The 72089-nt window shown below is 44.4% G+C and overlaps 2 protein-coding genes and 1 pseudogene across 8 annotated transcripts; 2 read left to right on the top strand and 1 right to left on the bottom strand.

The window, feature by feature from the left end:
* Positions 1 to 29990: 29990 nt before the first annotated feature.
* Positions 29991 to 51496, bottom strand: LOC147438866 (uncharacterized). Of its 7 annotated transcripts, none has more exons than XM_086484828.1 (2): positions 51355 to 51496; positions 29991 to 31061 (listed from the first exon to the last, which is right to left on the bottom strand). In XM_086484828.1, the coding sequence occupies exon 2, from the start codon at positions 31047 to 31049 to the stop codon at positions 30141 to 30143; it is 909 nt and encodes a 302-aa protein (XP_086340954.1). In that variant the 5' UTR covers positions 31050 to 31061; positions 51355 to 51496; the 3' UTR covers positions 29991 to 30140. The 7 variants fall into 7 exon arrangements, with proteins under 7 accessions (XP_086340954.1, XP_086340953.1, XP_086340958.1 ...); XM_086484827.1 differs by having other exon boundaries at positions 29991 to 31049; XM_086484832.1 differs by lacking the exon at positions 51355 to 51496 and adding an exon at positions 41593 to 41824 and having other exon boundaries at positions 29991 to 31049.
* A 1993-nt stretch (positions 51497 to 53489) lies between these two features.
* LOC147438865 (uncharacterized) lies at positions 53490 to 55756 on the top strand. Its single transcript, XM_086483935.1, has 2 exons — positions 53490 to 54491; positions 54644 to 55756. The coding sequence occupies exons 1-2, from the start codon at positions 53640 to 53642 to the stop codon at positions 55754 to 55756; spliced, it is 1965 nt and encodes a 654-aa protein (XP_086340061.1). The 5' UTR covers positions 53490 to 53639.
* Positions 55757 to 68974: 13218 nt separating this feature from the next.
* On the top strand, positions 68975 to 69516 carry LOC147438864 (uncharacterized; annotated as a pseudogene).
* Positions 69517 to 72089: the final 2573 nt, after the last annotated feature.

Raw genomic sequence — 72089 nt, 5'->3', positions numbered from 1 at the left:
AAATAGCACATCATATTGAGAATTATAAAAGTATTTATCTTAATTACAATCACAAAGCATACTTTGAAATCTGCTATTAGTGCCATGTAGTAATTATTTGCCGTCGACTTCTATGAACGGTGTCAAACAAATGGCCATGCCGAGAAACTTTGCATCCTTCATGAAGTCTAGCAGCATGCCAGGTCGATCTCCTTAAGAGTGTAAATAATTGATGCTTTGCCTTTGCACAAAAATGTAACCTTGGATGAGCATGCACTATCGAGGTATTGACGAGAAGCCATGCTTTTGATCAAGACTTATTCGTACTCAAGCCGTGCTTGACTGTGCTCGTCAAACCAACCTTGGTTCTGTGCCAGAAATGTTTGTAACAAGATTTCATGCTTATGATAAATGTCACAAGCCGTGCCTATGTGCTCTGAGTACATAGAGTGCACACATTTTCATTGCATGCCATATCTTAACAAAAAATGAAAAATTGACTACATACCTTATGAATTCCTTATGTCGTCTTGTCTTGCCGTTGGAAAAAACACATTGTGCTTGTACAAGTTTGATTGTGGCACTTTGCTCCGCCCTGCCTCATGCAAATTTCCTTGCTGAATTCATAAGGAAACGGCCTTTAGTCCATTTTTTGCATCTTGTAACCTTGCGATCTTCACATATTCGTACGACATGTTGTCCTCAATCTTGACGCCTTGCCAAATCTCTATTTTTCTTTGCATGGTCCGTGCATGCGGCCCTGAGGACCTAAAACATCTTTGCATAGCTGTGGTCAATTAAAATGGTGATTGATGATCAGTGTCTACAAAGCCTTGCTTGGAATTTAACTTTGTTCATCTTGCACAATTGTGTAAGAATCAATCACTGCATATTTGTGAAATTTTTTGAGTTTGCTGAGGTTGCAAAAATTTTGTAACACTGTGCCTTGACAACCTCGTTGAATCATCCAAGAAGATGATGGGGGGAAGAGCCGGCCCATGGGCACCCTCCCTTGATCCATCTTTTTTTTTTTTGAATTCTAAGGGCCAAGCCTTAGGTTGGGTGCCCCAACTATGGAGTCAAGCTCCTTCTACTGCGCAAAACAAAGGCCGATGAAGAAGGGCTCACCCCATGAGGCATGGTGCTCACTCGCCAGCATCCGCCCTGTGACGAGAAAGCCCTAGCAGACCAGCACGAATGCAAAGAGAGAGAGAGAGAGCGCTTGATTTCATGCAATTTGATGTCGCTCCACTCCTCGACTAAGCCCCTCTACACACGCCATTGTTGTTTTGGCCTCCCCGCCTAGCAAGAGATGCTGCACACATGGTGTGCCTCGTCCCCAACCTCTTGCTTAGCCGCCTTGAACACCACGGCTTGCATGATCATGCAAGACCATGCACGCCCTGCTCCTGAAAATAATGGGGAGAGAGAGAAGAATCTAGAGAGAGGGAGACCATGCCTAATGCTGCGATCAAGAGAGAGAGAGAGAGAGAGAGAGAGAGAGAGACCACGAGAGAGAGTCTCCTTTCCCCTCCTCCATAGCTCTCCCCTCCCCTGAGCTTTGATACCAATGAAAGGCATAGGGTACTGGAACGTGCTAATCTCCACCCAACCTTGCTCTATATGAGCCCTTGGCCTGCTAAACATAGAGACCCCCTTGACTGCATGTCCGTCCTGGCCCTTCGCCTTGCCCAGTCCTACCCTTGGCATGACATTGCTAGTTTCACGTTGTTCTTTACCCTCAAAAACCTTCTCTTTACCCTTCCGAGCCTTGGTTTCCCTCTCAGATCTCACTCTCTTGTTGGCTAAAACTTCAACGTCATTCTTATCCACCTCGATGATATTCACCCTAAGGACTTCACCACCATTTGGCGGAGCTGGTTGCACTAGATTCTTGACCGCCTGCTCCCTTTGGCGATTGAGCTACCCTTGGCCTCTCCCTCTACCAAACAATGGGTAAATACCACCTCTTTCCCTCGACGGTTGGGGGCAATCTGGAGCGTAGTGACCCTCTTCATCATAGTTGTAGCACCTACTCGGCAACAGACTTTCCCTACCTCTTCCTCCTCTTGGCTATCCCCTGCCCATCACACTTAGCCGCAACTCTTGTATTTTCTCCGTCAAGTCTTAAACCGTGCATACCCAGTGTTGTGGAATAGCAGTCATAGCCCTATTCCCTTGATTTTCCTCTTGGGCTACCTCTCGAGGACTTTGTGATTGAACATACACCATCATTTTGTAGCCCACTATACCATGTTCTATCTTCTTTTGAATCTTCCTTCTTTTTTATTGTGCAATCGCTACTGCCCCATTGTAGTTTTTTGGGCTTTCATAGTCCACTTTCTCTCAAACTTTAGGATGCAGACATGCCATAAACTTATCGAGCTTGAAATACTCACCATTGGCCAATTGCATAGCCGCTTCTAGCTCTACCCAACATGATTCAAAACAATCCAAAAACATATTAAAATCCTCACTTACATCTTGTTTTAGAGCCTTCAACTTCACATCCATCTCAACTGGGGACGCTTCCCTGCAAAAATTATGCAAAAACCTCGCTCGTATAGCTGGCCATGCCTGTCTCAACTCCCCTTCCAAACCTTCAAACCAAAGATTAGCTTTATTGTGCATCACCAACGGGAAAGTCTGCATTTTACTGTCTTCATTCGGCATTCGTAGAGACAACATGTACAACACAAAATCTACAAGCCATTCATGTGGATTCTCTTCACTTGTGAAAATCGAACGGTAGCTTCGTGTTACCTGCCTTCCAATGCAAAAGAAACACTTCTTTATGCCAACGGAGGAGCAATCAGTGCACCTCCTCCTTGGGGGACACTCAAAATGTGTCATCATCATTGTTTGATTTTGGAAAATAATATGGGTCTGACTCTGTGGTATCATTATCTTTATCCTCTTCATCCTCTTTTTTCATCTTGATCTTGTCATAAAATCTAATATCTAACCAACCCAAATGACTTTCTCATATTAAATTGATCACTTAATGTGGGAGAATAAACGGGACCAAGTGTTAAGATATAGATATGTGCTTATAGATCTATCTCAACACGGGGCCAATAGTAAAGGGGCCCAAATGGGAGATGGTCTATCAAGAGCAAGGCTAACCAATAGAGCATAAGACCTTAGGGTTAGCTTCATTGAAGACCTCCAATAATGTGTGTAAAAGTCCTTTGACCTTAGGTAAGCTAGGGCTGAATTTGAGGTGGGAACCTGGCCCAAGCTCGAGGTGCTTGACCTGCTTGAGGTGCTTGTCGTGCTTGAGATGTTTGTCCTGCTTGAGGTGCTTGATTAAGGTGCTTGAGGTGCTTGACTTACTCCATGCTTGAGGTGCTTGACTTGCCGCTTGATTAAGGTGCTTGAGGTGCCTTGACATGCTTGCCTGAGATGCTTGTGGGAATACCCCCTAGTCCAAGTGGTTTGTCATGCTTGATGACTAAGGTACTTGAGCTCCTAAAGTCAAAAAGATCCCTACAAGGAGGGGGGCGAGCCTACAAGGGGGGGGATGAGAGAGAACACACACACACACACACAAGGGAAGCCCCAGCTTGAAGAGGCAGCAAGGACACTTGTCAAGTTCCTCCTCATGTTGCCCTCATGGTGTGCCTGAAGCCTATTGGTTGGCCACCCAAGGGGTCCAATGATAACTTAGGATATTTAATTAATTGATTTTTCATTTATCAAGTCCTCTCTCTCAAAGGGGAAAGGGGGACACTTGTCCCAAGGCTACCCCTGTTGCTTGTAATGGCTCCTGCTTGTGATTGGCTAGGCCTGGATGGGTCCAATGAGCTTCAAGCATGAGCTACAAGGGGGGGTCGACCCAAGCAAGCTAGGGGGGTGATTAAGGGGTATACTCACCCACACACACTCACAAACACTCTCATTGTGTGCTATGCAAAGTGCAAGAGCTCCCTCTCCAAGCAAGTAGAGGTTGAGAGCCTACACCAACACTCTTGGCTATGGAGTGCAAATCCAACCAAGAGCCATGCTTCAATGCTTGAGCTTGTCATCTCCTTCTTCTTCATTACTATGCTATTATGTATGCTAGCTCAAGAGTTATGATAAGTGAGGAACTAGCTCTTTCTCGTATGAAATGTTTCTTCTTCCTCTTCCCTACCCTCATTCCCTGCTAGCTCTCTCCACCTTCGAAGGTGTTTGAGGTCTTGGGACTGAGGCTTGGTATAGTTAAATCTTTCTTCAAGTTTAGGTTATGCTATGATGGTGATGCATGAAGCTTTCCATCTTCATTGCCTCACCTAGGTCACAAGGAACACCAAGAATGTATTGTAAGTCTCTCTTTATGGGAGAAATCATAATACAAATGCCTATTGGAGGGGGGACCGGCTCCACATAAATCCGGTCCTCAACTGTTGTCATGTTCTCTAAATTCTCTCTCTTGCAAAAGTATTGTCTATGCCAAGTTAACTAATTGCTATGATTATGTTGCTATCTTCAATTATGTCTACCCGCTATGCTCACAAAATCATTTCTTGAAAGTATTCTCATTAAATTCCGCTACTCTCAAATTGAATAGGCAAATTCCATTACAATCTTCTTCATCTTTATCCTCGTTATCTTCATCTTCATCACACACATTGTCTGTTTCTTACCCTACCTACACGTGTTCAATCACTGCCTAATTGGCTAGTGCATTGGTATAACTTGCAGGAGAGTCCTCTAGGTTGGTCTTCATGTTTTCCACCAGACTTCTTTATGTTTCCAAATTCAGAGTGATGTTTTCTTCTAAATTTGGAGTGATGTTTCCTTCCAAATCAATAATGTTGACCAAATATTGGTAGATGTACTTGTCCAAAATAGATTTTTTCATGACAACATTTGTTGATTACATGTTGTCAATGTTGGCATGTTTCTCATTTAGAGTGGGCTCATAATCAATGGATTTCTTCTATGGATGTCTCACCATATTCTTTTTCTAAACAGTCAGGTTGGTGGTGATTATTTCCAAGTCTTCATATTCTTCTTTTGTTTCCTGGATTGACTTTCTATATTACTCTATCATTTTTTTGTTCTCCCTCTAGTAGATTTTGGAGCTTTTGTACTTCCTATTTCCATTGATTTTTAGTGTTGATCTCTTGTGTCACCTGCTCCTTGACTTGAATTAATTTAGTAGAGTCCTTTTTACTTTAAACTTCCATCATTTGGGAAATTATGTTGACAATGGTATTCCAGCTCGTTTGAATAGTGGCTATATAGCCATCTATTCAAGAATCAAAACCTTTTTTATCACTCTCAAATTGGATGACTGGGGCAGCATAGAGAAGGTTCATTCAAGCTAAAGTGTCCAACTAGAGTTTCCCTTGTGGTGACCTTTTCTATAGAGCATGTGGTCAATAAGATAAATGTTTATAGACAATACTCATAGTGCCGATCCGTGTAACACTAACCTAACCCATTAACCCCTTTGTAAATCTTATACTTAAAACATTATAGAGACACACTATTCTCCTTCTAATAGGAAGTGTGTTTCCCCACAAAGCTTGTGCCTACTTTTCTTCTTCTTCTTCTTCCCTCTTCCATGTACGCGTGCGCATGGGCTCCGTGCCCTTCAACTGGTATCAGAACTAGAATCGACCACTCCACGAGCCATGCGTGTGCATCCCTCCCAAGCGAGAGACGGAATCTTGAGGGTTCTCGAGGGATCTACATAGCATATCAAGCAAGGCTTTGTTGAGCAATAGGGAAAATTGGAGCAGGTCCAGAGAGCATAGAGAGAGCACCAATTTTAGCTCACGGGCAGTTTGATAGAAGCAACACCTTGTGTGGGACTCGTGGCCAGCTCATCAAGCAAATGGAAAGCTTGTAGGGCAAAATGGAAATAATTTGTAGATCGACCAAAGAATAAAGAGTGGTGAGCAGTAAATCCCTATAGGAAATCAGGCAGAGCCAAGTTTGGTAGAGAATTATGTGAATTGGGAGGAGTTGAAGCCTTGTAGCAAGCCTAGCAAGGGAATTGAGCACAAATTGTGAGCAGTAGTAGGCCATAGGCTGAATATTGCGAGCAACAGGCACAAGGGCACCAAGCAGTGAGCGCGTAGGAAATTTAGAATCGGGTGCTACATGAAACCAGTAGTAAGCAAGGCACATTGTGTGGGTCTCGACAGGTCCCGACAATAAAAGAAATTGGGGGGGGGGGGGGGGGGGGGGTGGATTTCAACATAGTAGCACTGGGAACGAAGCAAGTGACAAATCGAAGGTAGCACTATTGTGTGGTGTGGTGTGTTGCACACACACAAACCCACACCCACAACACATAGAGCAAGATCTCGATGGCAGCACCTCACTGTCCCAAATTTTTGAAAGCGATGGCAATAAGACAGCAGGTTTTTTGACAGAGAGATATTTAAATTTACTTTTTTGAGTGTAAGGTTGTGTTCACACAAACCCCCTTTGGCTGTTGATAAACGAAAGTGAGAGAGAGCATTCGGCATTCACATACACACTCACACTCTCCGATATCGATAGCATTCGGACACCGACATTGGTTACTACCCTCGGCATTTTTTCTTGACATCTCACATTTACGTGGCGGATTTTTGACATCCAACGTCGACATCGATGATTTTTGGGAGCATTTTCCCCACTGGCATTCCCGCGGAGGACAATGCTCATGCCATGCGTGGATGAGGTACCTCTATCATAGAGGAGTGACACTCGGCATTGGCATTGAGCACATCAATTGCATTTTTTGGCATAGTTTCAGTTTTGACTAATTTGGTGGCTATTTGGCTAGCGTATTTTCATCCGGCATCAGAAATCAGCATCGACTTCGTAGTCTACACCGACACACAGGTTCACAGGGGGGATTTTGAGCCCACATACACCCAGTTTCTCCAAGTTTTTAGACACGCCCAGGTACAGTGCCTTTCAGGCATTCTTGGCATTCATTTTGGTGGCAATTTCTTTGCGGATGGCTATGCATTCATAGATGCATACTTTCTTAAGCACACACAATTCTATTGAGCTCTTTTCAGAGCGAATATCCTTGCAGGGATTTTTTTACTACATGCAGTAATTTTTTGGCTCTTTTTTGTGTGCGCTTACTCATGTACATTGAGTCGCAGACACTGCCCATTGTACATCGAGTGGAGCCATTTTTTGGTGCTCGTGGTAATTTTCCCGGCCGTTTCTGAGACTCAAACCGGAAGAGCTCTTTCTAAGACTGTGGCTAGTCCTTTGTGTTTGCTTTAGACTTTGGAGGGTCATGTGTGAGGTTTTCTTGAGCTGGGGTATCCTTGAATGTTGAGAAACCTTCGATGATACAGGTTGCTGGAGTTCCCCTTATGGTACCCTCGCCATAGCTTATGTATCTGGTTAGATATTTTGCTTGACACCATGTATGGCGGTCGTTTTGAGAGTGATTGTTGACAGTATATGCCCAAATTCACTCTTTTGAGCCGACTTTTATGCGTTTTATGCATCACGTGGGTTGAGCTTTCACTCTCCGAACAAAAGAGACTCTATCAATTTTTTTTCTCGAGTTCACTTATGCATTTCGTACGTCTTTCAACACTCTTTTGGCTTGAGATTTTATCCTCGTTAAGAAGGAAACTTTGTCAAAATCTCGCCAGGTTTTCTCGCCATAAATTTTGGTCTCATTAACATAGTGCTCAAGTCTTGCAAACATGGCATCTTTTGCTAAGAAAGATATTCACAATATCAAAAAATTTGATGGCACAAATTTTTCTATATGAAAACAGAAAATCCAAGATGTGTTGACTCAAAAAGGTCAATTAGAGCCAATCTTTGAATGTGCAGAGGAAGTTGGCTATATTGAAGCATAGTGGAAAATGTTTGATGCAAAAGCAACACTTAGCTGAGTCGGTCTATTTTACAATAATCAATGAACCTATTGCCAAATCCTTGTGGGAAAAGCCGCGTAACATGTATGAGAGCAAGAGTGTAAGTAACAAAGTGTGCTTGATGAAGAATATTTTTGAGCTTTGTATGAAATAGTTTTCAATCACTTGAATGCTTTTAATGTTGATCTAGTGCGAACCCCCTCTTGATCACAGGGGGCAGCTCGCGAAGTTATTCGCAGGAGCTAGAGTTCTTGGTTAAGGGCTCTTGAATCCACGACTGCTGGTTAAGCGGTGGATATCCACGACTGTTGGTTAAGCGGTGTAAGTCCATGACTGCTGGTTAAGCGGTGGACAACCTAGTTGTATGGGCAACTAGGCGACAATGGGTGGAGTAAACACTCGCTAGGGGATTTTGTGCCTCCAAAGCATTGGAACTTTAAACGAATGAGTTTTGAGTGAATTTTTAATAGAATTACTATCTTGGTGCCGCTTTGCAATACTGGTTGAAGGGCTGTATTAAAGAACTTATGAATCGGAAAAATTTAACAAAGAACTTATATGTTGAAGAACCATTGTGGTAGTAATTAGGTAACAAAGGAAGTGTGAGTATGGGGTGGAAAGTGGGGGCTTGGCTCGGGTTGCCAATGCCTATGAGAAGGGTGGTCCCGATTGGTCGGGAACTCTCCGTCCCCATAGTGTTATAAATCGATGCTAGTATTACTCATTGCCCCAAGAGTGGCGAAGCCTCAAGTGTACGTGCCTCTGAAACATGGGGAAAAAAGCACTCAAAACTTCTCTCCTCTTGGAAGGTGGGTTTTAGGACCAAAAATTGATTAGACACGCTTCCATTGTGGGGTGCAACTAGATCTCGATGCTAGTAGGCTCGAACTCGATTCACTTGGTGATGAGAGATCGTCCGCTAGTTGAACCCAAAACCACATTGTTTGTTTCTGTTGTAGATCTAGTGGCCATCAGGTTTACCATCAGATCCGTCGTTTGAGACGACGGGGTGGGGACCTCACAGTTCCAGATGTCTTTTGGACCAGCATAACAAGAAGGATTTTCCTCTTTTGCAAGGCAAGGAAAAGGCCATGCACACGGTGCATCGCCTCACAGTACAGGTTCTTCACATGGAAGAAAAGCATAAGTGTTGTGTGTCTGCTTCAATGTGGCAGGCCACCTTTGGCCCCCATGAGTTGATTTGCATGCATGACACTATTAACTGACACCGTGTTTGTATTTTAGTGGATGATGGTGCAACTCATAACTTCTTGAACTATAAGCTAGTCAAGAAATTGAAGCTTACACAGACTCCCTGCTCCCACAAGTGTTGACCCACTTAAGCCATTTATAATAGAGACTGATGCTAGTGATAAAGCAATTAGTACGGTACTTCTCTAGGAGGGAATACCTATAGCCTTTGAAAGATAAAAGTTGGATAGAGCTCCACACAATTATTTTGTCTATGAGAGGGAGCTCTATGTCATAGTTCACACTTTACATAAGTGACGACACTATTTATATAGTGCCGAGTTTGAAGTAGTTTTTGACCATGAGAGTATAAAATGGTTTACTACTCAAACAGACTTGAAGGGTGGTCAAGCTATATGGACAAAGATCCTTCAAGATTATGATTATAAGCTACAATATTGTAAGGGGCGATATAATGTAGTAGCGGATGCACTAAGCCAAATGCCTCAGATTAATTCACTTGCTTTCACAGAAATAAAGACTGAATTTTTGGATTCATAACGTGGAAAGTGTGCACAAGATCAATCATATGCTAAAGTGTGGAGTGCAATTTTAAGAAGGGATCAGTCACACTCACATGTCTCTGCACAGCCAGATCAACATGTTTTTGCACGTGCACATAAAAACTCCAACACAGAGAGCTCCATCCCTACTCAGGAAGAGCTTAAGAGATGGAAGAATTTTTCCATTGACAATGGCTACTTACTCCACAAGGGTAGAGCATGTATGCCAAAGGACTCAAACACTAGGCGCCAATATTATTTGAGTGTCATGATAGTCCAACTGCTGGTCATCCAGGTATTCATAAAACGTATGCCTTAGTTTAATGACAATTTTATTGGCCAGGCTACATCATCATGTTCAAGAGTACGTACTAAACTGCGAAAAGTGCCAAGTTAATAAGGTAGGTGGCCTTTTACATCCTTTAGAGATTCCACAAGGTAAGTGGGAGAGTACCTCTATGGATTTTGTAGTAGGAGTACCTGATAAAAATTGTGGCCGTGATGCCATATGGGTAATTCTATACCATCTAACAAAGATGGGTCGATTCATTCCCACTAAGACTACGACTAAGACATCAAAATTAGCACAACTATTTATAGAACATATATATAGACTCTACGGACTTCCAACTAGTATTATTAGTGACAGAGATCGAAAGTTTGATAATCACTTTTGGAGAGTTGTGTTCCAAAAGTTAAAAACTACACTTAATCTTGGTACGGCTGATCATTCAGAAACAGATGGTCAAACCAAAAGAGTTATTCAATTGCTAGAGGATATGCTATGAGCATACGTTAGAAAGAACAAAACCAATTGGAAAGACTACTTGCTTGTATTGGAATTTTCTTATAATATTTCAAAGCATATGACTACAGGATTTAATGCATTTATGCTTTTATATGGAATTGAACCTAGATCACCCAATACGTTGGGGTTGGCTATGGAGAAGACACAACAAGAGAAGGATTTTCTCCAAGACCATTTTGATATGCTTCGAGTTGCTCGACAGAATGCTAAGCAAGCTCAAGATCGTTATAAGAAGTACGCAGATGAGCATCGTCGTGCTCAAGGTTCCGGAGCATTCAGAAAGTCTAAAGACGGGAAAAGTTTCTAAACTTTCACCACAATATTATGAACTGTTTAACATTCTCAAACGTATAGGTCAAATGGCCTATAAGTTATCTCTTCACGAGCACTCACGAGTTCACCCTTTTTTTCATGTTAGCCATATAGGAAAACAACTAGGATAGAATGATAATCTCATTGACATAGGTGTGTTAATTAACCTTATCAAACTGCCAAGCATCCCTCATGAACCTGAAAAGATTTTGGATTCTCTCATGAGCTTTGCACCAGACATCATGTCAGACGATAGGTGTTGGTAAAATGGATGAAGAAGGTTCTACATGGGAGAATATCTATGCACTTAAGAAATGTTTTCCTACCTTTGTTATTGAGGACGAAAACGATTCTCTAAGGGGGGGGGGGGGGGGGGGGTCATTTAAGAACACGAGTCCTACAGGCAAGGCCACTGACACGACTAAACAATGTGTATGCTAGGGGGAGGATATAAGATAGCATGGTTGGGTGGAGACTAGCACACAACATTACTCTCATCCTTCCACTTCATCTACAAAGTTCACTAATATGTCATGCACAACTACATGCTTTGTCTCTTGAGCATACTAGATCTCACTCACGTATAAGAAATGTCTTGTCTCTTTCTCCTTATATGTTAGTATTGTCATTGAGACTATACCATCTCGCACCTGAGAAACTTGCAGTGGGTAGATGATGTAGGACCTAGCTCTTTACACAATGACTAGGCAGCCCAATTGCATCTAAAAAGACTGCTCTCCAAGCTTTACCAGACACCCACTATCTCTCAAGAGTCTCTAGATCTGTGTGATCTCAGGAACATAAAGCACATGTCATAATATATAGGATGTGCCATTGGGTAATAACAACCATACATCTCCTGCACTCTCTATGTGATATGTTGATCCGCCAACTAGATGCACACAACCAAGCTCCCCCTAGTAGAGTTACTAAGCCTGTCATGAAATTATGTGACGTGGAGTGTTGCATACTCATCTAGTAGCCATGGGGAGCAAGCATCATCTCTATCATACATAAAATAAAGAGGAACACCAAAGGTAAATGTGATATCATTGTCACTGGTATACAAAGCCACCTCTCTAGCTTATGCCAAAACCACCTTTGCATCACATATACATCTCTGTTGCTACCTCATACACCTGAAACAACAACATCCAATGTATTTTGTGTGACCAAAATTCCAACAACACATGTATTGGCAAGAGCGAGACAACTGTCTCTCAGAAATTGTCACTATCAACTCTGCTTTGTCACACATAATGGATGTCATATTAGTGAAGAGAACGCATATACATCAAAGTGGGAGATCACTCGACCACTCCACTAATCAAGCATGAAACCACATCAATGTAATGCTTGCATATGGAATTTATAGCTGACTAAGCTCTACCACGAGATATATAGAAGCAATGTCCATGTCTTCTCTAAACCAAGTAAAATACTATATGCAATAGATTCACAATCAAAAAGTCCGTCAATAAAAAATTGTGCATACCATAAGATTATATGTAGACACTATGAGCATACCATAAATCTCACTCTTGAAAAAGTGGATACAAGAACACTAAATCCATATTCAAGCTAACAAAATCTATCAAAGTAAGAGTAAACACTCGATCACTGTCAAAGTGGGAGTAAATCTAGACTACGAAAGCATCAGAGGCTAATATGTAGATACGTAGAAACCATGGTGAGAATTTTGGGAATAATGAACAAAGCTTCTCTTGAAATTTGAAAAAAAACTCAAAAAATCTCACCAAAATTGCACAGACTATAAACGAGCAGTCAATGTCTCATTAAAAAATCCGCGTATGATATACCTAAACTACCTAGATTGTGGCAATCTAGGTCACTCCTCTTTGGACAACTGCACCCATCCAAAATCCCTATAAACTTGTAGATTTTCCACTTGCAATCACTTGATATTTCCATATGCATACATAGCTATAAACGTGCTTAAGATCATGAGAAAATCATGCATAAAATCTACAATCGAGAATATATCAGATACACCAAGAAAACTTGCTATCCGATCAACAAGTGCAAACAAAATAGTGCACCAAACCTCACTATCCACCACAAGAGGTGATACCCGGCAATAACTGAAATGCAAAACCAACCAAACTATGGCTCAATCATCACCCAAAGAAAGGTCAAAAATAGGTTTCAATGATGCCAAAATGCCTACAAAACTCTCTAGAATTATGTGCTCCACTCTCCAAAATTGACTCAATCGCACGAGCCAACGCACATAGCCTATGATGAATCTACTCTCGAATTATAAGAGTCCACAAAAGTGAATATATTTACCAAATTCTCTCAACTTATGCACATAAATATGGGAAATTTTCAACCCACACTCTCTTCATTCAGAGCAATTTTCCAACCCACACTTTCTTCATTAAGAGCAAATTATGAATGCATAAAACAAGAGAACAATTAAGCTCAATCCAAGATCTCAAGATGTAACCAATCAAGTCCAAAATTATTCTAAATCACCACACTATGCATACATGGTCTGCATATCATTCTCTAAGTGTATGTCTATGTATGCATACAAATATACATGTAAAAAAACTCCTACAGTACAAAAACGTGGGCTGTTGTTGCAAAATTATGGACATCAAAATCAGACCAAATGGACAGCACCATTGCATTTAGAGAATGCAAAAACTCTAGGTTACACCCTGGCCTTGCATAAATCACATTTTATATGCAAAAGTTATGCAAAAAACATTGTTTTGGAGCCCGAAAAGTGACCTGCACAAATGAAAATATGTATTCCTCCTCCAAATGTGGCTAAAAAATCCCATACACGCCTGCAATACACTCTTTTATCAAGCTTGGGAACATTATTCACGCTTTCATGAGCTTAGATATGGTGGTTAACATCCCTCAAGATTCCATGAGCTTAGATATGATGGTTTCTTACCAACCTCAAGCTTGAGAAGTGAGTGCTTTATTGCATCCACATTTGTAGGAGGAATAGGTATTTGCATTTGCACATGTCACTTTTTGAGCTCCAAAACAATGTTTTTTTCATAATGTTTGTATATGAAATGCATTTTATGTAAGGAGGGTGTAACTTGGCATTTTGGCATGCTCCAAATGTAATGGTGATATCTCTTTGGTCTAATTTTGATCTCCAATTTTTTTGCAAATAGTAGCCTGCTTTTTTGTGTTGCAAAAGTTTTTTGGTGTGTATATGTGTACGCATACGCAGACATACACTTCCAAATTGATATGCAGACCATGTATGCATACTATGGTGCTTTATAGTGATTTTGGGGTTGATTTGCTACAACCAAAGGGCTCTAATTGAGCTTGGATATTCTAATGTTTTGTGCATTTATGATTCTTTTAGTAAATAATGTGTGGGTTGAAAATTTTAGGAAATTTATCTGCCTAAGTTGAGAGAATTTGGTGGATGTATGCACTCTTGTGCACTCTCAGGATTCTAGGGGGAGGGTGATCAAGTTTGGCCTTGAGAAGGGATGCTAATACTTTGGGTCTAACCTCCTTCAAGTACACATTTCATGCATCTCCAAGGTGCTATGGCATTGCCCCTAGCCTAGCATTGACACCCATGAGACAAAGTGCCACAAAAAAAAGGCAAAGACCAAAACAACCCAAGAGTGGTTGAGAATACCGCTAACAACTCTCACTTTGTGTGTTGTATGACTATGTCAAAAGTCAAATATGTTAAGGTTCTAAAAATATGGAGGATGAAGCTACACAAGAGACACTAGAAAAAGGAGAAGAGTGTAGATGGTGGGAACAGTCTCTAGCTAGAGATTCAAAAGGGGCACATGGGGTGTCTAGATTGGTAACTACCAAGGGTAGCTTCTACAGTAACAAGCACAATGCACAATCAATCAAAAGCCCAGTTCAAGGGCTATAAATAGAACCCACTATTCAATTTTGGGGACTCTACACTACACATGGCACTACTTCCATACCACACACACTTCATCATTACTATTTATATCTCACATCTCTTCATGCTCTTATAACTCTAATCAAGCCTAAAGAAGACTTAACTCATTATTGTACTTGTTTCTACCAATCTGAATACATTCCAATTCTAGTCCCCAATTCCAGTGTTCAATTCAGTTTGTGTTTTAGTTGCATTCTTCTCTTTATTACAATCTTGTTTGACATGAAGTATTGACCAAGTTGAAACTAAATCTAGCTGACCAACCTGGAATAGCTATCATAAGTGTTCACCTCATTCCATTTTAGCAATCATGGTGGCTTGAGCTAACTTGCTCTTAACAATCAAAATATCTCCTAGTCGGTGCTAGAGATATCAGATATCAGTCATGCCACCAAGAAGAGTAGCACGTGGTAGGAGGCCAACTACCTGATTTATGGATGATGCAGACCATGTTAGCCCAATTGAGGAAGAGTCAGAGCAAGGCTTTGACACTGAGAGAGAGCTTGTGAATGAAACATACTTTCCTCCAGGACCAAGAACAACTGATGAATCAAGGGATTCTCAGCACTCAACCCATTCTAGGTGAAGAGGGGTAGAGAGAGAAGAACGACGTGACTCCATCCCATGGATCTCAACATAGAAAAAAATATAATGAAGAAAGTGAGGATAGCAAGCGGAGCCATCTATCAATGGGGCACACTATTGGGGGACCAAATTTTGACTAGGAAGCTTCGCATTGCATGGATTTTATTAAAAATGAAGGGTTCTATTTGATAGACTCTGCATCCTTGAACAATCTCTTGCAGTTCTTGGAGGGGCTAACCTTCTTAGGGGTCAGAGTGCTCGTCTCTATAGGGTTGTGAAACCGTGACGAGCGATGGATTAAGAGGTTGAGATAGAGGAGTGTGTTAGAGTTTTGACATCTCAAGTGAATTATCCAAAGTGATCCCATTATTTTTTTTGGATTTTAGGTATTTATTTTACTTAAATGTTGTAATTGCTTCGTCTAATTGCACTCATTCAGGATCTTGCCATCCATCTTATGCATCAAATTGTTATGCTTTGGTTGTGTCTATCTTACATAATGTCGAGGAATGTTTTCAAGAAGCTAACACAGATACCATTTTTTGGAGTTCTCTTTGTAAAACACATATTATTTTGATAAATTGGGAATATTGTAACTCCTATTTTCTCGAATAAACTCTGTAATTAATGAGCCGGCGCTACAAGCTTCCAGATTGTATCAACCTGTCATTCCCCAGCTTTGGTAGAACTCCAGATTATTAGTTTTGACCACCCAAAAACCTTTGCTAAGGTATAAAAGCCAATTTTTGTAAGTTTTGGATAATGAAATACACAGCGTGAGCTAACGACGCTCACTCCTCTCCTTCTCGCTCTTCCTACTCCCTCCTCAGTTGTCACATTGCAGTCGCATTTGTTGCATTGCAACCGCAGGTAAGAGCTCTACGCATTGACGTAAGCAGTTCACAGCAATTCATAGCTTTTGGCGCCGCCGACCATAGCCTAATTTTATCATAACTAATAATTTACACTTTCAAATAAAAAACTAAGCATAGGCAGCGTATTGGGGCATCATTGCTAAGCATTTAGATACATTCTAGGTCGAAAACGACTAGGTCGAAAATCCACTGCTGTTAATAATTGCGATTTTGAAACTTTACCTAAAGTGGGGTTTGAAACCATAATCATGTGTGCTTAGGTCCTATAAACTTGTCTTAGAAGTTTCGTTACGTTTGGATGTCATTTGATGTTGTAACAGATGTGATTTGTTTGCCGATGAGCGATTGGCTTTTAGTGATTTCAGTCACTTGAGTGTAGCTTGAGTTAGATGCGAGTTGTTAGTTGTTTTCCGAGTGATTGGCACCCTCTTGTAGCCTCTATGCACTAGTCGAGTCAGCTTGATTCCATGGATTGACAATTTAATCGTGGTTCTCGCTAATACTGCAATAAGATAGGATGGTGAGGCTAGACATGTGTCCCACATTTGGCGCCGTTGTCAGGGATCAAAGAGACCTAAACTAGGGAAAAACACGAGTGTCTTGTGAAGTTATTCTTTAACTTCCTCTAGGTTTACCTAGAGTTTAAAAATTTCTTTTAGAAATCGCATCACTTAAGATTGTCGTCTTTTACTGAGTAGAGGTAGCTTGGAAGTAATCGTACTTACTAAGTGCCTTTAGGATTGTACGATTGTAGAAATAGATTAGGATTTTGAGAATGATTGGTGTGGGTGGAGATTAGATGAGACAAGTAAAAGATCAGTGCTCAGAAAAACATAAAAGACAAGAAAACGAGTGTTTGTGGACACTTTCCACAACCCCATTGCATGAGAATCTAGGAGTAGGGTAAGTAAGATCCGAGGAGGATTTCAGAACATTGCTCTCTCTAAAAGAATCAAGTGTGAGAAGTTGCAGAGTTTCAGATCTACGGCTAGAAATTGCTCTCTCTGAAAGAATCAAGTGTGAGAAGTTGCAGAGTTTCAAGTCTACGGCGAGAAATTGCACAAAAAGACTCGAAACCACTCAATCCGACTGAAGAGTAAGCTTAAAAGTTGTCTGAACCAGTTGGAAAGCTCAAAGACACTTCGAGGTAAAAATTTCAAGAGTTGGCCAAAACTCAGATTATTTACTTTTTCTTGGCATTTTTTCCAAATTAAGTTTTTACTTGATTCATAGGCTTACAATAGCTCATATAAAGTTTGTCTTTGAAAAAATTGCAAAAAAGTGTTCATTTCAAGTGTTAACTAAGTCAACGTCTGTTAACAAAAGCTGCTAAAGATCGAAGACGTACAAATGCACATCGAGGATAAATGCAAAGAAGCATTAAAAATTGGAGTTACACATTTTCCACTTTTTTTCAAAATGGTAATGTATTGTAAATTCCCGATTTATTTCAATCCATTGTAATGTTTTAATGTGTTACAGGCTCAATGGGAGTTCCAAGTTGTAAAGAATAGGTCACTTACTGTGCCTAGGTTGCAGATTTAGTAAGTGGTGAGTCCTAAAGGCCTTGGGCGCTTGGAGATTGCATATTTTTAACCTAGGTATATAAGGCAGTGTGTAAAAGAAATTAGGGTTCTCAAGTCATTTGTTGAGAGCACTCTTTGGTGAGAGCTTTGAGGTGTGTAGCTATGGATTCCTTAAGATTCTCCTTGATCATGAGACTTGATTAACACTAATCAATGATTCATTCTCTCTCACTATGTCTCTCTCTTACTTCTTATGATTGCCTATGATGCTTAGATTAACTAAATCTTAACTAATTAGTGATTAATCTCTCTCTAATATTGTGTGATTGTCCTCTTTTGCTTGTGTGTGCATGTAGGTTTAATTGGAGTGTGGTGCTCGATAGGTCTATGTGTGTTTGCTTGTGATTAGTGTGTTGTATGATAGGATTAGTGTTGTGTGCGTCTAGCAATCGTAGTGTGTGTGATTGGGTTGATTAGAGGTGAAGAGAAGTGGATATGGAGATTGCCCTTCATTGAGGCTTCGCTCCTCCATAGGCTGAGAAGCTCACCTCATAGAGTTAACCATTTGTGCTGCCACGATTAGCTCACTAACCGTGTGAGTGTTTCCATGCCCTAGCCAGGTAACTCATCCCTCCGGATTGATAATTTTGTTGGTCATTGGAGCTATTGCAACGATGGAACCCCCAACATTTGGCGTCGTTGCCGGGGATGATGGCCTACGCTAGTGTAATTGTGGCATAAACGAATGCGTTCCCTCACTAATTTCACTTATGTGTTCATGTTTTTGTGGATTTTGAATGTGTGTGCATGAAGCATTGTGTTTATAATTCCCTAATGTGTGACCATATATTGCCAATTGTGTGTTTACACACTCTAATTTCTCACTAACCCCTTGCTAATTTGACTATTTTTTTCTAATTTACTAATGTGCTATGAAGGATTGGAGCATTTGACCATTCAATTGATCTTCAACGGAAAGGTAATTAAGGTGGTATTCTCAACGTCTCTAGAATTTAGAGATGTGTAGAATTGTGTAGAGATCCCACCATGATGCAATGTAATGCTATGCTATGTTGATGCAATGCAATGTTGATGTTAAGGATGAAAAATTTTACGATTTTTCATTTTCACGTCGTTGTAATGCCGAAATTTTTAAGAATTGGCGGCGCTTGAATTTGATAAGTTTCACTTGCTAATTTATGAATGTGTGTTGCTAATTGGGTGCCTAATCAAATTAATTGCATGTTTGGATGGTCAATCTTAGTGTGTGTGCATTTTAATTGAGTGTGTCTATGCTAATTTTACGTGTGTGCACTATTTTGCCTATGTTTGAGCACCTAGAAATCAATGTGTGCGTTATGATTTGTGAATTGTGATGATTGATATGTGTTGTACACATGCCCAACAATTGATTGGTGAAGTCATATTGCAAATTCGACAAATTTCACCCTTTTGTGTGCACACCTAAAGATTGGCAAAAGCTGTCAATTTTTTAGTATGTGTACCTAAAAAAGTGTTTAATTTGCATGGTTAATTCAATGTTTTGATTGCATAAATGATGTGTGTAATGATCAAATGTTACGTTTTTGTGCTCAAAACATGGATTTACACACTCTAATTGCGTCAATTTTTGACCTATTTTTGTCGATAATTTTACCAATTTTTGTCGGTGCTCAAAACATGGATTTACACACTCTAATTGCGTCAATTTTTGACCTATTTTTGTCGGTAATTTTACCAATTTAATTGCCTATTCTTTATTTTATTGATAGAATTTTTTGACAATTGAATTGATGTGATTTTGAAAATTTTATTTAGCTGCACTATTCCCCAATGTGTGGAGAATTTATAGAAATTTTTAGGGTATTTTTCGGATAATTTTTGGTATTTTTTGGTTTTTTTTTAAAAAAACTGCATTAATTTTTGGATAATTCCATAAAATTTTGATTTTGCAATCTTCAGGAGCTATTTTGTGTGTGTGTATTTACGGCATCATTTTGTTCGCATTCGTGCCCTCCGTGGTCGAGTTTTGAGTGTTTTGCTATTTTCGGGGGTCAGGTTGATGTTTGTGTCGTAAATCGTATTTTCGGTATGCTTTTGCGTATCGGAAATGCTCGGTTGTGTATTGCGATGATTTTCTAAGATTTTTCAAGAAATTTTTGGACTTTTCTGGTGAATTTTTGGAGTTTTTGGCTAATTCTCGACCTATTTTTGGCATTTTTAGAAATAATATATATATATATATATAATTAACAAAGGAAGCGGGTTTCGAGCTTCGGTTCCGTGCCTTGCGGTGCATAAAAAAACTCCGAGTCAGATAGATCTTTACGGTCCCTGGGGATAGTAGCCTGCAACGTTAAAACTTTCTTCTTCTCCTTTTTCTCTGCGGGTGAACACACCCCACACTCACATATACACACACAATCACTCTCTCTCTAACTACTCCCTTTATCTCTCTCTTTCCCTCTATCTCTAACTTTCTCTCTCTTAATTCTTTCTCTCTCATAGACTCTCTCGCTCGTGTGCAGTGTTAGAAAAAAACCGAGGTTTGGTTAGATTTTGAGCTCGCCTTTAATAAAATCGGCCAATTTACACAAATTTTTGTGTAATTACCGGGAAAACCTTCAAATTTTGACTTGAAATTCAGCAGAATTTCAAGTTTCCCACATTAAGGGTGCGCTAGAGTCGCAGATTCCGCCAGTCAACGGCCGTGCGCACTGTGCAACCTACAGGTAAGTACTTAGCACGTAATTTAATTTCAATTTCCCTTTTAAAGAAAACAATAAAAAAACTCTTAAAAATCCAATAAATCAAATTTAAAAAATCAAAGAAACATTAAAAAAATTCAAAATTCAAAATATTAAATAAAAAATCCAAAAAAAACAAAAATTCAACTAAAAAGAATAAAAAAATCAAAAAGAGACTAAAAAATTTTCCAAAAAAATCAAATAAAAATTCAAAAAAAGAATTTAAAAAAATTACTTATAGAAAATTTAAAAAAGTTTTAAAATTTCATAAAAATTTCAAAAACCTCTTAGACAATTCTTCTTAAAAATTAAAAAATTCAAAGATAATTCACCAAAAAGAACATAGAAAAAATCACGGAAAAATAAAAATCACAAAAATTCCAAAAACTCACAATAAAATAAAAAAATTCACGAAAAAAAACATAGAAAAACCAAAAAAAATCTAAAAATTCGCAAATAAATCACAATCTGACACAGATAAATCCCTAAACCATAAAACTTTTGTAAAAACTCAAAAAAATCATTTAAAAATCTAAAATTGATCGGGAAAAATCCCAAGAAACCATAAAAATCATAAAATCTTCTAAAAAAGTTAGAAAATTCACAGAAAAATTACAAAAAAAGTCAAACTTTCTCAAAAAAATCTAAAAATATACCAAAAAATTAGAAAATTCAAATTTTCAAAGTCAAATCTATAGTCGAGAGCTAGAATTGCAAGATCCAACAGATTAACCAATAGAAGCCAATTTAATTGGAGAACCAAGCCAAAAACGGTACAAAGGTCAAGATGGAGCAATCTACAGCTTGATGCTCAGTGTTCTAAAAAAAGATGCCGACAACTTGGCAAGTACAGAAGATGAAACTTCTCAACTAGAGCTTGACATGATAGAGCTAAATGAAATACCACCATTCATGGCGTATTGCTCAGATTGCGGACGAAAAGGTGGACATGTTTTTGAAGGTTGTCCAAGAAATCCAGACAACAAGGACACATCAACTGCCAACAAGCAAGGTACAGAGAAAATTGAAAATGATAATCTCGATGTAAGTGCATTTAACTCGTTGCTTTTAATGCAATCAGATGATTCTGCATTAACATTAGAAGCACCAGTGAAAGCATTGCAAGTTCAAAATCAGCATGAGGATGCACAGGCACCTGGAAAGCTTAAAATTGATTCTTTGAACAACAAATTCTTGCATGAATTTAGTCAAGGTGTCGAGATATCACCAAAGGGTGAAAAGATTGTTAGGTTTTCAAATGATTCTACATCCACTACCACAAGTGTGCAATCATTCACGAGTCTAAGGGACACATCAGACAGAATGATTTTAGCTTTGTATGGTACGCATCATTCATATGCACACTATGTAGACCAAAAAGGGAAATTGTACAAAAAGGATCAACCAATGTTTGAACGATCCACATACTAGCTCATAGAAGTGAGAACAGGAGTACTATGGAGGTAACAGACTGCTATGGGTATCAAAACTGCAGGTTAGAGCATATGAAGTGAAGTCAAGTCACTCCCAAGAAAGAATGTTCACAAGGTATCAACCTAGGATACCTAAGTAGGTATACAAAAGAAAAACATCAAAAGATATGGAAGTCTACCACAACTCTCAAGAGGATACAGAACAAAGACGAATCTTAAAGAATCTTCCTCTTAGATAAGAATTCTACACAGGGTATACAAAGATTTGGCTACAAGTCAATTGCAAGCCAACTATAGCTACACCAGACCTACATGAAGATCTCAAGAACTTGACAAAACCTCGAGCAAAGCAAAGTCAACAACGGAGATACAAAGGTTATCAAGAGAGTTGGATTCCTAAGTCTTCCAATGCTCCTAGTCAAAATCCAGATGTCGATAGCCAACAGAGGCCTACAACAACATCAGAGACTCCTATAAAAACAAGCCTACTTGGAGAATCAAACGGATAATGGAGTCTTCACAGTCAAAGAAGGACAACCCTACCAACATGAATGCAGATTCAAAGAAGATAAAACAGGTATGGCAAAAGAAACCTTCAATGCCAACATGGTCCTTCACTAATCCTCTTTTTGAGGATTCAAGCTTACTTTTACCTGAAGAAATGTTTGTAGTAAGCTCAAGAGTATAAAAAGTCAAGTCGTCAAGGTGCAAAAAACACTCTTTCGCATAGTCAGAGTGGGGCTGCTGAGCCATAAAATGAGCAAAGCATTAGTCCCAAAGCTTCAATTCATATTAAACTTTGTGCTAAGAGTCATAGTTATTAGGCTTACGCTCAAGCTGAAAGAGTTGAGCATATCTAAAGTCATGTTGCTCGTGTTGCATGAGATGAGCATAAGAGTCGAAGTCTATTAACTTACAAATGGTGGAGTGACGTAGAGTCCAACACTCACGCACAGTGCATAGTAAGATGAGAGCACATATCCTCGTCAACAAAAACCATTCTTAAAGGGGTGCCAGCTTGCAAATCCATGTCATATGCTTTTATAGCTACACCATATTTTTTGAATAACCCCTCAAAATCATTCTTGCATAGCATACTGTTTTCCATGCATTTCTGTGTATGCATACATAGGATGTCCCATTGTTGGACATATGCATTAGACACTCTTTTTGCTTTCACCTATGCACCTTGAGTGAACTACAACAGGCAAACCAATGTTCCATCATGCTACCCTCTCATGTTTGCTGCCTTTTTAATTCCATATCTACCAGCAAATAATCCCTTGAGTACTTTATTAATATTTCCCATGCTAATAAGTACTCCAATAATGCGCGTATCCCAAAGGCACTTTTTTTCCACTGGGTTTTTTCTCTTTAGTCATCCAGGTATTAAACCCTAATCTAGAACCTCATCTTTCTACTTCCCTTGTATATACTTTTCATAAATAAACAGAAGCCTCCTCATTATGCTATTACAACGAACAAATGCAACATCGTCTCTCACAATAGACATATTCCGACCAATGAAGATGTTGCAACAAATTGAACCTCATCAACAAATTCAACGACCAATGAAGACAATCAGCCCATCAATAACCAATCAAATACCTTCCACAGCCGCCACGGACACTTTTCAACAGTGCCCGAGGACGGGCACTAAAATAGGAAAGGGGGAATGTTAATTGTGGCAATGTTAGTTAACAGAAGCTGCTAAAGACCGAAGACGTACAAATGCACATCGAGGATAAATGCAAAGAAAGAGTAAAGATTCGAGTTACACATTTTTCACGTTTTCCCAAAATGGTCATGTATTGTAAATTCTCGATTTATTTCAAGCCATTGTAATATTTTAATGTGTGATGGGCTCAATGGGAGTTCCAAGTTGTAAAGAATAGGTCACTTATTGTGCCTATGTTGCAAATTCAATAGGTGGTGAACCCTAAAGGCCTTGGGTGCCCGGACATTGTATATTTTTAACTTAGGTATATAAGACAGTGTGTAAAAGAAATTAGGGTTCTCAAGTCATTTGTTGAGAGCACTCTTTGGTGAGAGCTCTTGAGGTGTGTGGCTATGGAGTCCTTGAGATTCTCCTTGCTCATGAGACTTGATTAAATCAATGATTCATTCTCTCTCACTATGCCTCTCTCTTACTTCTTATGATTGCCTATGATGCTTAGATTAACTAGATCTTAACTAATTAGTGGTTAATCCCTCTCTAATATTGTGTGATTGTCCTCTTTTGCTTGTGTGTGCATGTAGGTTTGATTGGAGTGTGATGCTCGACAGATCTATGTGTGTTTGCTTGCGATTAGTGTGTTGCATGATAGGATTAGTGTTGTGTGCATCTTGCAATCGTAGTGTGTGTGATTGGGTTGATTAGGGTGAAGAGAGGTGGATATGGAGATTTTTCTGCATTGTGGCTTCGCTCCTCCATAGGCCGAGAAGCTCACCTCATAGAGTTAACCATTTGTGTTGCCACGATTAGCTCACTAACCGTGTGAGTGTTTCCATGTCCTAGCCGAGTAGCTCATCCCTCCAGATTGATAATTTTATTGGTCATTGGAGCTATTGCAACGATGAGACCCCCAACATCAAGCCTGAAGTTAATAATCGTAATTATTAACTTTCTACTCCAAATTGACCAAGGTTCATACCATTGAATCATTGCATGTGTACAAACAACTTTTGTAAAGGCCCAAAAAATTTGAATCACCAAACTATCAAAAAATGGGTAAAAACTAAAGTTTGTATCGACTTTTTAAATCTTGAGTATAAATTGGAGAAAAATTATCCAAACTTGTTGAAAATTGATTTACACGCTTATATTGATGTGATAAACATGTGTACATGCTCAATTGACCAAAAAAATGCTAAAAGTTACCAGTTGTAAATAATCACGATTATTTACATCTGTCTCATTTTTCAACTTTTTTGACCAAGTCAGCATACCACTAGTTTAACCATGTTGTAATAAGCCCACAAATCAAATTTGGTAAGATTTGGATTATTGGATTGAAAATTATGACCAAATTTGTAAAGTTAGTCTACGGATAGAAAATTGATGACCATTTGACAAAAAATTGTCCAAACTTAATGAAACTTGGCTAGTGACCTTAACTTGATGTGCTTAACATATCTGTGTCAAATTTGGGGCAAAGAGTTGCAAAAATATAGTTGGAGTAAATAATCACGATTATTTACATCTGCTTCAAAACTTGAGAAATTTGCACAGTTGAGTATACCACAAGGTCAAGCATATCAAGTAGACCCCACAAATCAATTTTGATGAAATTTGGATCACAAAAGTGAAACTTAAACCAGATTCTTGAAATCAGAGTCTTTGGACACAAAACAGTTGATAAACTTGATCAGATTTTGTCCAAACTTGTTGAAACTTGTCCAACGACTTTAACAAGTTGTATACTTGTCAAACCAATCAAAAAAGTACAAAAAACTGATAAAAGTAAATAATTGCGATTATCTACTACTCCTATCCAGAGACATCAATTTTGACTTTTTGCACTTATACAGTGTAGACCAACATAATAAAAAGCCACCAGGCAATTTTGGGTTCAATCAGATCAAAACTGGTACATGTTCACTCAGTTTCCAGGTTGCACATTAAACCTTTGATTTTTGCTAAAGTCGAATCTGAAAGTCAAATTTTGACTCCCATAGCTCGATTTGAAGTGATACACATAGACCCATCATGAGAGTTACCAAAAACCCTACGGTCTTTATAGAAAAATAGCTAACTTAATCAAATTTGTACAGGAAGCAGGTTGTAGACAAGGAATCGGCAATTCGACAGAAGTTTCAATCCAATCACAAGTACTAGTGTGGAAATTGATGACAAGTCAATCCAAAGGTAAGTACTCTATCTAGGGCTTCATAAGTCTATGTGAACCTTAGATCTGGTCGTGAACTAGAAAATCAGGACATACTCGGAGAAACCTCTAGTAGAGTATCCACCAAAGAAAACGTGAATCAAAGCAATTCCTGGCACACAATTCTTGAAGAAGTTTAAGACACTTTTTCAGACTCAACATTTGAAATGTCTTCTTACTCGACTCACTCGAAAACTGGAACGACAATGCGCTATAAGCATATACTCTCTTTTTACAAAACTAACCGCCATGGAGCCCAGGTTTCCTTGGACCCTAACGAGGAGTATGATATTCGCATTGATGACTATGGTATTGAGTTCGAAGAAGAGATTATGGCAAATAAACAAGGAAAAATGTACATGGACAAAAACGGAAATTAATATGTACAAGTCGAAAACCCCGATGTGGTAGACAAATGGGGGTTAGAAGTAAACACCATAATCCCAGATATGTCAGCAAAAGAAGAGTCACCAACTTTAGAGTTCGAGGGATACGATCAAGTAGATTTGAAGCCTTTGAAACGGCTCATTACAAATAATCGTAGGATCGGAGTCTATTGTTGGGAGGATAGAAACATAAACGATCTTCTATGGACTTCGCATGTGAAACCAGGACAACTAACGGCCATGAAGATCATCTATATCTTCCAGATCAAGGACAAGGGTTCTGCAGATCTACCAACCTACCTGTTTAGGGATTGTTATGACAACAACTTTGTTATGATGACTCCTGAGAACGTAGAACAAAGAAAATACCAAGGGTATTCCATAAGGGATTGGATATTGGAACAAGGATCAGAAACAATTCCAAGAGATGAACACCGTGAGAGATCATATGAGAGTAATTTTAAGAAACCAGAACCCACTTCATCGCATAGAAAACCGGGTGACACTAAGGCCAGTCCACGGCTACATGAATCACTATTTCCAACAGACTGGTTTGAAGAACTTGGAACAAGAGCAACTGCCAGGAGACCGGGGGTTGAACTAAACAAACGCGTCAGACCAGCTGATTTTAAAAAATGGGTTAGAAAATACAGTGGATCAAGGGATCCATACGACCACTTAGCAAGCTTTAAGCAAGTGCTAAGAGAAAAACGTATATTCGATTTTCATACTCAATTCGAGGGGTTTGGAATGACATTAGAAGGAAAAGCATTGACATGGTTCCAAAACATTCCACCAAGGTCAATAATGGACTTAAACACATTAGCTCAAGTATTTGTAGCTACATGTTCCAAAATGGGGATCAAACATAATACGGCAGCTCAAATCTACAACTTTAAACAGAAACATGATGAGTCTGTTAGGAATTCTGCAACTCGAATGAAACAATTTATTGTTAGATGCCTAGGGTTAGAGATACATGTAGAAGAACGACTCGTATCTTTGTTTCTAGAGGGACTGCTAAACAAATAACTTCATGTTATACTCTATAGTAAAAAGCATACAACCCTAGAAGAGTGTGTGTCAAATGCTATTGACTTAGGAGACCATTGTGATATTTTTAACGAAGAAGATGTCCCTAAGGATAACCAAAGCGAGAAAACAATATCTACTAAACTAGCACAAGTGGGAACAACTGCTGTAGCACCACTTTTAGCCATAGAAGACATGCTCAAAAGAATGAATGATATGATGAATAACATGCAAAAAGCACCTATGAGAGGACCAGAACAAGGGATACCTCAACATAGACAACATATTAGACCGCAAAAATGGTATGCAATCAAAGGTAAATAGACCAACCATGAGACCAATGAGTGCTACTACCGACCAAAGTATGGTGGGAATGTTCACTACGTGCCCATGAGGCCACAAGGACAACCCATGTACAGATATCAGCCTAATATGGCCCAAGTTCAAAGACCACCAATGGGTATGGAAAGACCTCAACCTATGTTGGGTCAACAACCTCCGTATCCACAACATAATGTAGTGCCTGCAAAGTATATGCACTCCGAAGGAGTCATAGATGAACAAGCATTAGTGCATGTTACACCCTATGCTGAGCATAGTCCATCTACGATAATGGTAGAGGGAGATTCGTATAATTCACATCCACCACCTATGAAAGAAACCAAGACTTATGCTCCAACAAAGCTCGCACCAATGTATTATGTAGCTAATCAAGGTGTCAGACCTCCCATGGTAAAACCCATGATTAAGCCAAGAACAGGAAATTGTCATAACTGTGGTGCAGATGATCATTGGAAGAATGAATGCCCAGAGCCTGACAAAAACCTCAGACCAATTGAAGCTTATTACATACAATATTGCAAAAAGGGAGGACACTTCCCAGAAGATTGTCCAAAAAATCATTTAAACAAGGGTAAAACAATAGTAAATGTAGTCCAAGTGATACCTAGTAGCTCCTCAAAAAGTGAACCAATTGTTCTAATCAAGGTAATCACTAGAGCCCAAGCCAAGAAAAAGAAACACAACTCCTCTGATGATTCAAAAAATACAAAAGTTTTCTCTCAAAGAATCAAAAGAAGCAGAAGTAAAAGATATGAGATGAGAAAAGAAAAACAACGGGTTGAAATCAAAGAGAAAGCAAAAAAGCTATTCCAAGAAAAGTTAAAAGAATCTGGAAGTGAAATCAAGGAAACAACCGTGAAATTTGGAGGATCCATTCTGGTTGATAAAATTTTTGACTCTATTAATGCCGCTTTGGAAGCCTACCAAGGACTTAAAGCAGGCCAAAACATGGAAAACAAATGGAAAAACTATCCTTCTCTAGACCTGGAGCAACTAAGCTGGAAGCTTATCAAAATTTCTTTAGAATCACGCAAGAAATGTTGGAAAAACAAAAACCCAAACTTGAAAGTATCGCAAAACCTGAGGAGCTTGTGGTAAGGGAAACAAAAGAAAAATCTGATGTGGTGGCAAAACCCCACCTTGAAACCAAAGAGCTAGAACTTATAGTGCCGGACAGCAAAGATGCCTTAGACGGAATTCCATTCATAGAAGAAGATTGGCCAGGACACTTATGGGAAAAAATGAGAGAGATCAATGATGGGAGCCTAACTCTACAGTCAGTCTCCTATAGAGGAAGTATTGGTTGGATAACCTACCTTTTGATGTGAACATGGATGTACAATCCTTGTACGGGGATTGTGGATCTGAAGCTTCAGTAATGTCAAAACCATTGACCATGAAAACATTACCTTCTTACTTGGAAGATAACGAAAATGAATCCATAGTGTGTAAGACTACTCAAGTAAAAAGAGCTAAATAGATCCTAGAAGTAGACAACATTCATTCAATCATGTCTACACCCATCCAATGCACTCTTACCTTGGGAGAACTATTAAAACTGAGACCATACGTATGGAATGGTCTACAGAAAACCCTAGAGAAGGTGGGGATAACGGGATTAATCTCAAAAAAATTGGCAAAATTCAAAAATGAAATGGACAACAAAGAGATTCGATATGTTCCCATGAACAAAGTCGATAAATATTACGAAGGGGAAGAAGGAAACACCACCCTTCCAGTGAAATATAATGACATTGAAATCATGGCAATACTGGATAGTGGACTTGGCATAGCCATAGCTACTAAAGCAGTATGGGAATCCTGGGGACAGCCAGCCATTAGACAAATTCGAATGAAACTATAATTGACTAACGGACACATTGAGAGACCATTAGGACTGCTTGAAAAAAGTGATAGTCGAATTGAATATCAACACACTTTTGCCATAGTAGACTTTGGAAAAAAACTCAACTATGAAATCAACTGGTCTCATAGGTCATTTTGTCCTTTTGAAGACGTTAATATAATATATCATATCATCTATCTCTCTCTCTCTCTCTCTCTCTCTCTCTCTCTCAGTGAGGCTTGTGACCCTTTCCATTACATAAAATCAACCAAAGGTCCATATACAAGAAATATGGAAAAAACTCTCTCTCTCTCTCTCTCTCTCTCTCTCTCTCTCAATGGGGCTTGTGACCCTTTGCATTACATAAAATCAACCAAAGGTCCATATACAAGAAATATGGGAAAAACCCTCAAAGATATATGATAAGACCATGGGGGAAAATACCCGTACAACCACAAGATACTGTTAAAGTTTGGTTTTCTTGTCTAGATCCTGTGACTGAGGGCTTCTTTGTGGTTGTGCCTTGCCTTGTGAGGCATTTCTAAAGGCTAGGCATCATGGGGGATTTTCCCAAATTTTGTTCGGTGTGCCACTTGTGCCTTTTTGTTGGGTGCCCTATTCTATGTTTTCGACCCTTCATAATCCCATACAAACAAGCTACGCAAGTTACAATAATTTAAAAATACGAAACTAGACGAACAAGTTGCCTCTACACAAGTTCCATTGAACACATTACAAAACAAAAACAGAACCGACACAGGAGTTATATGAGTTCCATTGAACACATTACAAAACAAAAACAGAACCGACACATGAGATATTTTGCTACCATGAGTTTAATTTAAATGTTTACCTATTCCTCCAATCCACAGAACCCACGCAAGCGTTCTTCGGCCTCATCCAGCTCAGCTTTCAAATGTTCAATTTGTTTTGCCTCCTTGCTAATTTCTTCTATCACGACAGGAATTGCAGCTTTTATCAAAGGACGGAGGCTTGCATACATCTGCTTGTCTTGCACATATTCTAAAACCGCCAAGGAACTCATGGCTGTCGATGTATCTCCGCTTATGCACTTGAAAGGATGAGACTTCGCATGCCTTTTGTTCCTCCTGTGGTAAAGGTCAACCCAAGCACGAAGAATTTTGACACCAAAAGTCAACCCTGCGAGAGCTTCATTCTCCGGCTGGCTTTGAGCAACTGCGCCACACACATCAGAAAATAGCTTCTGCCCCGCTGCACATGCATTCAGGCAATCCTGCTTACTTGGGGTCTTTGAAGTGCCAGCTTTAACCCTCTTCCCTCTACCCTTTCCTTTTCCAACAGATTGTGGAGCACCACTTTCCTGCTCCAAGAGGAACTTCCATAGCCCAAAGCAAAACCTTGAAAAAGTTGGTTTTCCTTCTCTAGGTATGTCGTGCATTATGATGTCTACTGGTTGCACAAATTCCCGCACCCCAACCAAAGATAGAATTTCAATGTCAAACTTGTCCTGCAGCAAAAGAATACCTTCTATGACAATAACTATCTCTGAACAATCTGCTTTAGCGAGGGCGCTGTATTTCTCCACTTCATTAGTAACTTTGCGATGTGTAATCAAAACCTCGTGCTCTTCAATCTTGTCACAATCAACAGCACTAATTTCAATTGCCTTGTACAACGGGCATTGCTCTTCACTTGTAATCTCCATGAAGCGCCTTTTAGCAACCTTTTCAGGAGTTCCAAAATAGACTCTGTGTGCTGCGATTCCTTTTCCTTGCTCCATCTGGTAAAACACCTGCCCAAAATATTAATAGTAGCCCTTTAAAATGATCAACCACCATATAAAAACATGCCCTAAACTCCTAACGTGCCCAAAGATGTTCCATCTGCTAAAAACACATTCCAAACATATCCATCTGCGACAAACATTCCCTGAAAATTATACAGAAATCTGGGGCAAACACCTTCCAAATGTTATCCATCTGGGGCAAACATTCCCTGAAAATTATACAGAAATCTGGGGCAAACACCTTCCAAATGTTATCCATCTGGGGCAAACATTCGCTTAAACGTTCTAGTTGATAAGCATGCACTAAAATGTTCCATCTCAGAACCCATCTTCATCGGCAACTTTGGGTGAGAGACAGAGGGAGAGAGGTAGAGAGGGAGCCTTGACGTGGATGTCAGGTGGGTCAAGGTGTGTGTGTGTGTGTTTTGCTGGTGTGAAGTCTGGTGTAAGTGGCATTTGTTTCGAAATAGGCAGCATGAGTAGCACTGTAGCAACCATCAAGTTATGGACTGCATGCAACCAAAAGAAATGGCACCGTGATCTCCATGCTATCATGGGGCTAGAAGCCTAGAAGACAAGCGGACAGTGTGTTTTTTCTTGACTGGCTAGGTGTAAGAGTCTGCGAGTGAAAGTATAAAACAGGAATCCATTCACTGCGAGCTCGCTACTGCTGCCCACCTGCGCACGCCTAGCTTCACTCCCCCCCCCCCCCTCCTCAGCCCGCTGCCTCTCCCCCCTCCCCCACTGCCCCGCTGCCCACACCCGCGCTGCCTGTCATCTTGCGCCGGCCCCTACCTGCCCACGCTGCCTCCAGCCCGCCCGCTGACCACCCGCTGCCTGCCCTCTGCCCCCCCCCTCCCCCGTCACCCCCTCCTCCTGCTGCCGCCAGCCTTCCCCTACCCCACCCCCCCCCCCACCCCCGCCTCGGTTTCTCCTCGTCATCCGCTGCAGTTCGGCCTCCTCGGCATTGCTTCGTTTTTGGGGCAGTGTCTCCTGCGCCTGATTGCAGCGTCCGCCCATCGACCTCTTCTTATGACATAGCAGTAGACACAGATGGAGGCTCCAGCTTCGCCACAGAGGGACTCGCCAGAAGCCCCCTCGCCCGACCCCACTGAGCCCACCATTCGACTTGCTCTATCGCCGACAGAGCAAGCGAGCCTAGCCGCTGAGGTAGAGCGTTTGCAGGCGACTTCGGTCATCTGCAAAATTCTCGGCACCCGTCCTAGCAGAGGAGAGCTGCGAGACCTTCTCCAAGCCCGCCTTCTCGAAGAGGTGGGCAAGATCTTGGATGTCCAGATTCTCAGACGGGGGTACTACTAGATAGAGTTCGAGACCTCCGAGATGGCTTCCAAGGTCATAGCTATGAGTCCACTGGCCATCCGAGCATCACGCGCCCACTTTTGACAGTGGCGACATGGTTTTGACCCGACTTCGGATGTGCTAGTAGAGGAGGCAGACATCCCCATCTCAGTCTGCTTTCCGGGTTTACGGAGGGAGTACCTACCACTTCTTTCCAGGATTGGCTCCGCCATCGGGACTGCTGTCCTGGAGACACCTCGTACGGCAGCATCAGTAGCTGCCAAGGCGGCTGGCATCCCCTCAGTTCGAGTTTTGGTCAGAGATACCCACACGCTCCCGAAGGTCATCCTTCTGCCTTGGGTGAGTGGGGGTTGGTTTAGACAGTGTGGAGTACTCGGGCCTCCTGAACCAGTGCTTCATTTGCAGACATATGGGCCACCTAGCGAAGGCCTGTCCACGGAGGAGGCCACGACCTCACCTCAGCCTCAGCCCCAGCCTGCCAAGGCTGGGCCGCAGCCACAGCCAGCGGCACAGCGCACAGATTCAGAGCCACCCTCCGAGCCTGGGGCTCCAGCGGAGGAGGGGTGGCAGCAGGCCCGTGGCCGTCGCACCAGGGGCCACAGCGACAGCCTGGCACTCAGAGTGGCCCTCAGGTACCTACTCAGCAGCAGTGGGTTCCCACGGGGAACCGCTTTGGTCCTCTTGAGAAGGAGGAGCCCCCTACGCCAGCCTCCACCTCCGCTTCACCCTCGCCAGCCGCCCCCCCTTCAGAGTTCCCCTCCTCCTCCTCATCCTCCCCCCCGCCCTCTGCTCCCGTCCACTCCCCACCTCGCCCCTCTACCTCTGTCGCCCCACCCCGCTCCTCTTCCCCTCAGCCCCCCCCCCCCCCCCCCCCCCCCCCCCCCCAGCTCCTTTTCCCCCCCCCCCCTCCTACTCCGGTTCCACAGTCAACTCAGGAGACTAGTCCCTCGCCTGCGGCTAGGAGATCTCTTGGCAGCGCCTTTGCCACGAGTCGCCTAGCAAGAGAGGGTCAGCCCTTCTTGCAGCCCCCTCTGCAGATTCAGACATCTTCCCTTGCAGCTATCCCTCGTGGTCTGACGAGCATTGACCTCCAACGCCGCTGGGATTTCTTCGACTACGGGTTCACTCGCTTTCTCGGCGATTCCGCAGCAGACCACAAGGCAGCTTGCTTCGGGGTCCATGCTTTGTTCCTCGCCGCTAGGGGGACAGAGGCCTTGGACTCAGCAGTTGGTTTCTCCTTCCTCCTCTGTGGTAGGGCCGAGACAGAGTGGTCCCTCAACTCAGTGGGGGGATGGTTGCATACACAGGTTCTCGAGTTCTCTCACCACATGGGAGAACTTGGAGTTACAGATTTGTTGTAGACTTTGTGGCCACTGGCCAAGTTTGCGGTGACACCCCCAGGCTCAGCAGGATGTAGGCACATTGTGGTGTACTTTTTTGCTGATACGCAGTGTTTGCCTTGCTATGTATACATTCATGAGGACTCCTGGACAGAGGAGGTTGCTTTACGCACGGCTCGCTCTGCTTGGGCTTGGGCTAGGCACTCACTGCAGTCTCGCATATCTAGAGGACTCTCGGATGCAGATTACTCCTCATCCAAGCCAGCCTCGAAGATAGCCCGTCTTGTTGCTGCGGCAGCATCTGTTCTCTCTCGTTCCCCATGAGGATCGTCTCGTGGAACGTGTAGGGACTAGGTGGGCCCCAGTTTCAACGACAGCGGGGCCGATTGCGTCAGGAGCTTTAGCGTTGCCTTGAGGGAGGAGAGATTGATCTCCTTATGCTTCAGGAGCACCATCTGTCTGAGAGCCGCATTCGGTGATGTGGTCAGATTTTGCGTGGACGATATGATACCTTTTGGTCAGCTGCTTTTGGACATGGAGGCATCCAGGGTGGGGTATATATGACTATTGCGGACTCATTGCAGCAGGCCATTGTGGGCAGAGGGATTATTGTGCCAGGCAGGGCTCAGTGGATTACTATGCAGGTTCAGGGTGGCCTTGTGGGCTTCCTGAACATCTATGCGCCCAATGTGGCGAGTGCTCGTGCAGAGTTTTGGTCACAGATTGTTGAGTCTTTGCCACAGGCTGACCATTGGTGTGTAGGAGGGGACTTCAACATGTTGGAGGACCCTTCTGAAAGGATTGGAGGCAGCCATGCTATTGTGCATGGAGTCGAGTTAGCAGCTTGGGAGAGGTTGTGTATGACTTTGAGGGTCTCGGATACATGGCAGCACTCTGGCTTTGTGAGGCCTCCAGCCACTCTTGCTTCTCTAGATAGGACCGCAGAGTGGGAGGAGTGAATCTATCGCGGATAGATCGCTTCTACACTAGTGACCACTTCAGTGACTTGGGGGGATCAGTGGGCATCCTGGCAGGGACATCCTTCTCGGACCATGCACCAGTGATCCTCACAGTGGCAGACAGGCAGAGGAGTGGGAGCACGATGCTTCGCATCCCAAAGCGGGTCTTGTTGGACTCAGCACTTAGAGAGAGGGTAGAGGCTCTCTGGACAGAGGGCATGGACAGCCAGGCTCTACCTGCAGGCAGAGTGGCCTTAGGCCTAGCTCAGCTTAGCCACTTTTTTCTCCAGGAGTCTCTGGCTCGCCGGGCTACAGCGAGAGAGGAGGAGCAACGTCTCAGACGAGGCATTGCTTTACTACAGAGGATGCAGGAGCAGCATCCAGACAGCCCATGGTTGAAGGAGTAGTTACAACAGGCTCGACAGGAGCTTGCTTGCACAGAGGAGAGGCGTCATGAGTTTGCCTTTCACCGACAGGCATCTCAATGGACTCAGGTGGGTGACAGAGTGACAGGTGCTTTTTTTGAGACAGTGGGACCTCGGCACTCGCATGCCAAGGTCAATCAGTTGAGGAGACCCGATGGGTCAATTGTTTGTGAGCCCGAGGATATGCGTGCAGTTGCTACTGACTTTTACCGTGAGTTATTGTCGGCTGAGCCCCAGTCAGAGCGGCAGGATGCATGCAGGGAGCAAGTTTGGGCACAGATGCCTTGTCTTGTGACTGAGGAGATGCGCCAGAGGCTAGAGATGCCTCTTTAGCTTGAGGAGCTACACACGGCTCTTAGGGCCCTCCCTCGTGGTAGCTATCCAGGTGAGGATGGGCTGACTCCCAGCTTCTTCCTGGAGTACTGGGACCTGCTTGGCCCAGATCTTTGTAGTGCCTTTCGGTACATTCTGCACACAGGAGTGATGCCGGATAGCATGAGTGAGGGCTTGATTTACCTCATTCCAAAGGAGGGTGGCTCCTTGGATGAGATTCGACAATGGCGCCCCATCACCATCCTCAACTCAGCCTACAAAATTCTTGCCAAGGCTCTGAGTTTGAGGATTCAGCCACTTTTGGAGAGCCTTATACATGGGACTCAGACAGGTTTTGTCAAGGAACGCAGTATCCTTGACAACATCTTCACTTTCTGGGAGGCTTCTGCCCTGGCACGGCTCCATGGGGAGGACCTTGTGATTCTTCTTCTCGATTTTGAGAAGGCATACGATAGAGTTGACTGGGACTTTCTATAGGGCACTCTACGCAGGATGGGCTTCTCATATGCTTGGATCAGAGGGGTGTCAGCTTTGTACAGACAGGCTCAGAGTCAGGTGCTTTTGGCAGGAGGTAGAGGTGAGTGCTTCATGCTCACACGATCGGTCAGACAGGGTTGTCCTCTTGCCCCCTCTCTCTTTCTGTTCTATGCGGAGGCGATGAGCAGATTTTTGGTGTCACAGCAAGTTGGTCTGAGGGGCTTAGCACTCCCTATTCGGGGAGATGAGCTTCTGGACGCTGAGTTTGCCGACGACTCAGCCTTGTACTTAGAGGGCCAGGAGGCCAATCTACAGAGATGTGAGTAGGCTTTGGAGACCTTTTGTTGTGCATTGGGCGTACTGATCAACTGGAGAAAGACAGTGGCTTTCTTGGTTGGCAGTGCTCCTGTGCCAGATTGGATGCCAGGAGAGGGTTTCATGTGGATTCCCCCAGGGACTACAGTTCGGTACTTGGGTTGTCGGGTTGGTTTGGACTTGTCCCCCGAGCAGCAGATTGCTCCTCTTCTCCTATCCGTCAGGAGAAAGCTATTACATTGGAGCTCAGCAAGACTTTCGCTGGCTGGTAGAGTAGTAGTTGCCAACCAGGTGTTGTTGGCGACTATGTGGTACATCACTTCTTGCTGGATCTTCTCTAGTTCTTTTATCAGCCAGGTAGAGAGGCTAATCAGGAACTTCCTTTGGTCAGGTCGTGACACTCAGATTGCCCGAGCCAAGGTGGCTTGGTCGGTCATCACACTTCCTTGTTCTCAGGGAGGGCTTGGGATCATTGATCCAGCACAGCAGAGCAGAGCCCTTCTTGGGAAGTTCGTAGTCAGAGGACTTCTTCCAGGAGAGGAGCCCTGGAAGGAGTTCTTGCTGCAGAGCCTTCGTGCTAGGGTGCCTCAGTCAGGAGGCCCTTGGCAACCTTCGACCAGATGGATCTTTACAGAGTTGCGCCGAGTTGGTTTGAGCAGGAGACTGGAGGACCGCTTCGCTGTGAGTTTGCTTCGATCTTGGGAGCTCTTACGGCGTGGCCTAGAGCAGAGACAGCCGACGTGCACGGAGGAGCGCCTACGGCAGCCCCTCGTCTGGAACCCCATGGTTAGCACTCAGAGAGGCCACTTGGTTGGGAGTCGGCCTCATGTTTCTTGGGGTCCCATGGCAGCAGGTCCAACGCGCTCTCTAGGTGACTGGCTAGAGTTCACAGGTTTGTCAGAGGAGGTGCAGGGTTTCCAGCTACAGGGCATGAGAGGGGTGCAGAGCATGTGTCAGGACATCTCAGAGTCAGTTCCAGCTGAGTGGCTCACGCCTCTCGAGCCAGTAGCACCCCGGTGGATGGGAGCCTTCACACAACTGGAGGTTCTCATTTCAGTCAGGGCCTGCTCAGAGACTGTCCCAGCCCTGTTCTTCGAGCTTCAGGGTGGGGGACGATTACAGCGAGTTGCAGTAGAGGCCCCGCAGGTAGCAAACTGCTGTTTCCAGAGGATCCGAGTTGTGGGCAAATGTGGGAGGACTTGCGTCATAGACCCTGACCCAGCAGCTCTTGAGACTGGACACTGGAGGCTATGGACCCCTTCTCTTCTGCAGACCGCCCAGGAGTCCCCTTCTTTCAGTACACCGTTCGGCTTGGACGTCATATACTTGCAGCACAGAGAGAGGCCCGCCCCGCTGCAGCACGTCATTGGCAGGAGGAGGGCCTCACAGTCGAGTTCTTGGCAGCCTTTTGGCAGAGGCTGTGGGACTCCAAACAGCCGAGGCGCGTCACTTTGTTTCAGTGGCTGGTTGCACACAGAGCCACAGCAGTAGGGAGCTGGCTTGTGCATAGTGGTCTCTCGGCCGCATGTGCAACTTGTGATCAGTTGATGGAGAGTCAGCGTCATGTCTTTGGGACTGTCCCTCGGCCCAGCAGGTGTGGCTAGGAGTTCTCCGGCTGATGTCCGCTCTCTCCACGGCTCGACAGTACACTTGGGGGGCAGCGGCCTGGTCCACCCTCACGGGCCCGGCACTTCAGTTTGGGCTATCTTCCACCAGCAGGATGATAGTGATGCAGGGGGGGCGACCTACACTCCAGCCTGCTACAGAGCTTACTCCACAGGAGTGGTGCAGTGAGAGAGAGGAGTGTTGGGAGCTCATCAGTGGCCTGACACTTTGGTTCATCTGGCGGGCCCGCTGTTTCCGCATCTTTGAGGCTCGCCCTGTGCCACCAGCAGAAACTGTTCGTGACTTTTGGCTAGAGCTGATCCATACTCTCAGAGGACAGCTTGAGGGACTACAAGGTAGCTCCGACCGCATGCGGGAGCGCTGCGAGGCTTTCCTTCGACTCTGGCGCCCTGGGCCTTTCTACACCATAGTCCAGGGGGTGCTCAAATGGCACTACTGTCCACCTGTGTGGCTCTTCTCTCCTCCCATCTCTTGATTTAGCCTCATTGTATATATGCTGTTTTTTCATTGGGAGAGTCTCCCCATCATGCTTGTTGTAGCCCTCTCTTGCAGAGGTGGATGTAGCCCTATGGGCAGTTTCCATTAACTAATAGAAGGATCTTTTTCTCGGAAAAAAAAAAAAGAGGCTGCGAGTGTTGGGGTGAGTGATTGTGGAGCCACAAGTGGGTAGCAGGCATCACGGGGGGGACCGAGATTGGTAGAGAAAGAGTGAATCTCGCTAGTGGGTGTGTAACCTGTTGTTTGCACTATCTACGGGCAACTTGGTGGGCCATAGCAAGTGGCATCACACATGGCTCCCTAGGGTGAATGTGGTCGTGTGTGTGTGTGTAGTGAAGGCAAGCAGATGACGATAGCCACTAGTAGCCTACTCCGTTAAACAAATTGCATTATGAAGTACTGACAGCATTACGAACTGGAATTTCTTCTGTAAGATGGACAAAAGCTAACATAAAAACTTCCTGCAGTAAAGTCCTAGCTTTACGCAAATTCCCAACAAGAAAGACACCTCTCAGAAAAAGATTTCCGTACCAGACACAATCTCTGAAACAGCAAAGTAACTTTTGACCAAAAATTTCAAAACAGACTCAAACACAGCGACAAGACAAGCATACATCAATGCAAACCTGGAATATTTGCAGACAAGAGACCCAGTAGAATTACGGGAAGCTGAGTGTCAAAGACTATTTACGACCACACTTCCGACGCCCGACACGAACCAAGCGTAGTGTAAGAGCAAAACCAGATTTTCAAATGGTTTCCTTTCAAATAAGGAAAATCATACTCATCGAAATACAAACTTTATATACGTATTGGAGGCCGGGATTACCAATGGATGGCTCTGATTCTATCGACAAGAGAATTTAGGGCAACGAACAACAGCAAGATATGAATCGGCTTTTATCATGTTCAGCTACCTGGTCCAAAAACTAGTCGGTGATGTGGCTGCAGATAGAATGTCACGTGCGCATTGCACCGGAGCCGCGTGAACAAGCTACTGCCATATGTCTTAGTTAGCTTAGGAACTAGCCTGGCACTTTGTGAGCCTCTAGAAAAACGTGCATGATCAAGCAAGTCATAGTTGCATACCCTCACTTGCACGGTACACTCACTTAAGCATATAGGCATATGAACAGTCACTTAAGTCATTTATTAACAATTGACTTTGTCATGACATATATAAAAAGTAGGTAGGGCAAATGGCTAAAAACCTATAAAAGAGTCACTTGGCCTTCAATTTTAAGCATCTCAAAACTCAATATCATCAAAACCCAATACCCGCAAGGGCATCCAACGCCCACAGCACCTCAGCACCTAGCATCTCCATCGCGAGCACCTTCAGCATCAGTAGATCAGCCCTAGCGTTTTTGCATCAGTTCAGCCCAGCGTTTTTGCACCACATCAGCCCAGCGTTTTGCATCAAATCAGCATCGGCACGAAGAATTCAGTATTCATCATTTAGCCATTGTATCAACATTTGTGCAAGTAATTAAAGCAAGTACTTGCTCTGGCCTGCCTGATAGACTCGCATCCTGCTTAGAGCTCGCTGCTGCTGTACGCCCCACCCCCACCCTCCTTGTGCTGCGCAGCGCCCTGCAGCCCCCCCTGCCGCGCTGTTTCGGCCACGACTTGGGTCCGTCGGAGATTTTCTTCTTCCGCCTTCACCGCAATAGCAAACACAGATCAACGCTCGTGCTCCGTCCCAGAGGGACTTTGATGAAGCCCCCCTCGATCGACCCCGCCGAGCCCACCAGCCCACCATCCGACTTGCTCTATCGCCATAAGAGCAAGCGAGCCTTGCAGCAGAGGTGGAGCGCCTCTAGGCCACCTCCGTCATCTACATCATTGGCCGTCGTCCCAGCAGAGGGGAGGTGCGAGACCTCCTTCAGGCCCATCTCCTTGGAGAGGGGGGAAAGATCATCGACATTCAGCTTCTCGGGCGCGCGTACTACAAGATTGAGTTGGAGACTTCCGAGATGGCTGCCAAGGTCATTTCGACGAGCCCGCTGGCCATTCGAGCAGTCAGGGCTCATTTTCGACAGTGGCGCCATGGATTTGACCCAACTACAGATGTTCTTGTCGGGGAAGCAGATTTGCCCATTTCGGTCTGCTTCCCTGGCTTAAGGAAAGAGTACCTCCCGCTCCTGTCGAGGATTGGTTCCGAGATCGAAATAGCCACGCACGGCAGCTTCAGTTGTTGCCAAGGCAACAGGCATTCCCACAGTACACGTTCTGGTTCGGGACACCCACTCTCTCTCGAAAGTAGTTCTCCTACCCAGGGTGAGTGGTGGCTGGCTCAACCAGAATGTGGAATATTCGAGTCTCCCGAATTAGTGTTACATTTGTAGTTAGATGGGCCACCTTGCGAGGACTTGTCCACGTCGGAGACCTCGACCCACAGCGCAGACCCAGCCCCCGAGGGTAGAGCAGGCACAACAAACAGGTGCACAGGGCACACAAGCTAGCACCTCTGCAGAGCCCAGTGCCCACGCAGCAAATGGCTGGCAACAAGTCCACGACCGCTGTCGCGACAGGGAGGAGCTCACCACGCTGCCCCCCCTGTTGGCTGCCCTGCGCCAGTCTAACAGGGGTGGGTCCCTAGAGGGAACCGTTTTGACCCTCTGCAGGAGGACGACACAAAGGAGCCTGCCTCCACCTCAGCCTCACCACCGACAGCGCCCCCCGTCCCCACACCTCATCTGCCTCACCACCTCCCCCTCCCCCCCCGCCCCCCAAAAACCTACTACCGTCCCTTCACCCCCCACTAAGGCTTCACTCTCTTCACCTGTCCCGACTCGAGCCCCTCGTTCTGCGCAATGAACACGACACTCATCGTGTAAAAACAGGAGCGCACACGAACAATTAATTGGCTGAAAATAAATATACTTTGCGAGCAAGAGATAAAGGAGAAGATCGACACAGTATTGTCCCCCCCCCCCCCCGTAAGGAGAATCTTTATTCAGGGAGAATTCTTTTACAAGCACAAGAACCAGAGAAACCCCTCCGTTTTAGATCTTAGAGGCAAAGGTCGTTCCCTGCCATGAGGGAAATTCTTGAGAGACGAGCTCTCACTGCCTTTTTCCGCCTGTACTCAGAGCCGAAGCTCTACAGGCAATTCCGAATTCCGTTCCCGGAATTCCTAAGCGTAGGCCGAGGCCTTCTCGCTTCTTCTCCGCGAGGGAGAGTACCTGCACAAAGCAAACACACAAAGCAACAACTCCCACTGCGTATTCACAAATTATACCTGTCGCTCCTTGCACGGAAAAGCGACCTCCGTGCTCCGTCTTCACACGAACACTTGCTGAGTTTCCGCGGCAGAGTCTACTCCAATCCCAAGCGTTGGCTTCTTGCTTCTGCAACTGAACGCTGGCTTCTTCTTTTATAGGCCTTGGGAGCCGGCAGGTAGAGAGGGGTTTTACTTGGCAGAAATAGCCAAGAGCTTGGGGCGCAAAAAACAAGGCGCTCGCTGTTATCGGCCGTACGGCCAGAGTTTTTTTTTCTTTCTTTTTTTTTGGGTCGCCTTCTTTTTAAACCCGCCTTGCTTTATTTTAATAATGGGCTGCCCACTTATTAAGTGAGCAGCCAGTCAATCTTTTAAAACGGTGTCAACCTGTTCAAACTTAAAAACACTCAGTGAGCTGAAAATCGATGCTACACAAACACATTCCAGGCGTCCCCGGGTGCAGTACGAATGCATAGATGCTATGCAAACATAGATTCCTCGCGGGAAAGCATCTTCCCTCCCGCGAATGTTCCGCTTTTCATAAAAAGCTTCTCAGAACCCATCTTCATCGGCAACTTTGGGTGAGAGACAGAGGGAGAGAGGTAGAGAGGGAGCCTTGACGTGGATGTCAGGTGGGTCGAGGTGTGTGTGTGTGTGTGTGTGTGTGTGTGTGTGTGTGTGTTTTTGCTGGTGTGAAGTCTGGTGTAAGTGGCATTTGTTTCGAAATAGGCAGCATGAGTAGCACTGTAGCAACCATCAAGTTATGGACTGCATGTAACCAAAAGAAATGGCACTGTGATCTACATGCTATCACAAAGCAACAACTCCCACTGCGTATTCACAAATTATACCTGTCGCTCCTTGCACGGAAAAGCGACCTCCGTGCTCCCTCTTCACACGAACACTTGCTGAGTTTCCGCGGCAGAGTCTACTCCAATCCCAAGCGTTGGCTTCTTGCTTCTGCAACTGAACGCTGGCTTCTTCTTTTATAGGCCTTGGGAGCCGGCAGGTAGAGAGGGGTTTTACTTGGCAGAAATAGCCAAGAGCTTGGGGCGCAAAAAACAGGGCGCTCGCTGTTATCGGCCGTACGGCCAGAGTTTTTTTTTCTTTCTTTTTTTTTGGGTCGCCTTCTTTTTAAAACCGCCTTGCTTTATTTTAATAATGGGCTGCCCACTTATTAAGTGAGCAACCGGTCAATCTTTTAAAAAGGTGTCAACCTGTACAAACTTAAAAACACTCAGTGAGCTGAAAATCGATGCTACACAAACACATTCCAGGCGTCCCCGGGTGCAGTACGAATGCATAGATGCTATGCAAACATAGATTCGTCGCGGGAAAGCATCTGCCCTCCCGCGAATGTTCCGCTTTTCATAAAAAGCTTCTCAGAACCCATCTTCATCGGCAACTTTGGGTGAGAGACAGAGGGAGAGAGGTAGAGAGGGAGCCTTGACGTGGATGTCAGGTGGGTCGAGGTGTGTGTGTGTGTGTGTGTGTGTGTGTGTTTTGCTGGTGTGAAGTCTGGTGTAAGTGGCATTTGTTTCGAAATAGGCAGCATGAGTAGCACTGTAGTAACCATCAAGTTATGGACTGCATGTAACCATAAGAAATGGCACTGTGATCTACATGCTATCATGGGGCTAGAAGCCTAGAAGACAAGCGGACAGTGTGTTTTTTCTTGACTGGCTAGGTGTAAGAGGCTCCGAGTGTTGGGGTGAGTGATTGTGGAGCCACAAGTGGGTAGCAGGCATCACGGGGGGGACCGAGATTGGTAGAGAAAAGAGTGAATCTCGCTAGTGAGTGTGTAACCTGTTGTTTGCACTATCTACAGGCAACTCGGTGGGCCATAGCAAGTGGCATCACACATGGCTCCCTAGCGTGAATGTGGTCGTGTGTGTGTGTAGTGAAGGCAGGCAGATGACGATAGCCACTAGTAGCCTACTCCGTTAAACAAATTGCATGATGAAGTACTGACAGCATTACGAACTGGAATTTCTTCTGTAAGTTGGACAAAAGCTAACATAAAAACTTCCTGCAGTAAAGTCGTAGCTTTACGCAAATTGCCAACAAGAAAGAAACCTCTCAGAAAAAGATTTCCATACCAAACACAATCTCTGAAACAGCAAAGTAACTTTTGACCAAAAATTTTGAAACAGACTCAAAAACAGCAGCAAGACAAGAATACATCAATGCAAACCTAGAAAATTTGCAGACAAGAGACGGAGTAGAATTACGGGAAGCTGAGTGTCAAAGACTATTTACGACCACACTTACGACGCCCGACACGAACCAAGCGTAGTGTAAGAGCAAAACCAGATTTTCAAATGGTTTCCTTTCAAAAAAGGAAAATCATACTCATCGAAATACAAACTTTATATACATATTGGAGGCCGGGATTACCAATGGATAGCTCTGATTCTATCGACAAGACAATTTAGGGCAATGAACAACGGCAAGATATGAATCGGCTTTTATCATGTTCAGCTACCTGGTCCAAAAACTAGTCGGTGATGTGGCTGCAGATAGAATGTCAAGTGCGCATTTCACCGGAGCCACGTGGACAAGCTACTCCTACAGGTCAGCATATGTCTTAGTTAGCTTAGGAACTAGCCTGGCACTTTGTGAGCCTCTAGAAAAACGTGCATGATCAAGCAAGTCATAGTTGCATACCCTCACTTGCACGGTACACTCACTTAAGCATATAGGCATATGAACAGTCACTTAAGTCATTTATTAACAATTGACTTTGTCATGACATATATAAAAAGTAGGTAGGGCAAATGGCTAAAAACCTATAAAAGAGTCACTTGGCCTTCAATTTTAAGCATCTCAAAACTCAATATCATCAAAACCCAATACCCGCAAGGGCATCCAACGCCCACAGCACCTCAGCACCTAGCATCTCCATCGCGAGCACCTTCAGCATCAGTAGATCAGCCCTAGCGTTTTTGCACCAGATCAGCCCAGCGTTTTGCATCAAATCAGCATCGGCACGAAGAATTCAGTATTCAGCATTTACCCATTGTATCAGCATTTGTGCAAGTAATTAAAGCAAGTACTTGCTCTGGCCTACCTGATAGACTCGCATCCTGCTTAGAGCTCGCTGCTGCTGTACGCCCCACCCCCACCCTCCCTGTGCTGCGCAGCGCCCTGTAGCCCCCCCTCCCGCGCTGTTTCGACCACGACCTGGGTCCGTCAGAGATTTTCTTCTTCCGCCTTCACTGCAGTAGCAAACACAGATCAACGCTCGTGCTCCGCCCCAGAGGGACTTTGATGAAGCCCCCCTCGATCGACCCCGCCGAGCCCACCAGCCCAGCATCCGACTTGCTCTATCGCCATAAGAGCAAGCGAGCCTTACAGCAGAGGTGGAGCGCCTCTAGGCCACCTCCGTCATCTACATCATTGGCATTCGTCCCGGCATAGGGGAGGTGCGAGACCTCCTTCAAGCCCATCTCCTTGCAGAGGGGGGAAAGATCATCGACATTCAGCTTCTTGGGCGCGCGTACTACAAGATTGAGTTCGAGACTTCCGAGATGGCTGCCAAGGTCATTTCGATGAGCCCGCTGGCCATTCGAGCAGTCAGGGCTCATTATCGACAGTGGCGCCATGGATTTGACCCAGCTACAGAAGTTCTTGTCGGGGAAGCAGATTTGCCCATTTCGGTCTGCTTCCCTGGCTTAAGGAAAGAGTACCTCCCGCTCCTGTCGAGGATTGGTTCCGAGATCGAAATAGCCACGCACGGCAGCTTCAGTTGTTGCCAAGGCAACAGGCATTCCCACAGTACACGTTCTGGTTCGGGACACCCACTCTCTCTCGAAAGTAGTTCTCCTACCCAGGGTGAGTGGTGGCTGGCTCAGCCAGAATGTGGAATATTCGGGTCTCCCGAATTAGTGTTACATTTGCAGACAGATGGGCCACCTTGCGAGGGCTTGTCCACGTCGGAGACCTCGACCCACAGCGCAGACCCAGCCCCCGAGGGTTGAGCAGGCACAACAGACAGGTGCACAGGGCACACAGGCTGGCACCTCTGCAAAGCCTAGTGCCCACGCAGCAAATGGCTGGCAACAAGTCCACGACCGCCATCGCGACAAGAAGGAGCTCACCACGCTGCCCCCTTGGTGGCTGCCCTGCGCCAGTCTAACAGGGGTGGGTCCCTACAGGGAACCGTTTTGACCCTCTACAAGAGGACGACACAAAGGAGCCTGCCTCCACCTCAGCCTCACCACCGACAGCGCCCCCGTCCCCACACCTCATCTGCCTCACCCCCCCCCCCCCCCCCCCAAAACCACGTGCCGCCCTTCACCCTCCACTAAGGCTTCACGCTCTTCACCTGTCCCGACTCGAGCCCCTCATTCTGCACAAGGAACTGGACACTCATCGTGTCAAAACGGGAGCGCACACGAGCAATTAATTGGCTGAAAATAAATATACTTTGCGAGCAAGAGAAAAAGGAGAAGATCGACACAGTATTGTCCCCCCCGCCCCCCCCCCCGTAAAGAGAATCTTTATTCAGGGAGAATTCTTTTACAAGCACAAGAACCGGAGAAACCCCTCTATTCTAGTTCCCGCGGCAAAGTCTACTCCAATTCCAAGCGTTGGATTCTTGCTTCTGCAACTGAACGCTGGCTTCTTCTTTTATAGGCCTTGGGAGCCGGCAAGAAGAGAGGGGTTTTACTTGGCAGAAATAGCCAGGAGCTTGGGGCGCAAAAAAACAGGGCTCTCGCTGTTTTCGGCCGTACGGCCATAGTTTTTTTTTCTTTCTTTTTTTTTGGGTGGCCTTCTTTTTAAAACCGCCTTGCTTTATTTTAATAATGGGCTGCCCACTTATTAAGTGGGCAACCGGTCAATCTTTTAAAAAGGTGTCAACCTGTTCAAACTTAAAAACACTCAGTGAGCTGAAAATCGATGCTACACAAACACATTCCAGGCGTCCTCGGGTGCAGTACGAATGCATAGATGCTATGCAAACATAGATTCGTCGCGGGAAAGCATCTGCCCTCCCGCGAATGTTCCGCTTTTCATAAAAATCTTCTCAGAACCCATCTTCATCGGCAACTTTGGGTGAGAGACAGAGGCAGAGAGGTAGAGAGGGAGCCTTCACGTGGATGTCAGGTGGGTCGAGGTGTGTGTGTGTGTGTGTGTGTTTTGCTGGTGTGAAGTCTGGTGTAAGTGGCATTTAGTTTGAAATAGGCAGCGTGAGTAGCACTGTAGGCGTGAAATAGGCAGCGTGAGTAGCACTGTAGCAACCATCAAGTTATGGACTGCATGTAACCAAAAAAATGGCACTGTGATCTCCATGCTATCATGGGGCTAGAAGCCTAGAAGACAAGTGGACAGTGTGTTTTTTCTTGACAGGCTAGGTGTAAGAGGTAGCGAGTGTTGGGGTTAGTGATTGTGGAGCCACAAGTGGGTAGCAGGCATCACGGGGGGGACCGAGATTGGTAGAGAAAAGAGTGAATCTCGCTAGTGGGTGTGTAACCTGTTGTTTGCACTATCTACGGGCAACTTGGTGGGCCATAGCAAGTGGCATCACACATGGCTCCCTAGGGTGAATGTGGTCGTGTGTGTGTGTAGTGAAGGCAGGCAGATGACGATAGCCACTAGTAGCCTACTCTGTTAAACAAATTGCATTATGAAGTACTGACAGCATTACGAAATGGAATTTCTTCTGTAAGATGGACAAAAGCTAACATAAAAACTTACTGCAGTAAAGTCCTAACTTTACGCAAATTGCCAACAAGAAAGAAACCTCCCAGAAAAAGATTTCCATACCAGACACAATCTCTGAAACAGCAAAGTAACTTTTCACCAAAAATTTCGAAACAGACTCAAAAACAAGGGCAAGACAAGCATACATCAATGCAAACATGGACAAGAGACCCAGTAGAATTACGGGAAGGTGAGTGTCAAAGACTATTTACAACCACACTTCCGACGCACGACACGAACCAAGCGTAGTGTAAGAGCAAAACCAGATTTTCAAATGGTTTCCTTTCAAATAAGGAAAATCATAGTCATCGAAATACAAACTTTATATACATATTGGAGGCCGGGATTACCAATGGATGGCTCTGATTCTATCGACAAGAGAATTTAGGGCAATATACAACGGCAAGATATGAATCGGCTTTTATCATGTTCAGCTACCTGGTCCAAAAACTAGTCGGTGATGTGGCTGCAGATAGAATGTCACGTGCGCATTGCACCGGAGCCGGGTGGACACGCTACTGCTACAGGTCAGCATATGTCTTAGTTAGCTTAGGAACTAGCCTGGCACTTTGTGAGCCTCTAGAAAAACGTGCATGATCAAGCAAGTCATAGTTGCATACCCTCACTTGCATGGTACACTCACTTAAGCATATAGACATATGAACAGTCATTTATTAACACTTGACTTTGTCATGACATATATAAAAAGTAGGTAGGGCAAATGGCTAAAAACCTATAAAAGAGTCACTTGGCCTTCAATTTTAAGCATCTCAAAACTCAATATCATCAAAACCCAATACCCGCAAGGGCATCCAACGCCCACAGCACCTCAGCACCTAGCATCTCCATCGCGAGAACCTTCAGCATCAGTAGATCCACCCTAGCATTTTTGCATCAGTTCAGCCCAGCGTTTTTGCACCATATCAGCCCAGCGTTTTGCATCAAATCAGCATCGGCACGAAGAATTCAGTATTCAGCATTTAGACATTGTATCAGCATTTGTGCAGGTAATCAAAGCAAGTACTTGCTCTGGCTTGCCTGATAGACTCGCATCCTGCTTAGAGCTCGCTGCTGCTGTACGCCCCACCCCCACCCTCCCTGTGCTGCGCAGCGCCCTGCAGCCCCCCCTTGCCGCGCTGTTTCGGCCATGACTTGGGTCCGTCGGAGATTTTCTTCTTCCGCCTTCACCGCAATGGCAAACACAATTCAACGCTCGTGCTCCGCCCCAGAGGGACTTTGATGAAGCCCCCCTCGATCGAACCCGCCGAGCCCACCATCCGACTTGCTCTATCGCCATAAGAGCAAGCGAGCCTTGCAAAAGAGGTGGAGCCCCTCTAGGCCACCTCCGTCATCTACATCATTGGCAGTCGTCCCAGCAGAGGGGAGGTGCGAGACCTCCTTCAGGCCCATCTCCTTGCAGAGGGGGGAAAGATCATCGACATTCAACTTCTCGGGCGAGCGTACTACAAGATTGAGTTCGAGACTTCCAAGATGGCTGCCAAGGTCATTTCGATGAGCCCGCTGGCCATTCGAGCAGTCAGGGCTCATTTTCGACAGTGGCGCCATGGATTCGACCCAGCTACAGATGTTCTTGTCGGGGAAGCAGGTTTGCCCATTTCGGTCTGCTTCCCTGGCTTGAGGAAAGAGTACCTCCCGCTCCTGTCCAGGATTGGTTCCGAGATCGGAATAGCCACGCACGGCAGCTTCAGTTGTTGCCAAGGCAACAGGCATTCCCGCAGTACGCGTTCTGGTTCGGGACACCCACTCTCTCTCGAAAGTAGTTCTCCTATCCAGGGTGAGTGGTGGCTGGCTCAGCCAGAATGTGGAATATTCGGGTCTCCCGAATTAGTGTTACATTTGCAAACAGATGGGCCACCTTGCGAGAGCTTGTCCACATCGAAGACCTCGACCCACAGCGCAGACCCAGCCTCCGAGGGTTGAACAGGCACAACAGACAGGTGCACAGGGCACACAAGCTGGCACCTCTGGAGAGCCCAGTGCCCACGCAGCAAATGGCTGGCACCAAGTCCACAACCGCCGTCACGACAAGCAGGAGCTCACCACGCTGCCCCCCCTGGTGGCTGCCCTGTGCCAGTCAAACAAGGGTGGGTCCCTACAGGGAACCGGTTTAACCCTCTGCAGGAGGACGACACAAAGGAGCCTGCCTCCATCTCAGCCTCACCACCGACAGCGCCCCCGTCCCCACACCTCATCTGCCTCACCACCTCCCCGTTCCCCCCCCCCCCCCCCCCCCCCCAAAACCTCCTGCCGCCCCTTCACCCTCCACTAAGGCTTCACGCTCTTCACCTGTCCCGACTCGAGCCCCTCGTTCTACACAAGGAATTGGACACTCATCGTGTCAATACAAGAGCGCACACGAGCAATTAATTGGCTGAAAATAAATATACATTGCGAGCAAGAGAAAAAGGAGAAGATCGACACAGTATTGTCCCCGCCCCGTAAAGAGAATCTTTATTCAGGGAGAATTCTTTTACAAGCACAAGCACCGGAGAAACCCCTCCGTTCTAGATCTTAGACGCAAAGGTCGTTCCTTCCCGTGAGGGAAATTCTTGAGAGACGAGCTCTCACTGCCTTTTTCCGCCTGTACTCAGAGCCGAAGCTCTGCAGCCAATTCCGAATTCCGTTCCCAGAATTCCTAAGCGTAGGCCGAGGCCTTCTCGCTTCTTCTCCACGAGGGAGAGTACCTGCACAAAGCAACAACTCGCAGAGCGTATTCACAAATTATACCTGTCGCTCCTTGCACGGAAAAGCAACCTCCGTGCTCCGTCTTCACACAAACACTAGCTGAGTTCCCGTGGCAGAGTCTACTCCAACCCAAGCGTTGGCTTCTTGCTTCTGCAACTGAACACTAGCTTCTTCTTTTATAGGCCTTGGGAGCCAGCAGGAAGAGAGGGGTTTTACTTGGCAAAAATAGCCAGGAGCTTGGGGTGCAAGAAAAACAGGGTGCTCGCTGTTTTCGGCCGTACGGCCAGAGTTTTTTTTTCTTTCTTTTTTTTTGGGTGGCCTTCTTTTTAAAACCGCCTTGCGTTAATTTAATAATGGGCTGCCCACTTATTAAGTGGGCAACCGGTCAATCTTTTAAAAAGGTGTCAACCTGTTCAAACTTAAAAACACTCAGTGAGCTGAAAATCGATGCTACACAAACACATTCCAGGCGTCCCCGGGTGCAGTACGAATCCATAGATGCTATGCAAACATAGATTCCTCGTGGGAAAGCATATGCCCTCCCGCGAATGTTCCGCTTTTCATAAAAAGCTTCTCAGAACCCATCTTCATCGGCAACTTTGGGTGAGAGACAGAGGGAGAGAGGTAGAGAGGGAGCCTTGACGTGGATGTCAGGTGGGTCGAGGTGTGTGTGTGTGTGTGTGTGTTTTGCTGGTGTAAGTGGCATTTGTTTCGAAATAGGCAGCATGACTAGCACTGTAGCAACCATCAAGTTATGGACTGCATGCAACCAAAAGAAATGGCACTATGATCTCCATGCTATCATGGGGCTAGAAGCCTAGAAGACAAGCGGACAGTGTGTTTTTTCTTGACTGGCTAGGTGTAAGAGGCTGCGAGTGTTGGGGTGAGTGATTGTGGAGCCACAAGTGGGTAGCAGGCATCACGGGGGGGACCGAGATTGGTAGAGAAAGAGTGAATCTCGCTAGTGGGTGTGTAACCTGTTGTTTGCACTATCTACGGACAACTTGGTGGGCCATAGCAAGTGGCATCACACATGGCTCCCTAGGGTGAATGTGGTCGTGTGTGTGTGTGTGTGTAGTGAAGGCAGGCAGATGACGATAGCCACTAGTAGCCTACTCCGTTAAACAAATTGCATTATGAAGTACTGACAGCATTACGAACTGGAATTTCTTCTGTAAGATGGACAAAAGCTAACGTAAAAACTTCCTGCAGTAAAGTCCTAGCTTTGCACAAATTGCCAACAAGAAAGAAACCTCAGAGAAAAAGATTTCCATACCAGACACAATCTCTGAAACAGCAAAGTAACTTTTGACCAAAAATTTCGAAACAGACTCAAAAACAGGGGCAAGACAAGCATTCATCAATGCAAACCTGGAAAATTTGCAGACAAGAGACCCAGTAGAATTACGGGAAGCTGAGTGTCAAAGACTATTTACGACCACACTTCCGACGCCCGACACGAACCAAGCGTAGTGTAAGAGCAAAACCAGATTTTCAAATGGTTTCCTTTCAATTAAGGAAAACTAGTATGCCTTGATTGCTTTGCTTTGGAGGAGGCAGAGTGTGCTAGTGAAGGCATTGCAAGGCACGAAGTTGGAGAGTGTAGGAGGTGGTCGTTGTTGCTGTCTTGAGATATCAAAACACATTGTAGCAGACACTGAAGGAGGGAGAAGGATGTTAGTGAAAGTAGCTGACTGGAAGAAAGGAGAGGCTGGAGGAAGACGAGGAATTTGTTGATGTTGTGCCGGAATGAATTGTGATGTGCACATTGGAGAAGTTGTTGAGAAGCAATAGCAAGGAATACTGTCAATTTGTGTCGAAGGCAAGGTGCAACATGGGTACATGTATAAGTTTGTTGGAAAGTAATTATTATGTTGCTACATGTTTTGTTTCTTAATTTGTGTTTTTTGAAAGAAGTATTAGACATGGAAGGTTACGGGAGGTGAGAAAAGAGTCATGTGGACATGTGACATGAGTACCCGGGAGACATGGAAAAAGAAATTGAATTCCTCTTGAAGTTGGAAGAGGATATGAGCTTGAAGAATTGTTGATAAATGGTATTGTAGTAGTGTAGCTGCTTGTTGGAATAGATTGTCCATTTTTGTTGATGCTATTGCAAGACACCTAATTAATGTGGACGGACAAGTTTGTTTAGAAGTCGTTGAGCAACAGTACATGTCGTTGTTGAACTGTTAAACGAGAAAGATGAATGATATTGTTGTAGAAAAGTACAGAACAGAACTTAAAAATTCTCATAGACAACAGCCATAAGACTCTTGAATAGCAGTTTGGTGCATAAGACAAACATGAACAAGAGATATTACCCTAGAGCAAAGACTAAATTTTATTGCATGCTTTATCTGTCTATGGTGTTTTAAGTAATATTATTTCCTATCGTTTACAGGATGTCCCTTCAAATTATTATATCCTTTGGTGGAAGTTGCATCTGAGTAATTATCTCTTGTGTTTCTAGTGCAATACCAGTACTCCTATCGTGTGTATCGTGCAGTATCCGAAGCTCGAAGTTTTGAGAGAACGGTGCAAAGGATGACACATCATGTCTCATCCATTTTGGTGGATTTTTCATGTGCACCCTTTTCCTAGCTTCAAAATTGGATGTCATGCCTATATAAATACAGTTATTGATTTTGCATCTAGTATACTATGTAGCTCTCTTCGTCTGCTATCATTGTCTTTTGGGAGTTGGAGCGACGTCCGAATGGACTGTTTCCTCTTGTGAACTCGTTATTTTGTTGGGTAGTTCCTTGTTGGTATCCATGTCATTGTCCTGTACCAGAGCATGGTCTCCTCTTTTTCTCTGTTAAAGAGGACGACTCTGGGAAGATACGGGAAGAAGCCATGACAAGCCAAGAGAGAAGTAAGCAGGCGGAAACCTAAGTCCTGCAGGAAAAGCTCGCAGAGTTGGAAATTTTTTTCTCTCTGCAAGAAGGAGACACAAGATTTGGGATTCTCTGAGAAGGCGACAAGAGCATGATGCTCAAGAACCTAGAGAATCCAAGGAGCGGAATGCTCGAGATCATGGTAGTTTTCGTACGTCGAACGGAACCTCTCATTCCGTCCGGCCGGACCCGTCCCGTCCCGTGCGTTCCGTTCGTTCCGTCCGGCCTGTTTTTTTCGGCAGTTTATGACCGTTGGCAGCATTTTGACCGTTTTGCAACGTCCAGTTTATAGGCCTTTTGGAGCCGTTTGCGGGCAGTTTTGAAGCCAAATGCCATGCTTATTGCCCATGGGCCATCGGCACATTGCCATGCTTATTGCCCAAGGGCCAATGCCCATTGCTCAAATGTCAAGCCTCACATGCTCTTCCTCTCCTATTTAAGCAACCCTTCCCCTTTGTTATCCAACACAACCTACAACTACAAGCTACAAGCTTTAGCCCTAAGCCTCTCAATGCTCTACCCTCTCATCTCCATGTGCTTCCATTGAAGCTTCAAGCTCTCAAGCTCTCGAGTCTCCATTGGGTCTACCATCTCTCTCCTTCAAGGTCCCTTGGGTGACAACGTGACGGGTCTCTCCTTCAAGCTTCCTTGGGTCTCTCTCTCTCTCTCTCTCTCTCTCTCTCTCTCTCTCTCTCTCTCTCTAATCTATTGATACATCGTACATCATACTAGTAGCTACTAGCTACATACTACATAATGCCGCCTCCTCTTCATGAAGCCTTTGAGAAGCATTGCCGATATTTTGAGCGGGTGGGGGGCAAGCAAAACTCTTGCAAGTGGTGGTGCAAATATTGCCCAAAAGCTATGACCTCTTCCGTCACCCGTCTCATCATCCACTTGACAAAGATAGGAGGACAAGCGGGGCCATGTCCTAATATCCCCGAAGATATCCTTGCGGAATGCAAGAGAAAGTATCTTCCATTGAAGACACGCAAGGGTAGACTCACCTCGGATGAGTTCGTGTCGCCGGATGTTGATAGCTCCGATTCGGAGGAAGAGGCCTCTCCAACTATGTCCATGGCTACCGGTGCCACCGCGGCCTCATGTGATGGTAGTGCCTCCTCCAAGAAGTCCAAGAAGTCCAAGGGGTCTTCAAGTGATGGTGGCCGGCCTCCGAAGACGGCAAAGCAAACTTCTCTTGCGAAATCGGTGGGTGGATGCTCCGGCCCCTTGTCTTTCCTCAAGGAGAGACAAAGAATCGCGGAAATAGAGATTGCCCGCACGGTGATTGAATGCAATCTCTCCTTCAACATTCTTCGGTTGGAGCGATGGAAGAGGATGATCATAGCAATTGCGGCGGTTGGTCCATGCGAAGGGTGGACGGGTGTGTCATACCATGACATGAGAACAAAGAAGCTTGATGAAGAGAGGACAAGGATTGACAAGTCACTTGAGCCCGTACGTGCGGGTTGGGCAAAGTATGGATGCTCTATCCTCTCCGACGGATGGAGCGACCGCAAGAAGAGGGGCATCATCAACATTCTTGTTTCTTGTCCTCTTGGCACGTACTTCTTACGGGCGGTGGATGCGGGTTCGAGAGGGAAGAAAGTGACCGGGGCATTCATTTGGAAGCACATTCGCAAAGCCATTCTTGAGGTAAAACCGTAAATCGAGCCTTTATGTCTTGAGCAATTGCCAATGAGTCCTATGTTTTAATTTTTAAGTTTTAACTCTTCTTGTCACAAATGCCTCTTGTGTAGGTTGGTGCGGAGCATGTCGTGCAAGTGATTACCGACAATGCTTCAAATTGCAAGGCAATGAGTAAGAGGCTAGAGAAGGAATTTCCATCCATAGTATGGACTCCATGTGCCTCTCATTGCCTTGACCTTCTCTTTGAAGACATAGGGGAGCTAGGTTGGGTGAAAGATATCCTCAACCAAGCACTCTCCATCATCAATTTCATCAATGGCAAAGTGAGGATGCTTGCCATTTACCGCACCTACTCCGACCTTGAGGTGAAGAAGCCATCGGCCACTCGCTTTGCCGCCATGTGGCTACTTTTAGAGCGGCTCTATGATGTGCAAAACAAAATACAAAAGACCATGGTCTCCGATGAGTTTAAGGAGTGGATGAATGGAGAGTCCGCCGCTTCCCAACAAGATGCAAAAGCCATCCAACGGCTTTGCTTGCGGGAGGAGTTTTGGCAAGAAATTAAGGGTCTTGTCGTTGCGATCTTGCCCTTGTACAAGGCTCTCCGCATGACCGACATGGAAGGGGCAACTATTGGGCTTCTATGGCACTTCATGGAGGAAGCTTACAAGGAGATTGAGAAGTCTACAATCCTAGATGGGGCTCCCGATGGAACACGGTATAACTACATATTTATTATTACATATGTCATTCTCTATATATTTAAATTCTACATGCTTGTTTCTCTACTTAGTACATTTCCTCTCTCTTCTTGTAGTGATTACCTCGAGGACTCTCCCAAGAGAGACGACATTCTCCTCCTAATCACAAAGCGGTGGGATTGGATGAAGAGACCTATCCATTACTTTGCGGCTCTCTTGCATCCGGCTTACAAGAAGCCCGAACTCTTTGCAAATCAAGAGCTTATTGAGGAGCGCAACAATTACCTCTTTAAGGTGCTAAAAGAAGAGGGCATTGGAGCATTTCTCCAAGAGGTAATCAACTATAGCGACCAACGAGGCACCGCATTTACTTCCAACTTGTGTTGGAAGCGGCAATCCTTGGTGAAGCCTTTATTTTGGTGGGAGAACTTTGGCTATCAATTGCCTACTCTCAAACGACTTGCTTTGAGGGTTCTTGGCCAAGTAAGCGACAAGCCTCAACCTTTTACATTTTATGCTTAATCTCTTCAACTATTGTCTCTTATAGCTTATGCCTCTCTTGATGTGTTTTAGGATTGCTCATCGGGAGCATGTGAGCGTAATTGGTCCACATACTCCCTCATCCACACCAAAATCCGAAACAAGCTCTCAACGAAGCAATTAGAGCGACTTATCTATTGTCGCTCCAATTTACGCATGTTGCGCTCTATGCATGAGATGCCTATGGCTCGACAGGTATAAATTTTAAATTATAATCACTACTCACTCCATTTTCTATACTCTAGAGTCTAGTCTTTAATTAGTTTGAATATACTAATTATGTTTTCATTGTCCAATGTTGTAAATGTCAAATAGGTCAACGTGGATGAGCTCACACTTACCATTGACACTCTAAAGAGTGTCAATAAAGAGCAAGACCCTGAGGAGCAAATGATTTTTCGTGAGCTCTACTTGGAGCTTGAGGAGATTGATCGCCGGGTTTCTCGCACACGATCACGCAAGAAGGTCGTCATCCATGGAGTTACATCGGCTACAAGAGACAGAGGTGCCAGGGCTACAAGAGGTAGAGGCAAAGCATCAACAACATCCACGGAGGCTCCTAGGACCTATGTGCGGCGAGGCTCCGGAAGCGGCTCTTGTGCGGCGGCCATCACTATGGAGGATAGAGAGCCTCGAGAGCCAGAGTATGATGATGAAGGCAACCTCATTAGTGATGGAGATTATGAGCCGTCATCCTTCGACTCTTGTGAGGAAGAGGATGATGTTGATGAGCAAGGAGAGGAAGATGAGGAAGATGATGAGAGCACTAGTGACTAGTGACTTTACTATTTAGTCTCTCTATTGTGGTGTGTCACTTTTTGAGTACTTTGTAGCCCTTGCCACTTGGTTCCCCCACTTTTTTGTATCCCTTGCCACTTTTTGAGTACTTTGTAGCCCTTGCCACTTGGTCTCTACTTATCAAATTTCAATGATCATTTTGGTTTATGTAATGCTCATTCTCTTTAGTCTTTGAGTCTTGACTCTTTACATTGTACTATGTACTATGTAGTATTGTAACTACTAACTTGTAATCTATACAAATGTCAAGTTTCTATAAGTAAGTATTAAGGCCTAAGCCTTAGGCCCTTGACTTGAGAATTATTTGTTTTTTTAAATTTGAACGTACATAACGTCATCGTACATCATAATTTTTTTTAGTTCGTTTAGTACCGCACATCATCGTACGCGTACAAAACGTACGGGACCGTACGAGACTACTATGCTCGAGATCCTTCAGAATCCAGAAGATATCCATGAACATCTATCCAGAACCATAGCCAAGAAATCCCGTCATCTCGGGAAGGATATGAAGACGGTCTCTAGACCTAGAAACACTCCAGTCAAGTTTGATACTTTTGACGGAAGGGAAGATTTCCTGAAAGCTACTGCTTTCATTCGATAGTTTGAAGTTGCCTTTGCAAACAGCAATTTTTGAGAAGTATCGAAGGTGAGGCATGTGACCAAATACCTCAAGGGGATTGCAAGTACTTGGTGGTATACCAAAGCTCTGCAAGGAACTTACAACAACAATTCAAGGCTGAATTCTCCGACAAATTTTTTTCCTCTACGCTTTGAGGAAGGTATTCAAGAAGATTGGGATCGGTTTGCCTAATAGGAACACGAGCGAGTCAAAGCAAGTAGTGGTTCACTCTTGCCAAGGTAGCTCCATTCTTGATCCTCTCTGAGGAAGGAATGATGAACAAATTTAACGAAGGACGTTTGCCCGAATTTTGTAAACGCATCTGCAAGATACTTTGCAGCAGATGGTGGAGTCAGCAATACAAGCTGAAAGTGTGCACCTCAATGTACATAGAATCTAATCCCCACAGTGGGACGGGAACCATTGAACACAGAAACAATGAATTTTTGTTACCTCTCCTCGAAGGATATATTGCTATCCGAAGAAAGTTTGGAGTAAGGGAATTCAATCTAACTCGTGAGATTTTGAACAAAAGACCCTCGAACTTTAAGTGAGAGGGCAGGTCAATTTCTTCTACCTGATTTCGAGCAGGACATACGGAAGGAATGGGACTGGCTTGCCTAGAAGGAACACGAAAGAGTAACGACTTATGTGGACAAGTATTGGTCGGTTCTTCTGAAGGTCACTCCCTTCATGAAGATTGCCGACGAGGAAAAGAAAAGAAAGTTCGAAGCGGGTCTCCAACCGCAGCTTCGAAAGAGTATGAAGGTGTATCCGCATGATACTCTTCAAAGGATGATGGAGTCAACAATCATTGTTGAGGATTTGCACTCAGCTGGGACGTCCAGAAAGATGGAGCATAGCACTTACCGTGCAAGACAAAGAGGGGTCTACGATGACCATGGGAGCCAAGGAAGAAAACGTCCTCCATCTAGGGACGATGATCATTCTAAGAAGCTAGAGGGCACTGGCAAGCGAACTAAGTATCTTTCTCCTACTCAACTTCAAACTTTCAGAGAGGAAGGAAGATGCTTCTACTGTGGTGAGAAAGGACACATGAAACCGGACTACCCTCTAAAGCAGCAACGGCAAGAGCAAGCTTCTACGAGGCAAGAGAAAGTAAGGAAGGAACCCGCACCACCAAGTTCAAACTCAATCCCAGATGTTCAAGGAAACACAGAATCTGAGAAAGGGAAGCGTCAACTTCTGAAGGGCTGGGGGTCTTTGAACAACCAGCGAGTACTGATTCTTTATGATCCAGGATCCACGGATAACTTCATCTCCCTGGATACTGCGGAACTTCATCTCCCTGGATACTGCAGAACGATTGTGCCTCACACTGGCTGAGCTTGGCACACCGGTTACATCCGGATCGGCATTCGAGGGGTTGACAACCAATGCAACTCCCGTGCAAGGACAGCTCAATCTTCGGATTGGCGAGTACAAGGACCGCGAATCATTTTTGATGGCACCTATCGAGGGATGTGATATCATCTTGGGCATGCCATGGCACTTTCACATGACACCTATTCCCGATTATGTGGAAAAGACCCTCACTTTTGATAATGGGGGTAAGAAAATAAAGATTCAAGCTGATGCAGGAGATTGGCAGTTCCCAATTGTAAGCCATATCTCCATTAAGAAAGAAATGAAGAAGTGTGTTTCTACTTACTTGATTTTTGCAAAGGATAAAACTAGTAGGGACTCTCTCTCTAGTCTGGAAATTAAGCGTCTTCAATTTATTGAAAAGTACAAGGATTGTTTCACGGAAACACTTCCTGATGAACTCCCTCCGGTACGCCCAGAAGATCACCGCATAGATCTCATACCGGGTAGCTCGCCTCCCAATCAACCCCCTTATCGGGTGAGTCTTGCTCAGCAAGAGGAAATTTTGAAGCAAGTCAACGAGCTTCTAGAGAAAGGGCTATTACGGCCCAGTGCTTCACCCTACTGCTCTCCAGTTCTACTGGTGCAGAAGAAAGATGGCACGTTTCGGATATGCATAGACTATCGGTCTTTAAACAAGATCACAATCAAGAATCGCTTTCCGATCCCTTGGATTGATGATATACTTCATAAGTTGCAGGGTGCAAGTGTCTTTAGTCGCATAGACTTAAAGAGTGGTATCATCAGATACGAATCGCCCCTGAGGATGTCCATAAGACGGCTTTCCGCACAACCTTTGGACTATATGAATTTTTGGTAATGCCTTTCGGCTTGACCAATGCTCCTGCGACGTTCAATCGCATTATGGACCGCATTTTCAGCCCGTATCGAGCTTTTACGGGAGTATTCTTTGACGACATACTCATCTTCTCTAAGTCAGAAGAGGAACATCGGAAGCACTTGGACTTAGTGTTTCAAGAATTGCGAAAGCATGGGTTGCATGTGAATGCAAAGAAGAGCGAGTTCTTTCTCTCAGAGATACACTATCTCGGCCATATAGTCTCTCACAATCAAGTGAGTATGGATCCTGCCAAGATCTGAGTGGTAGAAGATTGGCCTATTCCCAATACGGTACATGATGTACGTAGCTTTTTGAGATTATGTTCATATTATCGAAGGTTTGTCTGAGGATTTGCTCATGTAGCAGGACCACTTCATGATTTGACAAAGAAGAAGGTTCCTTTCAGATGGGGATCGAGACAACAAGGAGCTTTTGACCGGCTCAAGTACTTGCTAAGCCATGGACCTATTTTGATAGTGCCTGACTTAAGGAAACCATTTGAGGTTCACTACGATGCTTCAGGTGATTGCATCGGAGCAGTGTTAAACCAAGAAGGCCATGCAGTGGCATAGGAAAGCAGACGGCTTAAGGATGCAAAGTTGCATGCATCAATCTACGAAAAGGAACTCTCAGCTGTGATTCACGCCTTATCCAACTGGAAGCACTATCTTCTAGGAGCGGATTTTGTGATCAAGACTGATCACCAGAGTTTGCGGTATTTTCTTACGCAAAGGAAACTATCTGAGAAGCAGATGAGGTGGGCAAACTTTCACACAGCTGGGAGTAAGAATGTAGTCGTAGACGCACTGTCTAGGCGGCCAAGGGTGAACGCTATCACTTCGGTGTATCACCAAGAATTAGAAGCACTACCGGATTTGTATCCGAATGATCCAGACTTCTCCACCATCTGGGGAAAGCTACATCGTGGAGAGAATGAGTTTCCCTATTCCATCCAGGATGGTTATCTCTACCACCATCACGCCATATGTGTGGCGGAACCATTAAGAAAGAAGATCATGGATGAAGCACACGCTTCGCCTTATGCGGGTCATCGGGGTATTCTCCCTACGACCTTAGCAATGGAAAGATATTTCTGTTGGCCTAGCCTTAAAGCAGACATTGATAAGTATGTCAAGGAATGCTTGGTTTGCCAAAAAGTGAAGTATGGTCGAGTATGCGTATAACAATACCATACACTCATCGACGGGGAAAGCACCTTTTGAGATTCTCTATGGTAAGCCTTTGCTTCCACCGATCCTTTTAACTAAGGATAAGATCTTTGCAGCAGATGAATTTGTCCGGGATTTGGACACCGCCTACCGGCAAGTTAGAAGAGCTATTCTACGCTCTCAGGAAAAGCATAAGAAAGCTGAAGACAAGCACAGAAGGAATTTAGACTTAACAGTCGGACAGTTAGTCTTACTCAAGTTTGAGAAGGCAAGACTTAAGAAACAAGCGTCTCATAAGGGAAAAGTGGTAAAACTTTCTACCCGTTATTATGGGCCGTTTAAGATTACTGAGCGAGTGAATGATGTCGCTTTCCGATTAGAGCTACCGCCTAATTGGAAGATCCATAATGCTTTCCATGTAAGTTTACTCCGGCCGTATGTGGGACCGCCTCCAAGCCAGCCTAGTGCTGAGGAACCTCCTGAGGTTGAGGAAACGGAAGAAATACTCCAACCGGAGCAGATAGTAAGTCACCAGGAGCGGTCTCTCAAATCCGGAATGATAACACGGAAGTATTTGGTTAAGTTTAAGAACTACTCGAATCTAGATGCTCAGTGGATGACGAAGGAGGAATTAGCAGCTTATCCCGAGATACTAGAGGTATATGTCCAAGCACTACAGTTGAGGTCAACTGTTTAGAAGCCAGAGGGATGTTGCTAATTGGACTATTTTCTTATTTTTAATGATTAATCTCTTTTTTAGGATATTTTATTATGTGCACTAAGAACTGTTAAAAGATTGTAGCTACAGGAACTGCCATCAAGAACGGACAAACTCTGATGTGTCATTTGATGGGTGACGGTAAACATCGCGAAGGAGTTTCCGTAAGTTCGGTGGAAAGGGCCGGGTTACGAGTGTCCCTGATGCATCACATGATGGGTGACGGGTGCATCAGTAAGGGGGCATCCCGTAGGCTAAGGAGGAAATCCGAACTGAGTAAGAAAATACGCGTAAGAACGCAAGCACAAGAATAAAGATGGGTTCAATGACGCTTTTTACGAAAAGCAGGAACAGTGTCCTCCCGCGAGGAGTCTGTGTCTGCATTGCATCTGTGTCGTGTCCTGCACCCGAGGACGCCTGGAATGTGTCCGTGTAGCATTGTTTTCACTAACTGAGTGAGTTTTTAACGTTTGAACAGGTTCACACTTTATTTTATAAAGTGATCGGTCACTTTTAAGTGACCGGCCCCTTTATTAATAAAATAAAGCAAGCAAGGCTCTTATAGAAAAAGCCAGCGCTAAAACCAACGCAGAGGGGGCTGAATTGCGATCTCTCTCTCTCCTCTCTCTAGAAAACACAATTTTCTCTCTCCTCTCTCTAGAAAACGTGATTTTCTCTCTCCTCTCTCTAGGAGCGCCAAGCTCTGCTTTTTGACCCCTATTCCGGCCGGGTGTCAGACCCTATAAAAGGATAGCCAACGTTCCAGTTTGGAGGAGCCGGAAGCAGCAGAAAGTGCAAGCGCTGGGATTCTGGAGCAAAGCCTGGCGACAAAATTTGCAAGTGTTCACGTGACGACTGAGTACGGAGGTCGATTCTCCGAGCAAGGAGCGACAGGTATAAGGTGTTGATACGCATTGAGAATTGTTGCTCTGTGTGGTTTGTTTTGCAGGAATCTCCCGTTCTCACGGGAAGGCCCTTCACGGGAAGTACGGCTTTACGCCCAAGTCCCTTACGGGAAAGTACGGCTTCGCGCCTAAGTCCCTTAAGGGAAGGAACAGCCTTGTGCCCAAGCCCTTACGGGAAAGCACGACCTTCGGGTCTAAGATTACAGAACGGAGGGGTTTCCTCGGGTTCTCGTGCTTGTATAAGAATTCTCCCTGAATAAAAGAATACTCTTAACGGGGGGGGGACCAACCCATCTTCTGGTCCCCAATACTGTGTCGATCTTCTCCCTTCTCTCATGTTTTCAAAGAATTATAATTTTCAGATTTTCTAAGTGCTCGTGTACGCTCCCGTTTTGTGACACTTTACATCCCAACGAGCTTGTTCTGCCGTAGGCAAAACAACTCTAATAGCAGCAATCCTTGCAGCAAGACCTGCAACATCCTCAACATCGCCTACATCCTCAGAACCAGAACGTACATCAATGCTCTGCACAATATTCTAGACGGCCTTTGACACAAGAACGTGTTGCATCATATAAGCGCACATAGGGTAATTGTCTCTATCCAACCTGTCCTCGGCAACAAACATCATGCAACGATCAAGTTCATTTTACCTGCGTTGCCCTTTTTACGCCCGCCCGCTTTATTTTCATTAAAAAATTAACTTTCGAACCAGCCAATGGAAACCAACCAAGTGGTTTGCCTCTCCTTTCAAGGTTTCCGAAATCGTTCTTAGATAGTCAAGGTAATCATACTCATCGAAATACAAACTTTATATACATATTGGGGGCCGGGATTACCAATGGATGGCTTTGATTCCATCGACAAGAGAATTTAGAACAACGAACAACGGCAAAATATGAATCGGCTTCTATCATGTTCAGCTACCTGGTCCAAAAACTAGTCGGTGATATGGCTGCAGATAGAATGTCACGTGCGCATTGCACCGGAGCCGCGTGGACAAGCTACTGCTACAGGTCTTAGTTAGCTTAGGAACTAGCCTGGCACTTTGTGAGCCTCTAGAAAAACGTGCATGATCAAGCAAGTCATAGTTGCATACCCTCACTTGCACGGTACACTCACTTAAGCATATAGGCATATGAACAGTCACTTAAGTCATTTATTAACAATTGACTTTGTCATGACATATATAAAAAGTAGGTAGGGCAAATGGCTAAACACCTATAAAAGAGTCACTTGGCATTCAATTTTAAGCATCTCAAAACTCGATATCATCAAAACCCAATACCCGCAAGGGCATCCAACGCCCACAGCACCTCAGCACCTAGCATCTCCATCGCGAGCACCTTCAGCATCAGTAGATCAGCCCTAGCGTTTTTGCATCAGTTCAGCCCAACGTTTTTGCACCACATCAGCCCAGCGTTTTGCATCAAATCGGCATCGGCACGAAGAATTCAGTATTCAGCATTTAGCCATTGTATCAGCATTTGTGCAAGTAATTATAGCAAGTACTTGCTCTGGCCTGCATGATAGACTCGCATCCTGCTTAGAGCTCGCTGCTGCTGTACGCCCCACCCCCACCCTCCCTATGCTGCGCAGCGCCCTGCAGCCCCCCCTCCCGCGCTGTTTCGGCCACGACTTGGGTCCGTCGGAGATTTTCTTCTTCCGCCTTCACCGCAGTAGCAAACACAGATCAACGCTCCTGCTCCGCCCCAGAGGGACTTTGATGAAGCCCCCCTCGATCGACCCCGCCGAGCCCACCATCCGACTTGCTCTATCGCCACAAGAGCAAGCGAGCCTTGCAGCAGAGGTGGAGCGCCTCTAGGCCACCTCCGACATCTACATCATTGGCATTCGTCCCAATAGAGGGGAGGTGCGAGACCTCCTTCAGGCCCATCTCCTTGCAAAGGGGGGAAAGATCATCGACATTTAGCTTCTCGGGCGCGCGTACTACAAGATTGAGTTCGAGACTTCCGAGATGGCTGCCAAGGGCATTTCGATGAGCCCGCTGGCCATTCGAGCAGTCAGGGCTCATTTTCGACAGTGGCGCCATGGATTTGACCCAGCTACAGATGTTCTTGTCGGGGAAGCAAATTTGCCCATTTCGGTCTGCTTCCCTGGCTTGAGGAAAGAGTACCTCCCGCTCCTGTCCAAGATTGGTTCCGAGATCGGAATAGCCACACACGGCAGCTTCTGTTGTTGCCAAGGCAACAGGCATTCCCACAGTACACGTTCTGGTTCGGGACACCCACTCTCTCTCGAAAGTAGTTCTCCTACCCAGGGTGAGTGGTGGCTGGCTCAGCCAGAATGTGGAATATTCGGGTCTCCCGAATTAGTGTTACATTTGCAGACAGATGGGCCACCTTGCGAGGGCTTTTCCACGTCGGAGACCTCGACCCACAGCACAGACACAACCCCCGAGGGTTGAGCAGGCACAACAGACAGGTGCACAGGGCACACAGGCTGGCACCTCTGCAGAGCCCAGTGCCCACTCAGCAAATGGCTGGCAACAAGTCCACGACCGCCGTCGCGACAGGGAGGATCTCACCACGTTGCCCCCCCTGGTGGCTGCCCTGCGCTAGTCTAACAGGGGTGGGTCCATACAGGGAACCATTTTGACCCTCTCCAGGAGGACGACACAAAGGAGCCTGCCTCCACCTCAACCTCACCACCGACAGCGCCCCCGTCCCCACACCTCATCTGCCTCACCACCTCCCCCTCCCCCTCCCCCACCCCCAAAACCTCCTCCCGCCCCTTCACCCTCCACTAAGGCTTCACGCTCTTCACCTGTCCCGACTCGAGCCCCTCGTTCTACACAAGGAACTGGACACCCATTGTTAAAATGGTAGCGCACAGGAGCAATTAATTGGCTGACAATAAATATACTTTGCGAGCAAGAGAAAAAAGAGAAATCGACACAGTATTGTCCCCCCCCCCCCCCGTAAAGAGAATCTTTATTCAGGGAGAATTATTTTACAAGCCCAAGAACCGGAGAAACCCCTCCATTCTAGATCTTAGACGCAAAGGTCGTTCCTTCCCGTGAGGGAAATTCTTGAGAGACGAGCTCTCACTGCCTTTTTCCGCCTGTACTCGGAGCCGAAGCTCTGCAGGCAGTTCCAAATTCCGTTCCCGGAATTCCTAAGCGTAGGCCGAGGCCTTCTCGCTTCTTCTTCGCGAGGGAGAGTACCTGCACAAAGCAAACACACAAAGCAACAACTCGCAGAGCGTATTCACAAATTATACATGTCGCTCCTTGCACGGAAAAGCGACCTCCGTGCCCCCTCTTCACACGAACACTTGCTGAGTTCCCCCAGCAGAGTCTACTCCAATCCCAAGCGTTGGCTTCTTGCTTCTGCAACTGAACGTTGGCTTCTTCTTTTATAGGCCTTGGGAGCTGGCAGGAAGAGAGGGGTTTTACTTGGCAGAAATAGCCAGGACCTTGGGGCGCAAGAAAAACAGGGCGCTCGCTGTTTTCGGTCGTACGGCCAGAGTTTTTTTTTTCTTCCTTTTTTTTGGGTGGCCTTCTTTTTAAAACTGCCTTGCTTTATTTTAATAATGGGCTACCCACTTATTAAGTGGGCAACCGATCAATCTTTTAAAAAGGTGTCAACCTGTTCAAACTTAAAAACACTCAGTGAGCTGAAAATGGATGCTACACAAACACATTCCAGGCGTCCCCGGGTGCAGTACGAATCCATAGATGCTATGCAAACATAGATTCCTCGCGGGAAAGCATCTTCCCTCCCGCGAATGTTCCGCTTTTCATAAAAAGCTTCTCAGAACCCATCTTCATCGGCAACTTTGGGTGAGAGATAGAGGGAGAGAGGTAGAGAGGGAGCCTTGACGTGGATGTCAGGTGGGTCGAGGTGTGTGTGTGTGTGTGTGTGTGTGTGTGTGTTTTGCTGGTGTGAAGTCTGGTGTAAGTGGCATTTGTTTCGAAATAGGCAGCATGAGTAGCACTATAGCAACCATCAAGTTATGGACTGCATGCAACCAAAAGAAATGGCATTGTGATCTCCATGCTATCATGGGGCTAGAAGCCTAGAAGACAAGCGGGCAGTGTGTTTTTTCTTGACTGGCTAGGTGTAAGAGGCTGCGAGTGTTGGGGTGAGTGATTGTGGAGCAACAAATGGGTAGCACGCATCACGGGGGGGGACCGAGATTGGTAGAGAAAGAGTGAATCTGGCTAGTGGATGTGTAACCTGTTGTTTGCACTATCTACGGGCAACTTGGTGGGCCATAACAAGTGGCGTCACACGTGGCTCCCTAGGGTGAATGTGGTCGTGTGTGTGTGTGTGTGTGTGTGTGTGTGTGTGTGTGTAGTGAAGGCAGGCAGATGACGATAGCCACTAGTAGGCGAGAAAAAAAGGGGGATAGCTTAGGTGGGTGGTAGGCCAACAAGGGGCACGAGGAAGCGGGTCTTTTTTCTTGATGCTGGGCTCATTGCCATCCCAAGCAAGTGGGAAAGAGTGCATGCAGTCAAAGACGGTGGCAAGTGGGGGTGTTGGGATTTGGCGCAATGGGTAGTAGGAAAGTGTGTGTGTGTGTGTGTGTGTGTGTGTGTGTGCATGTTCGGGTCTATTGCCCAACACCATATGTAGTAGCATGTGAGTAGGGATAAAATCGGCAACCAATGGGAGGGCGATGACGTGAATGGGTATGTGTGTGTGTGTGTGTGTGATGGAGGGTATTCTCATGCAGAGCAATCAAAATAAAAGTAACCACTAAGTATGTGTTATGTGTGTGGCATTTCAAGTGGGCTTTGGTATAAAAATTGGTTTGAGTGAAAGCACCCATTGTGAAATGTTTTACCTTATCAAGGCCACGTTCAACTACTTACACATTAATTACAATAGCAACACACTACAATCAATTATCATAGATGCATTTATCATCACACCAATTGGATCATGATCATGATCAATGGGATCATCACACCAATATGATGATGATCATGATCATAGATGCATTTATCATGACACCAATGGGATCATGATCATAGGCACACAAAGATCATACATTACAAGATTCAAAAATATTATGCGTATTCAATCAATCTCCCATCGCTCTTTCTTTAATTGGAATGCATGCATGCTCAAAGTTAGTGCTTGATTCTATCTTGATAGTGCCATCATGATGGTGTTCATTTGCGCACACATGACACATGTACCAAAAGGTTGGCACACACAATAGAGCATAAAAATGATGCCAACCATTTCATATTTATTGCCATATTCAATCGACATTAAAGTGAATCTCAATGTCAATACACAATAACTCCTTCATTGTAGCATCAATTAAGCATTCACAACTCAATTTCAATGTGATGCATAGTGAATGAATGCATCAGTTGGTCATACATTCCCCAATCAAATCCTAATGCAAGCTCAAAAAACAATTTGATATTAAAGGTGATTGTGGATCAAGCATTGCATACACACAATGTAGTGCATAAATTCTTCCCAATTGCAAAACCATACCCAAGTATTCATCATTGCAATTTTGATTACTCAAAAATCACCCAAACAAAACATCGCAATTTGAATTGCTCATCCTTATTCAAAATCCCTTAAGGTCATTTAGAATTGCATGATTACACACATGATTTGGCACACACATCAATGCATCTTTTCCATGCTCATTCAATTGTACAATCATTAGCATGGCAATATACAAATTTTCTATAATTGAGCACCAATTGAGTGATCTATCTCAATCATCAAACCAATTTTGTGGTGCACACATTAACTATTTGGCCAATTCTTCATCATAATTGGTAAAAATACCAATTATTTATTCACTCATTGGAGATCACATACCATTGATTAGGCATACACACCCAAAATTAGGCCAAAATTTTATCCAATAATTCCATGAATTTTTAATTGCATTTCTTCTATTCCATACTTGATCAAGCATATGAATGCATGCATGTTTAATTTTTCAAAAATTAAACATGCATGCATCCTAATCAAACAATACACACACTCAAAAACTAATCACACAAGTTCAATTTTGACTCACTTAACAATGCAATTAAGCATATCCCTAATGTTTGATACACATTCAACAAATCCAGAGCATTTAAGTGTCCCAATTGACCATCAATCATGATTTCAAGTGGTCTTGAAGTGGGGATACACACTCAAGTTTTTCCCTAATTCTTGGCAAAGAGGTATAACCAATTATTGGAATTGCTTTGCATACACATAAATTAAGTGATTACACACTCAAATATGATCAATTCCTTCAATTTCTTGGCATGCCCACACTTAACATTAGGTTCACACACACTTGATTTTTAGCATTTTGTTTTCCTTTTTGTGCTAGAAAAAGCATTAATGTTTATGCACATACATGAATTCTTAACAAAAGTTAAGCATTATCTTGTTACTATTGAGATGTCAAGCTCTACATGTACAACTCATAGATGACAATCTCACCGATAGTCATCATCACTGGTGCGCCTTGGTGGATACACATATCTTTGCCAGTGATACTTCAGTTGTGCATTCCAGGCACGCCTTGGTGGATTTTGGGCGCGTTTTGGCCCCCATTTTGGAGTTAGAGTGCGTTCGCATGCAAAAACACTAAGTTTTAGGATTCTACATTTTGGTGGTGCAGAAAGCTCCGGGTTGGCTGCAGTGTTCACATATACTATTTGGTATTGTGAAACAGGTGTATGTACACATATTGTGGTTATAGGTGGTAACTGAATTTCTTTAGCAGGCTACTCAGAGACTTGGTGAAGGGTGGGAAACATGTCATCCAACAATGATGGACTTAACCAGATTGTCAATGAGAAGCTGAACACGAATAACTTCCATGCTTGGAAGTTTAAAATGGCCAATTTCCTTATGGGTAAAGGTTATTGGGATTACATTGATGGAGAGCATGAGACATCACCAACATTACCAAAGGAGGTGCAAGTGCTGCGCAGATAAAGATGTTTTAAGATTGGAACCAAGGAGCTCGGAAGCTCATGTACGGGCTTTCTGTGAGTGTGCAAGACACAATGATTGGGCACATACAAGATGCTCAAACCCCTAAGGAGGCTTGGGACACCTTACTATCGTTGGATGTGACCAACACAAAAGCAAGGAAGCTGCAGTTGAAGACTGAGCTGAATATAATACAGAAGAAAAACCTATCTATCAATGACTATTCATTGAAGATAAAGAACATATATGAGTCACTTGCATCAATTTGCGTTACAGTCAATGATGATGATAAAGTGGAAGTATGTCTACTGCGAGGTTTGGGTCCATAATACAAACAATTTAAGACTGGAATCCATCTTTGAAAGAACCTTCCCTCATTTATAGATTTGGTGTCCTTACAGATTGTGGAAGAGAAGGAACTGAATGAAGAATCCTCTACGCAAGGCAAAAATAATTCTGAATAGGTCCTCTTCAACAACAGAGGAAGAGGAAGAGGATGTGGTACAGGTCATGGAAGAGGTCGAGAAAGAGGCAACCACCAAGCACATCAACATAATTTCAATCAAAGACAGAACATAGGTGGTCGAGGAAATTTTTGAGGCAGGGGAAGTCCAAGAGGTTGTGGAAATGCGCAACGTAACAATGCAAGTTAACATGGAAATGTAGTATGCTGGAATTGTGGGAGACATGGTCACTTTAAACGTGACTGTCCAGATAGGAGGTAGCAAAACAATTATGCCACCACTACCAGGAATGTAGATGAGCCTAAGAGTCTATTTGTGGTGCAGCCTGCAGATGTGACAAAATCTAGTGATAATACCTAGTATGTAGATTCTAGTGCATCAAATCACATGACCAGCCATGGTGAGTGTTTCAAGGAAATGCAGACTTTACAAATTCATGGTTATGTTGAGACTCAGGATGATACTGCACATCCCATTATGCATACAAAAAATGTACCATTGTCTATGACAGTTAGTAAAGTAAAGTACCTCGCTAATGTACTGCACGTATCGAATATCACAAAGAATTTGGTGTCTGTTGGGCAGATGATTGAGCAGGGCTTGCAAGTCACCTTTAACTTTGATGATGTCTTTGTTGAAGAGCATAAGAAGAATGGAAGGTTAGTTGCGCAAGGAAATAAAGTGGGAAGAATGTTTACTTTGGATGTAAATGTGCCCGAGGTGAATGCTACCATGTTTGCACAAGGTGCAGGAGTTGTTGCAGATATTGAGACATAGCACAAACGTATTAGTCATGTAAATTTGTAGAGGCTAAAAATGATGCAAACAAAAGAGATGGTTATAGGATTGCCAACGTTTAAAGTTGCTCGAATGTAAAAAGTTTGTGAAGCTTGTCAGTTTGGAAAGCAGGCAAAAGCTTCCCTTCCTCATGTAATAAGCATATAAGCAGGAATGCATTGGATTTAGTACATACAGATGTATGGGGTCCCGCAAAGACTGTAGCTATGGGTGGATGTAGGTATTATGTGAGTTTCATTGACGACCATACAAGGAAGGTATGGGTCTATTTCATGAAGCAAAAAAGTGAGGTGTTTATGCACTTTCAGAATTTCAAGATTATGGTTGAAAAATAGACCGAGAAACATGTACAGTGCCAGAGGTCAGATGGAGGGGAAGAGTATTTCTCCAAAGAGTGCAATGGTTTTTTGAAAAAGCATGGAATTCAAAGGCAGTTTTCATGCAAGTATACTCCACAAAATGGTGTTGCTGAGCAAGAAAAATAGGCACATTACAGAAGTTGCCAGAGCGTTGATGAATGAGAAGACATGCCTCATTGTTATTGGGTTGAGGTTGTTGCTACAGGTGTTTACATTATGAATAGGATTCCTATTGATGCAGTACATGATATGACACCAGAAGAGAAGTTATGCGTTGAAAAATCAAATGTATCAAATTTCAAAGTGTTCGAATGTATTGATTATGTGCATGTGCCGGATGAGCTAAGAAGTAAGCTTGACTAAAAGCAGAAAAATGTGTGTTCATTGGCTATTCCCTTGAGCAAAAAGGGTACAAATGTTACAATCCTATCACATGTAAAGTGAGGGTGAGCAAAGACATTGTTTTGATGAAATGGCAAGTTGGTATACTAATGTGAAAGATGATTTTGGGACTGATGAAAGAGAGAATGTGGCTGCAAAAAATAAAAGTGTGCAGTCACACGTTTTGAGTGGGTCACGGTGAGAAGCCATGGAGTGGTAGGTTGCATGAAAGAGTGAGTCCTGCTAACTCTTCAAATGTATCAAGAAAAGGGAAGGAAAAGGTTGATGATGCCCCTAATCTTTCAAATTTGAGTGCTCGTCATGATGATGGTGACAGCAATGGTTCTGAGCAAAGTTTAGATGAGGAGTTTGGTATACCCTCTGTGAAGACTCCGATTGCAAGAAGGATGCAAGCAGGGAATAAGACACTTGGAAGTGATCCTAGACCATGCAAGTCTAAAAGAGTAAGAAATTATGTGCAAAGATTGATTTATGACAGTTATGTGGCTTGTCATTGTGTATACATGGCGAAGATAACAAAGGAGGTAGAACCCACGTGTTTTGAGGATGCTATTAAAGATGAAAAATGGTGGTAAACTATGGATGAGAAGATAGATGCCCTTGATGCAAATGGAACATGGAAGTTGGTGCCATTACCAGAGGGAAAGAAGGCAAGTTGGATGTAAGTGGGTTTACAAGATAAAGCATGATGCTGATGGCAGTGTGAGCAGGTACAAGGGAAGTCTTGTGGCCAAAGATTATGCACAGACTTATGGGATTGATTATAAGGAGACATTCAGTCCCGTAGCCAAGATGGCTACCATTTGTGTGTTTATTGTAGTGGTTGCATCTTTAGGATGGGTGTTGAAACAAATGGATGTAAATAATGCTTTCTTGAATGGAGACTTGGAGGAATATGTGTATATGGAGCAG

This window comes from Adiantum capillus-veneris, chromosome 16 (assembly GCF_014529385.1).
Source record: "Adiantum capillus-veneris isolate H3 chromosome 16, ASM1452938v2, whole genome shotgun sequence".
In the NCBI taxonomy this organism is placed as follows: domain Eukaryota; kingdom Viridiplantae; phylum Streptophyta; class Polypodiopsida; order Polypodiales; family Pteridaceae; genus Adiantum; species Adiantum capillus-veneris.
The sequence above is the reverse complement of the archived record's forward strand: the minus strand, read 5'-3'. Positions and strand labels throughout refer to the sequence as shown.

What these genes read in the sequence shown, in the direction of transcription:
- LOC147438866 (XM_086484828.1), bottom strand. Translation starts at nt 31,049, where the DNA reads ATGGAGCAAGGAAAAGGAATCGCAGCACACAGAGTCTATTTTGGAACT.
- LOC147438865 (XM_086483935.1), top strand. Translation starts at nt 53,640, where the DNA reads ATGCCGCCTCCTCTTCATGAAGCCTTTGAGAAGCATTGCCGATATTTT. An exon ending in CGGGTTCGAGAGGGAAGAAA is followed by an intron (nt 54,492 to 54,643) that starts GTGACCGGGGCA and finishes CCTCTTGTGTAG; the next exon opens with GTTGGTGCGGAGCATGTCGT.